General features: G+C 47.0%; 1 long non-coding RNA gene across 3 annotated transcripts; it reads left to right on the top strand.

The window, feature by feature from the left end:
- Positions 1 to 32,632: 32,632 nt before the first annotated feature.
- On the top strand, positions 32,633 to 56,394 carry LOC119159840 (uncharacterized). 3 transcript variants are annotated; one of them, XR_012894518.1, is made up of 8 exons: positions 32,633 to 32,926; positions 34,797 to 34,898; positions 36,570 to 36,710; positions 36,874 to 36,914; positions 48,662 to 48,779; positions 49,359 to 49,458; positions 51,548 to 52,432; positions 55,575 to 56,394. It is a non-coding gene; the product is annotated as an uncharacterized LOC119159840 (long non-coding RNA). The 3 variants fall into 3 exon arrangements; XR_012894519.1 differs by having other exon boundaries at positions 48,665 to 48,779; positions 51,548 to 56,394; XR_012894517.1 differs by having other exon boundaries at positions 51,548 to 56,394.
- Positions 56,395 to 72,089: the final 15,695 nt, after the last annotated feature.

Raw genomic sequence — 72,089 nt, 5'->3', positions numbered from 1 at the left:
CCTAGGAAGCGTCTGACAGCATTCTTATTGGAAGGTACTGGGAACTGTGCGACGGCGGCAATTTTTCCAGGATCGGGCCGGACGCCTGCGTTGCTGACGACGTGACCAAGAAACTGAAGTTCGTGAAAACAGAAATGGCACTTTTCTGGTTTCAATGTAAGGCCCGCGAACCGTATGGTACGTAAAACAACTTCCAGCCTTTTGGGATGCTCGTCAAAAGTGGTCGAAAACACTATAACGTCGTCCAGATAGGCTAGGCACGTCTTCCACTTCAATCCCGATAGTACCGCGTCCATAAGCCTTTGAAAAGTCGCGGACGTGGAGCGCAAACCAAAAGGCAAGACTTTAAATTCGTATAAACCATCTGGCGTCAAAAAAGCGGTTTTCTCTCGGTCTCTTGGGTCTATCTCGATCTGCCAGTATCCACTCCTCAAGTCCATGGAAGAAAAGTAGCGAGCGTGCCGAAGTCTGTCAAGGGAGTCATCAATACGTGGGAGCGGGTACACGTCTTTCTTGGTCACCGGATTCAGCTTCCTGTAGTCCACGCGAAAACGCAGGGTGCCGTCCTTTGTCTTTACTAGCACTACAGGTGATGCCCAGGGGCTCTGTGACGGTTGAATGACGTCATCTGCAAGCATTTTCGCGACCTGTTGTTGTATGGCTTCGCGTTCCTTTTAAGCTACACGATAAGGGTTCTGGTGGATAGGTCTCATCGTGTCCTCGGTGATTATTCGGTGCTTTGTCAAAGGTGTTCGACCAACTCGTGATGTCGTTGAAAAGCAGTCGTGGAATTCGGCTAGCAGCTGAAGAAGTCTTTTTCGCTCGTCCTTTGACAGAGTGGTGCCAACATCGAGAACAGGTTCTGGTTATTGATTTGGCGCTTCATCCAATACCGACAAACAAAAACTGCCTCGCATTTCTACAATATTGTCGTACGAAGCGATAGCTGTGCCCTCCGGAAGGTGCCGGCGCTCAGCACTAAAGTTCGTCAGAAGTAAATTTGTGCGTCCACCAGTGAGTCGGACGATACCTCGTGTGACCGAAATGCCATGACTAAATAGCAGCGAGCCAATTTGGTCAGCAATGCCTTCGCCATCAAACGCTTCGTGGCCTTCCACCGAAACAAGAGTGCATGACCGGGGCGGGACGACCACATCATCATCAATTATACGTAAAGTGTTGCGTATTGCGTCTGAACAGTCAACTAAACCAGGGCTGTTGCGGAATGTAATCGAACGGTCCGGGATGTTGATGACGGCATCATACTCTCTTAAGAAGTCCATCCCTATGATCAAGTCCTTGCAACACGAGGTGAGGATGACGAACGTCGCCACGAAAGAAGAGCCCCCGATGTCGAGTCTTGCTGTACACCTTCTGACAGGCATCAACAGCTGGCCGCCTGCTGTCCTCAGGTGAGGGCCCGTCCGCGTAGTCTTCACTTTTTTGAGGCGTACGGCAAGGTTTTCACTTATGATAAAAAAGTCGGCGCCGGTGTAAACTAAGGCTGTTACTTGCTGTCCGTCTACCGAAACGGTAAGATATGTGGTCACAGTTTCGTCGGTGTTACAACTTCTCGGCTTTACGGCGTCCTGTAGTACAAGTAACAGGGGCTTTTTTTCGTCGCCTTGACGGCCTGCAACCTCACCCCGGGAGGTCGCCGCCTTCAGTTTCCCCAGCGTGGACTTGGTGACCTCCTTCCACTGACGTCGGCTGTAGTTCGCTGGCGCGACGAAGGCGAATATGCCGGAGACAGAGAGCGTGGTCGACGTCCCAAACCTGGCTGGTAATCAGGCACACTGTCGTCATTATTGGCACGGCAGTTGTCAAAATGGGACTGAGACAAGGGGGGGTCCTTGAGAATGAGCGTCCCAGCATGGTGCGTAGCCGTCGTTGGCGCGTCGATCGTCAGGCCATTGCCGAAGAGGTCGAAACATATCTACGCGGTGCCAGCAATGACGGGAACTGTGGCCCACCCCTACACAGGTAAAACAAAGCGGACGCCTATCTACAGTGCGCCAGGCGTCTGTTTTACGAGGCTGTGGACGCCGCAACGGCTCGTAATGTGGCAATGATGATTAGTGGAGTTTATTGGCGGAAGGGCCAGATGTGGCCAAAGAGCGCCAGAACGATGATAATGAATTGTACGATGTGCAGTGTAGATAAAACAGATATAATGTGGCTGTAAATGGGCCTAAAAAACAGTCGCTGTAGGTGCGTAAAAATATATATAAAGTAAGATTATGGCAATGACAAATGATGTGTGCTATGAAGACATAAAATGGTTTAAAAGTGATATGTATGTGAAATAAAAACTTGGGATGGAGCACCAGTGCCTCCACAGAACCCTTAAAAAAAGAGCATGGAGGCCTGGGCTCAGTAATGTGGCAAATGCCGTGTCTCGTTGGGAGACGGCTCTTGGTACGGCGGCATTTCGTACGGCGGTACGACGGCAGGGCGCCGCGGTGTCTGTTCTTGTGGTGGTGACCAAGGAACGGCTGCCGATGGCTGGCGGTACGACGGCGCAACGGGCGGCGGGCGGCGAAGCGCGGCTGCGTAGCTTATAGGTCGCTGATCGTCAGTAGGATCAGCTGTTGAAACCGCTTGGCATATTTCTTCGCGGACGACTTCAGCGACAGACGCCATGGGGGGTTCCGTGACCAGATTCCGCAGCTTCAGCAGCTCTTCGCGAACAATCTCTCTTATTAAATCGCGCAACGAGCTTTGATTGTCCGATGTCGTAGCGGCGACTTGCATGTGGGCGCTGCTGGACAAGCGATCGTATTGTCGGCATCGTAGGTGAAGCGCCCGTTTGATAGCCGTAGCTTCTTTGATGAAGTCTGACACGGTACTTGGCGGGTTCCGCAAAAGTCCAGCGAACAGTTGCTCTTTAACGCCGCGCATGAGATAGCGCAACTTTTTTTCGTCGGCCATCTGCTGGTCAGCTTTACGGAAGAGACGGGCCATGTCCTCAGCGAACATTGCAACCGTTTCATTGGGTTTCTGAACCCGTAGCTCGAGCAAATGCTGCGCACGTTTGCGCCGGTCGACATCGGCAAATGTGTCAATCATTCCTCTTCAAAGTCACTCCACGTTGACAAACTGCCTTCTCTGTTCTCGTACCAGGTTCTAGCGCTGTCGTCGAGATAAAAATAGGCGCGGGAAAGCCTTTGTTCAAGGGACCACTGGTTGGTGTTAGCGACACGTTCATAGTGATCAAGCCATTCTTCGACGTCTTCATGTGCTCCACCACCAAAGCGATCAGGCACCAGCGGTGAAAAAAGGGTTACCTGAGATGGGGTTGGCAAACTACTGTCTCGTAGTAACTGTTGTGGACTGGCGGTGGCCATTGGTAGATGTGAGCGGTACCTTGTAGAGTGTTCCTGTGAGAGGGTGAACTCTGGAAGGAGGCCTCGCAAGCGACGACTGAAGCGATGCACGGGAGTATCGACAGGTGCTTCTGGGCTGGATGAACGGCTCCCCGTGGGAGTTTGGAGCATCAGGCGGGGTCGCGAGCCAGCAACTCCACCAGTGTCGCAGTACAACGCGAACAAAGCACAAGTACGCCTTGAGGCAGCGAAAGCAGCGTGTTCTCAACAGCTGAGCCGCAAGATCTTCTTCATTCTCGCGTCAAGCCAGAGGCCCACTACCTGGTGTCCGCTAAATCCCCCCATCATCGTTTTTGTCCACATGTAGACACGGGTCAATACTATTGATGACAATGCTATAGACTGCTGCGCTTAGTCTTGCCTATGCGGCACCATATATGTCTGTACAGTGTTCTTTCATTCTTCCGTTCTCTCGTGCTCACTGACACTTACCTCTCCCACGCACTTGTTACATCCTACTCTGCTCTTGCGATATATTACTTCACCGTGTATCGATGTGCTTGTGCGATGCCAAGCGACAGTATACGACACTCCAAGCCTCTTTAGTGCCCCGGGAGTCTATGAGACTGCGTTCACATGTCGCAGGAAATGCAGCGACATCGCAAGGCGAATCTCGGGAAGGTGACGGGATTCGACAGGAAAGAGAAACGCTAGGGACAATCGGTACAAATTTGCGTGTGCTGAATGCACACTATTAAAGACGGTAGTCTTTCTTAGGGACCTTCGACGCAAACATTTTGGTTTGTGTGTCTGTCTATTTGTCTGTTTGCCCACTCTTAACAGTACCGGGCACTTTAAACGGCACCAGCAAACGCCCAAATGGCCCGAACCCTAAACGCAAATGGCCCCAAATGGCCGACTCCATCCGCAGCGCCCACCAATGTTTCTCAAGATTCAGCGTTCGTAGTTGTGCGATTGTCTACTAAAAAGCAATTATCGTGCATATCTGAGGCAACATAACAACATGTACACATTCTGTGTGTACGTCTTTTACTAGAAAAGACATACCTAAGTTATTCTAACCACTGTAGCGTTTATCACGCGGCGCTGACCATGCAACGCTTGCACGAAAATGGAAGTGTTTCAACGCCGTGCCAAGACGACGAGGTGGTGGCACCTACCCGTCGCCTTGCGTTCCAGACCTTATCACCTCTGAGACGGGCGCGCGCGCCCGTCTCAAAGCCACGCGTTTCGTTTTCCAATATAACGGCCACATAGCGCTCATGTCTCACGCGTGACGTGACTTGGTCTGCTCGTTCGCCTCCGCTGCACGCTCGAGGCACTCTAACGCAGCGACTCCAGAATACTATTCACCAATTTTCTTGCGCAGAACTTGAAATTAACGTTTTGTTCATTCTCTTCAGACGCAAGGCTATCGTCTTTCAACGACATTTGTAGATTAACATGCAGACACGGGGCCAATTTTTATTCTCCGCATACCTCGACCCATGAGGAAAGAATGCGGTAAATTGACTAAACGAAACTCTTGGATACCTATTTACTTTTATATGCAGGTACTTCTAGAACGGTAACCTATATTGTCACAACGCAGAAACAGTAGCAGTTGAATGCTGGACAGTTCGCTTTCATTATACGAGAACACTGCAAAACTGATCAGGTGGGAACCTCGCCTTTCTCTCTCACTGCGCGTATTCTTGATTGTTTCTTTGGTGCTGCATAATCAATGCGGAATCAGCCTCCCTCCAGACAGCATCGTCCCGATGCTCTACTACAAAGGACATTGCAGTATATGTATGGTGAAAATCAGTCTGAACGATACGGCTTCATTTGGACGACATGCACGACTTCTGTGTTTTGCTGGCTAATTCTCAAGGGACTGTCCAGAACGACCACGTAAATAACGATACTCAGGCGTTGTACAACATTGTAGGGGCCACAATACGTCTCCAGAAATTTTTCAGATAATTTCCCGCGGAAGATAGGACTCCATAACCACACTTTCTCGCCGGGCTCATAGAATACGTGTCCGTGTCGCAGACTATAACGTTCGGCGTCGTAATTTTGATGCTGGGTGATTCGGACGCGCGCAAGCTGCCTCGCTTCCTCAGCTTGTTGAGTAAAACTGGCCGCGCCCAAATCGGTATAATTGCAGTCGTGCGGCAACATGGCGTCAAGCATTGCCGTTACTTCACGTCCATGAGGAAGACTAAACGGCGTTCTTCGTGTATTTTCTTGCTGCGCTGTAGTATATGCGAACGTGATGTGCGGTATAATGTCATCCCAGCCCTTGTAATCTACGTCGACGTACATACTCAACATGTCTGCAACAGTCTTGTTGGGGCGTTCTGCTAAGCCGTTCATTTGCGGGTGATAAAAAGTGGTTTTTCGATGAGCTTTTCAACTGAGGTCAAGCACTGTCTTCAAGAGCGCGGCCGTGAAAGCGGTAACTCAAATGTTAATATCAGTGTCGGAGCACCGTGCCTCAGAATGATATCGCCTACGAAGAATCGTGTCTTTCAACAGGGTTGCCAGTCGACAAAGCTTTTGTTTCCGCATAGCATGTAAGATAATTGGTGACGACTGTTACCCAGTTGTTGCCAACATGGGAAGTCGGAAAGGCTCCGAGGAGGTTCATTTTGATTTCAGCAAGAGGTACCATGGGAACTTGAATTGATTGTTATAGTCCAGCTAATTTTCACGATGGCGATTTTCGCCGTGGACAATTGAGGCACGAGCGCACGTATTTTTTACAATAGCTGGAAGCCTTGGCCAGTAGTGATTTTGTTGGATTCTGGCCAATGAGCGTGTGTATCCGAGGTGACCGGACGTTGGCTCATTGTAGCAAGCACTATGTATTCCCTCACGGATTGACGTCAGGACGACACTTAGATGGTTACTTCATCTGGGAGCAAAGTTCTTATAAAGAACACTATCGCGTAAGCAGAATGACAGCAGGCTTCTTGAAAATTTTCTAGGGATGCTTGTTGTTTGGCCTTTACGAAATTCTATAAGGGGAAGCAACTCGCTGTCTTCCTTCTGCTTGCACGAAATCGTAGTGGTGTCGACGACTCCAACAAACACCGTGTCGTCATCTTCTGTGTCATCATCGAGCTTTATCGGTAACCTTGATAATCAATCAGAGTCAGTGTGCTGTTGCCCGGACTTATGCACAACCATCATATCAAACTCTTGAAGGCGTAAGCTTCACCGTGCGCACTGACCAGACCAGTCTTTCAAGTTGGTTAGCCAGCAGAGGGAATGATTGTTGCGGACGACGTGGAAGGAACGATCCTAAATATATCGACGAAACTTCATAACTGCCCATACCACAGCAAGACATTCTTTCTCCGTTGTGGAGTAGCTGCACTCGGAGTGGGAGAGCGTCTTACGAGCATTAGCGATCACCCGCTCGGTTAAGTCTTGCCACTGGACGAGAATAGGTCCTAAACCCACGTTGCTGGCATCTGTGTAGACCATGGTATGAGTGTCCTCGTCAAATTGAGCAAGCACAGAAAATGACTGCAGGCATTATCGGAGATCGCCAAACACCGCTTGTTGATCATCGCCCCATGTGAACGGAACGTCTTCTCAGGTGAAGCGAGTTAACGACGAGGCTATGTGTGAGAAATTGGCAATAAACCTTCGATAGTTTGCAAAGAGGCCAAGGAAACGCCTAACTGCTTTCTTATCTGTTGGCACCTGAAGTTCGCTTACGGCCGCTATCGTATCGAGATCAGGTCGAACGCCTTCATGGCTCACAACATGGCCTAGGAATTGGAGCTCCTTCTAACCAAACTGACATTTGTCGGGTTCAGTGTCAGGCTGGCAGACCGTATTGCTCTCAATACCGATAGCAGCATTCTCATGTGTTCCTCACATGTTTCTGAAGAAACAAAGACGTCGTCGCGATAGACCAGACACGTCTGCCACTTAAGGCTTGATTCATTAGTCTTTAAAGTGTATCCATTAGCCTCTGACTGGAAAGTATGTATTAGCGCATGAATTGTTGCGGCTGCTGAGCACAACGCGAAGGGCAAGACTTTGAATGCATGGAGCCCGTCAGGCGTTACAAAAGCCGTTTTTCTCTATCTCGTTTGTCGACCTCAATTTCCCAATACCCTCTTTCGAGCTCCATAGACGAGAAGTAGCGTGCATACCTGAGCCTGTCGAGTGAATCGTCGAGGCTCAGCGATAACGGGTATACGGCTTTCTTTGTCACATGGTTCAGCTTGTCGTAGATGGCACGAAAGCGCAAGCTTCCGTCTTCCTTTTTAACTGACACTACCGGCGACGCCCAAGGGCTCCTTGACGGCTGGATTACAGCATCGTCGAGCATTTTCTTCACTTGTTCTTTGATTGCCTCACGCTCTTTCAGTGCTATACGGTATAGGTTCTGTTGTACTGGTCTTGCCGTCTCCTCCGTTATTATCCGGTGCTTTATCAGTGGCGTTTTATTTATCCTCGAGGTCGATGAGAAACAGCCTTCAAACTGGTGAAGATGTACAAGACGCTGTCTCTGCACCGGTGATTGATCCATGCACACGTCAATAGGTGGTGGGGCTGTCTTGACTCGGCTCGCCCTGTTGCACTGCACAGCCCTCGCGGATTGTGGTGATCTCGTCTAAGTAGGCAACTGTAGTGCCTTGTGTAATGTGTCGTCGCTCGTAGCTAAATTTTGTCAACGGAACCTCCGCTTTACCGCACATAATATTGACGATACTTCTGGCAATCGCCACACCGCCAGAGAGTAGAAGCGTCGATACTTGTTCAGTGATTCTTTCTCCAGCATGCTGTGCATTGCACGTGACAGAAATAAGGCGACGTGGCAACTGAGGTACGGTCGCGTCGTCAATGACGTGCAGGGACTTTCGCTGAAGCACTGCGCTTCGATCCGCTGAATAGGTCAGTACACCATCCGTTATACTGATGATGGCACCGCATTCACGCAAGAAATTCATCCCTAAGATCACCTGTTTGCAACACTCGGAAAGAATAACGAAAGTTGCGACGAAAGATGCATCCCCTATCTTAATTCTTGCGGCGTACTTTACAGTGGATGCGTGTAGCTGCCCTCCAGCTCCTTTAATATGCGGTCCCGTCCATCCCATTTTAATCTTCTCGAGCTTGTCTGCCAGACTCTTAGTCATCATTGAAAAGTCTGCGCCAGTATCTAGCAACGCCGTCACGTCGTGACCGTTAATCGCAATTGCAATGTCGGCAGTAATAACCTCATCTTTCGTCGAATCATTGGAAATTTTCGTCTCTTCGTTCGGCAGTATTGGCGGTTTTAAGCACTGCGACGATTCGCAACCTTCCCCCTGAGTTCGCTGCTTTTAGTTTCCCCGGCGTGGACTTGGACATCTCCCTCTCAGCATGTGAGTGGTACTACGTTTAGAGCACGGATAATAATGCCCGAAAGAGGGTGAACGCGACCAAAACCCAGGAGGAAGATCACGTAGGGTCATCAAACTCGTGTCGACGAAAGGCGTTTCATTGAAATGGCGCCGATGAATAATGGAAGAAAATCGTTGATACCCCGCGACGCGATAAAGGCAATACTGAGCGATGTGGCTTGCTTCCCCACAATGAAAGCTCAAGGGCCAATAGTCAAGGGTACGCCAGATGTCGCTTTTGCGAAGTGGTGGTCGACTCGGCGTCAAAGTTTCTCTGTAGTACCAAGGAGCTGTCGGCGTATGTTGCTGGTGGTACTGATGCGGTGTCGGTAAGTTGGCTGGCTTTCGGCGGACTACCCCTGCATAGCTTGCCCTGGGGTTTTGGTGTTCGGCTCAGGAAGTGAAAGCACTTGGTTAATCTGGCGCACTCCAGTGACTGAGGCACTTGCGCAGTCATTCAGCTCGGCGACGAGCTTCTTGACCTCTTGTACGATTTCTCGTATCAGTTGGTGCAAAGAACCTTCGTCGGGTGACGTTGCTGTGGTCATGGCTGCCGCGCTGATTGGTGCCCTTAGAGTCTGGTGGTGATAGTTCGGTGGTGCCCAGTGGGTTCGGTGGTAACGTAGCTGCCGTGCGCGGTCCGTGGCTGTCACCCACTTGGAAAATTCCTCGACACTTGTAGGCGGGTTTCCCATGAGACCAGCGAACAGCCGCTCCTCAAGGCCGCACATGAAGTGGCTAACCTTTTTGGATTCGGGCATATAGGGATCTGCTCGACGAAACAGCCGTGTCCTATCCTCAACAAACACCATGACATATTCGTTTGGTTTCTGAATACGTGACTTGAGGAGACTCTGTGCAAGCTCTCATCTTTCGGTGCTTGCGAACGTGTCGAGGAACTTCCGCCAGAGCTCGTCCCAAGACGACCACACGCGATTAGTGAACCATGTTCGGCTCCGCCTTGGATGGTAAAATACACGTAGCCCAGTTTCTGTGTGGCGTTCAACTCGTTAACGCTTACTGTGTACTCGAATTCCTCAAGCCAGTCATGCGCGTTTTTATATGTATTTCTGTGGAATCCAACCGGAATTCGAGAATTGAAAACAGACACCTGTTCAGTGCTTCCACAAAAAATCACCTGGCCAGTGCTTCCAGGCACCGTCATGTTTTCTGGCGTGGTCACGCTTCCCGGCAATGGACCGAATTCCGGGTCGAGGACTAACAGGCAGCGGCTGCTGCAGTGAACGGGGGTGTTGATATGCGAAAGTCTTTCTGGGCTAGATGCGGGGCTGTTGTCAGATGTCCCGAACACGTACCCAGCATATCCACCGGTGTTACAACGCAGAAACAGCAGCAGGACAACTCGCTTTAACTACACGACAGCACTGGGAAGACTCATCGGTTGAGAAGCTCGTTTTTCTCGCTGCGTATGCTCTTAATTGTTCTTTTGGTGCTCCCTAATCAATGCGGCAATATAATGTCTTTCTGTATGAAGTGAATTCTGTCTTACATTAGTTTCTGGACCACAATCACGTTGTAATGGCTATGTTTTCCACATAGTTTATTATTTCCGTTTTCAATTTGCACTTCATATATGTATAAAAGTCACAATTGATATGTGTTCACCTTGTGGTAACGCACTGCCCGTGAAGGGTCATTTACGTATGCATAAATTGGTGCTAATACTGCTCCAACTTTTATTTTATATATGTAATTTTTATGCAGCTGTAAATTAGTCAAGCTGTTTTAAAAGACGGTTCTTTTAGTTCTTTCTGTGCGACAAGACGAAAAATAAACTTCATCAGGTGGATTTTATTTCTTTTTATAATTCATACCCGGCATGTGGCTCTCACAACGAGCCTATTGCTCATTTACCTGGCTTCAGAGCCTCACGACAAGTATAGGTTCTGACTCTTGGGAATTTTGTATAGTTTCTGAATGTGAGCAAGTGTATAGTTGGATTCATCTATCGCATCATTTTCATTGATATGAAGCATTCTCACAACCCATTTAGCGCTATAGTATGAAAAACCTGCATACCACAACCAAACGATGTCCTAATGTTATTGTTAGCGAGAATGTGCCATACTCTTTCGTTTCAGTGGACTTCTTTCTCACAAGTCTTGTAATCCTAGATAGCAAGGAATCCTTCCGTGGCGAGGAATTTGGAAACACCGTGACTGGCTGCTGGGAACTTATCACAGGCTCCGCCGAACTTGTCCTGCAAGCAAAGAAAGGAGCCACATAACGCAGTATGGGTTAGTCTCTGAACCGTGAGTTACAACGCCGGAGATCAGCGAGCAGAACTGGATACGACACGCTAAATGTTTTTCACCATGACTTTCTTGCATTTTAAATTTTACTTGGAGCATTCCAACTGTGTGGCTGCTGTTTATTACCTTGTTGATAGTGTATTCTTGATATTAGTAGTCAGCCGTCTTTGTATCGTGATGGCCCATCATGTGGTTGTCCTTTTCCGAGGCAAGGCTATAAAAGGCCCATCTCATAGAAAGAAGCATTGAGTGTCACGGCAGTCTGCGAACTGTCGTCGATCTGCCACCCATGGTCAGCACCTGTAGCGTAGGTGTACTAGCGATAGGGATGAGCATTGAACGAGCCCCCATCTGCCGAATTATGGGTACAAACGCTGCAATTCGGCAAAGTAAACGATACGTTCACTCCATGTGCTACCTGCATGAAGTGGTACTTTGAGCCAAATGGCAACATGAATGATGTTAAGAAAAGAGCGTTTCTTGTCTCGAACCTCTGCACGACAACCTTGGATGTCTTAAGCGGCTGTTGGCCTCCTTGAAATGGTATTTATTTATTCCACTTAGAAACAGTGCCGTTTTGTGGAAGAAAATTTCACACCAAATTCGAACGAGATAGTGGAAAGCTTAAAGTTTTACAGTTGCATTGAAAAAATGACAAATCGTCTAAAACGTTTTCAGTGAAAAAGGCAATATTTCATAGAAATTGCCTTCCCGAGCCCATCGCAATCATTCGAAACGCAGCAAATTGCTGTGCTAAGGTAACGGCCATCTCTTCTAATTGATGTGTTATTTACTATTTCATAAGGATGATTTTTTTTCTGATGCATTTACATATACTGCAACACCATTAAAAGATTTTTGCAAGAAGGGATGAAATATACAATACGGCTAGTAGGACAAACAAAAATATTCGAAAATTAAAAGAAGAAAACACTACTCCTGGTACAAAGACGATGCAGATATAAGGTGAAGTACGGTTCAAGTATGATTGAAACAATACATGAAGTACCATGGCTAACCACATGAAAATGAAAATAGGCAAGTTACACAACATTTGACCTCAACTGATTCAGTGATAGCTGCAACACCACAATGCTGGAAGGTTCATTTCATTAGCATATAACCCTGAGAAAAAATGAGTACCAAAAGCAGTTGCTGCGAATAGTGAAGGGGATGATTGCTAGTGCATGCCATTTCTTGTAGCATAACCCTTTGAAAACAAGATTATCTCAACAATATGTACGCCGTAGTGTTCATTATTTGTTTAAACAAAATTTCAGTCTGAGAACACGATTTCGTTGTGTGAAGGTTGGTAGATTAGCTCTTTTATGAAGGCTGTAATCGAAGTGCGTCCAAAGCTGTTGTATATAGTACATCGAACCACCCGCCTTTGAATGCCTTGTACTTTAGCAATGTTTTTTTTTGTGAAAGAATATCAAATTATGCATGGGTAATCTAGTACAGGCTACATCATTGAGTTAACTGCAAGAAAACGGGTGCTGTCACTCTCAAAGCCTGCCTGAGGAAGAAAAGCTGTTGATTGTCGGAAGTAAACATATTGTAAAGAAGAAGAAGAGCGTTAGGCCGTAGTGAGCCCCAAACTTAGTCTGAAGAGCCGAGTGCGAGCTGTTGTGATTGACGCTGTCAATCGTGTGCCAATTGTCGCGAACCACTCTCAGCGTCCGTAAGCCTCCTGCTCAAGTGCTGTACCAATAAAGCCGATTACAGAGTCGTGGAAGCGCGCGGTATTCAACCTGTAACTCCGCAACATAAGACTGCCTGCTCCTCCAGAAATCACTGACACGAACACCCAGCCAGAAGGCACGGCTCAGACTCAGCCTCCGATGGCCATTGTGCCCACCGCGTTACGCGTGCATGACCCACCATTCTTTAACGACACAGATGGACAAGTGGAAGATAGGCTGTCGACCGTTGAAAAGGTTGGCGCGAGCGAAAAGTGGGATGATCCTTTGAAGCTTCGATATGCTACCTTCTACTTTAAAAAGTCGTGAGCCTCTGGTTCAGCAACCACCAGTCTAAATTCGTCGCTTGGAGTGCCTTTAAGCAAAGAATTGTGGATGTCTTCAGCCGGCCCGAGGTACGTAAGCTCCGTGCTGAACAGTGGCTATGGAGGCGTGCTCAGCTGCAGGGAGAAGGCTTCACGAGCTACTATTAGGACGCGCTCGACTTCAAAAGTAGCCTAACATTTCGATGGCTCAGTCATAAAAGAATAAATATTTGTTGAAGGGCATAAACGATGACGCCTTCCGAGAGCTGCTGACCAAGGACCCACAAACCGTGTCAGCTAGCCACTCTGTGTCATAGCTTCATGTACCTGCGCAAACAACGGGTCTCGACACGGCAGCCAGCAGCTAAGGTGAACCTCTCATGGCGTTGGCCCTCGTTGGTGAGCAAAAACCAACGATAATGTCAGAAATCAAGCCACTTGTTCGAGGTGAAGTCGTTCGACAGCTTTCACGCCTGTCGTATTTACCAACAGGATGTCTCGCACCCGCCACCAAACAGGTGATACAAGACCAAGTATTCGAGACACTGCCGTCCGCCTCTCAGGCAACCGCTGTCGCTGCGCCTCTATCTTACGCGGCTGATGCTCAAAGCCCGCCTTTGTAACACATCGCGCCATACTCGTGCGCCACGCATTATAAGCCTAAGGGGCGTCGCACTAGTGTTCTACGTGTTCTCGCTCGTTCATCTAAGGGGGCGTTGCCCGGAGAATGTTATAAATGTGACTGAGTGAATAAAGTGAGCAGCACTGGTGCCTGATGGACGAACCTGCTGTCACGCTGATTCCTGGTTCCATATACGGTGTCTGTAGCATCTAAGCGACGCTTCCAGCTACCCATCCGACGAACGCCACCATGGAACTCGTGAAACCTCCAGAGCCGCTGCGGTTCGACGGCAATATAGGCAAGCACTGGGACCTTTTCAAGGAACGTTTCTACCTTTTTTACGTGCGGAGCTTGTTATACTAGGGACTAGTCATGCGCCGTCACTGTCCGCAGCCTGCCCTCCTCTTCCGCCAGCCATCTGTGCATCCCTACCTCCTCTCAACACAGCGCGCGCTGCGCTCGCTTCTCCCCTCCGCGCGCCGCGCAACCTTTAGGCTCGCGCCTTCGACTTGACTTGAGAAAGTCGGCGTGAAGCAAGCAGCGGACCTCAAAACGCCCAAGTCAGCCTTCGTGTTTCATAGATGCTCTGTCTGTCTTGCTTGGCCAAGTCAAGAATGAGCTTCAAAGCAGAAACACACTGCTAGCCTGCTAACGATGTTAATAACGAAGTTGTTCGCGCAATGCACGTGTTACAGCAAAAAAAAGACCGTTCGTTTTAAAATAACTATAAAAAGGAAGGGCCACAAACATATTTTTGCCGTTTTGTGGCTAACGAGCGGCCCGTGGTGCCTGCCGCCACAGCGATGCGCAGTGTTGCTTCTGTAAAGCCTTTGTTTTCCGCCGGTTCTAGTGGCCACCCAAATGCAGTGCGTTTCTCAACGCTTCCTTGTTTGGGGGCGAAACAAGCAATGCGTTGGGTTTTTTTGTCGTTATCTTTTTTTTCGAACGCCAAGGCGTGTATTTGTGCCGAACTTGCTCACGAGGTAACGTGATTTTCACTGTATTTGCCTTTCTGTTCGCCTGTGGACATGCTTACAGCGGGCTAGGTTGCAGTTATATACGAAAAAAAGAAATTCTGGGAACAAATGTGATTCGTATCCTTTTGTTGAGCTGGTAAACAAGAAAAAAAGCAGGGGTCACAACATTGCCCTCAGCAGAATTTTGTCACGCGGGGTGCAGCAATGTCTCGCTGCATGATGGTGAAGGGGATCAAAAAAACCGTGATAGGGACACCTATTTTTTGTGTGTGGAATTTTACATAGCGTTGTGCTGCAAGCAATGGCTTTCTAAGCGATAAACAGCGCCCTAGACGAGACGAAAGGATAGATGAGGTACACAGGCACATAGCCGAGTCAGTTTTGTAGCGAAATAGACGGACAATGTTGTCGTGTTTTAGAAAAACAGAAATAGCTTTCGCTGTTACCTAACACTGTGGCGTCGTCACCACCGGGACTATTAATACGCACGTCTGTGTAGTCGACACCACTTGTAACGCCAAGGATTTCAGCCACTTCTTAAAAGTCTCGCATAAATATAGAAAGTGCTGCCGCCTGCGTAAAGCGCACCTGCATCGCGCACAGGTGCTTCGCGATGAGTACCGTAGCTTTTCCGACTGCACGGTACACTGTCGACTACGGAATGCGCACGAGATTCCTGGTGACTGTTTGGAATGTGCCAGCGCCGCAAAACTCGAGAGTCATCGGTAGCTGTAACAATGGAGGCACAGACTGCCTTCGGTTGTCCCCACTTTCACTGAGCGGCAACATAGCAAGCAGCTGCCGCACGGCGTTCTTCGTAAATCTGTACCGAGCGTGGCATTGTTGCTCGTCGTACAACTCTATCGGATTTCCTCGGTCACGTAAAGCGGGTCCAAGAATCTTCGGCAGGCAGTGCGCCTCAGAAAATGCTACGCTTATGGCGAGGCAAGCAAACTCAAAAGCGGCCACCCTCCGCGTGACGTCCATTCGAGAGGTGGCCATGTTGGAATAACGCATGAGGTCGCTTTCAAGCCAGCCCCGCAGCTGACTTCTCCTGACTTCTCCTGACTCGGACCGAGCCAAGTCGCCTTCAAGTTGCTCGCAAGTTGGAGAACGATTTATGACGACCGGCAAGACTGTCTGGAGTCAAGAACGAATCAAGTACGAGTCAAGTAACATCGCTGCATTTGGGGGTTAGTGTGCATTTGGGGGCACGCCCCAACACTTGGTTGGGGCGCGCCCCAACCGAGTGTTGGGGCGTGCCGCCCTTCGTCGGTTGGTTTGTGCGATCTTTTCACGTCCGATGTCGCTGGTAAAAATGTATGCTAACGAATCCGCAAACACACATACTGACGTCCCTTGCTATAGCGTCAGCCATTGTGTTGGCGGAACCACAAGCAATTCCGAAGACACTTCGTCCGTGGAAGAGGCCGCGCTGAGAAGAGCTCTCAATGCGGAACGGAAACGTCGGCGTCGAGCGGAAGATCCCCAGCTCCGAGAACGTGAAGCAGCTGCGAGACGTCAGCGTCAAGCGGAGAAGAGCGACGAAGACGCTCGCAGGCTCGTGGACGACACCTACAGCTTGCACGTTGCTCCGGGCGAGAACAAGGTTCCCATCTCGCTCTTCTTTGACGAGTACGCCGAAGAGTACGCCTTTCCCACCATATACCTCGGGATACGCTCCAGCCACGTGCACGCATGGGTTCCAACGACCTGCGGGCGGCGTGGGAATTTACGTCAAGCGTGACGACGTCGACTGCGTAGAAGGTAGAAGACCTCCAACTGCGACCCGGTGCTCAACGACGCGCTAACAGCGAGCACTCTGTGGCTAGCGTCTGCGGAGTGGATGTCATGACGATGTACCTCGCGCCCAACATATCGCGTGCCGCCGTGGAGAAGTACGTCGACGAAGCCGTGGAAGAATACCTGAAACAATGACCGCAACGACGACCCTTCGTGATAGTTGGCGACTTCAACGTCGACTTCATCAAGGACGATTGGGTGGTTGACTACATGGAGTCGCAGCACTCGCTCAAACGAGCAACGCACGACGGCAAACATCATCCGACCATGGTTCGCGGGACGTGCATAGACCACGTCTTTGAAAATTTCGACCTTTGACCACTGCAGCCAGACCCACTCACCCTTCACATTACGGACCATAAAGCCATCTTGCTCAAAATACCCAAAGCGTCTCACCAATAAACATCGTCTTTCACAGCATACGTGCGTGCGTGTTCACTCGTGCTCACTCGTGTTCACTCCTGTTCACTCATAACACACACGCATGTCGCAAATTACGAACCACATTTATCGCAGCTGAACATATATGCTCCGCATGCTAACCAGTGTTTCCACTCGGGAAACTGTGGTCATTTTTGACAGCCACAGAACCTGAGAAGAAACGAGAGGCACTGGCTAAGACTGCGTTGCTGTTGAGCATCACTGGAGAAGGAGCCAACGAGGTGTACAACACATTTAGCTTCACTGAAGACCAGGCCAAGGATGACTGTGACGTATAACCAAGAAGTTCGACGACAACTGCGCTTCACAAGTCAATTAGATACATCAGCGTTATCTGTTCTGCACACGAAAGCAAAAGCCAGGTGAGCGTTTTGAACATTTCTTACGATACCTGAAGACGAAGGCAGGAACATGCAACTTTCGACAGCAAGTATAGTCCATGATAAGAGACCAAATCGTTTTTGGTACAAGTGACGCTAAATACTTCAAAAAGTCAAGGAGAGAAGACATCGACTCAGAGCTCGCGGGAGCTACAGTGCTCGCACGACTATACACCAATTCTGGATTCTACCAAGTTAACATTGCAAAATGCAGAAGTATCTAAGGCAACTGAGATACCTGCAGCAAACCAAGAATTCTAGACACGAGAGGAAAAATAAGTAGACGCCGTGCAAAAGACGCGTGGCGGTTCGCGAGCTAAGCAACACAAAATTTGTATATGCCGAAAGTGTGGTCGGGCGCACGCACCACGCAAATGCCCAGCGTACGGTCAAACATGCCGCGCGTGCCATAGGAGACACCACTTTGCCTTGTGCAGCAAAACAATGCCGCAAGCAAATGAGCTTCAGGGCAACGAAGACGCTTTTGAAGTTCCCACGATTGGCAGTAGGAGCAATCAGACTGGATCGTCATGGCAAAAGTAGTTGGAAGAAGGCTTATTACTTTCGAAGTGGATACGGGCTCCTAGGCTAATTTGCTGCCGGCGGCGTTGTACGCAAAAATGAACCCCAAACCACAGTTAAAGCCCAGCAGTGCCGCCTTACGCTTTTACGATGGAAACGAGATCAAACATTCGAGTATCGTGAGGCAAGAAGTGACCATGCGTGATCGTACTTCCATTCAGGACTTCTTCATAGTCCGCAAAGGAGCTCAAGCAATTCTCGTTCTGCAGGCCTGCGAGACGCTTGGAGTAGTCGCGCGATTGGTAGGCAACGTTTCACAAAGCAGTTACGAACAAGTTATGAAGCAGTTTTGCCATCTTTTTTTTTTTTTTGTCACGGGTTGTCTCCAACGCCACTACCGCATGATCCTGCGCCAAGGAGCAGTCCCAGTCATCGAAACAGCAAATCGAGTACCGCTGGTCTTCAGAGAGCCGCTTCAGAAGGAGTTGGATCGCATGGAGAAGGAAGGCCTAATTGAAAGTCACGCAGCCAACAGAATCGCTGAGTCCACTTGTCATAGTGCGCAAGAAGGACAAAAAAATGCGCGTGGGCATGGACCCGCGTAAAATTCATGAAGCTGTAAAGCGTGAACACTTCGAAATGCCAAGGATGAAGACATCGAGTCAGATCTCCCGGGAGGTAAGTGTGTTCACACGACTAGACACCAACTCTGGATTCTACCAAATCCCACTACATGGCGAAACGTCTAGAATCTGCACGGTAGCGACGCCTTTCGGTAGATACCGTATTTCGCGATTAGCGTTTGGAATATCAGCAGCCTCTGAAGCCTCTAAAAAAATGGCACCATATCCACGGGGTGAATGATGAAGAATGGGGCGAAGCATCGGTCCGTCCATGCGTCCATCCGCCCGTCCGTGCGTGCGTCTGTTTGTGTGTCCGCACGTCCATCCGTGCGTCCATCCCTGCGTTCGTCCATGCATCCGCACCTGCGTCCGTCTATGCATTCATCCATCTGTGCAGCCATCTGTGCGTCCGTTCATGCATCTGTGTGTCCGTTCTAAGTAGCATCATCTCGAATTTTTTCATCATATATTCCGCGTATAGAAGCACCGCCATCCAGCGGACATTCCAAGGACTAAACTAGAGGTGGCACACGCACACTTCCTTACGTCTTGCGCTTCGTGCCTACTTCCCACCTTTAACCACGAAGAGTTCATGGTATATACTAGTTCACTGTATTCATCGCACTGCGAGCGAACGCTCGCTAAACCCTTCTCCGTCCATTCGTTCTTGCTTCCGTCATTCCATGCGTCCGTCTGTGTGACCGTACATGCGTCCATCCGCCCATTCGTGGGTGTGTCTGTTCGTGCGTCCGTGCGTCCATCCGTGCGTCCATTCCTGCGTTCGTCCATGCATCCGCCCCTGCATCCATTCATGCGTCCATCCGTCCTTGCAGCCATCTGTGCGTCCGTTCATGCATCTGTCTGCGTGTCCGTTCGTCCATCTAGTCAACACTGCAAGTTCCAACACCTCGCATCTTTTCATCATATATCCCGCATATAGAAGCACCGCCATCCAGCGGACACTCCAAAGACTAGACGAGAGGTGGCACACGCACACTTTCTTACGGCTTGCGCTTCCTCTCTACTTCCCACCTTTAACCCCCCTCGTGTTCATGGTATATACTAGTTCACTGTATTCATGGCACTGCTGCCCAATCCTCGCTAAATCTCTCTAAAACTAAGGAGGTTACGCCCAGCGAGTAAAACGTAGCAACCCTTCCTTGTCAGATAGTGCTCAATGTACTTGCCAATGGCTGCCGATGGGGAATGAGAAACAGAATTCGGCTTTTAGTTAACGCGCAGGCTGCGAATTTTTAAGTGTTCAAGAACGCACAGGAGAAGTCTCCCACCGGTACCACCTTGCAGGTCAAAGCTTAAGACATGTTACGCGCTACTGCGAGGCACGAACGGGAGCCGCTTTATGGAGCTTCGCCCCTAAAAGCCCTTAACGAGATATTCGAGGCTGTGGCTGGAACAAAGGTGTATGTCGACGACATACTTATCTGGGGATCATCCAGGCAAAAGCACGATGAACGACTGAGATAACCGTTGAAGGCTGCGGAAAAAGTGGCGCTAACGTTCCACTCAGCAAAATGCGTACTTGGCGTAACTCATATAAGCTTCCTAGGCAAAATAATTTCAGCAGAAGGCATCAGGCGCCCCGCCATGGTGATCTAGTGACCAAAGTACTCGGCTGCTGACCCGCAGGTCGTGGGATCAAATCCCGGCTGCGGCGGCTGCATTTCCAATGGAGGCGGAAATGTTGTAGGCCCGTGTGCTCAGATTTGGGCGCACGTTAAAGAACCCCAGGTGGTCGAAATTTCCGGAGCCATCCACTACGGCGTCTCTCATTATCATATGGTGGTTTTGGGACGTTAAACCCCACAAATCAATCAATCAATCAGAAGGCATCAGGCAGAATCCGTCGCTTATTCAGGCAATGCAGGATATTCCAGAGCCACGCGACAAGCAAGCAGCACAACGAATGCTAGGGGTGGTGAACTACTTCGGCAAGTTCATTCCCACGTTAGCTGAAAGGACGAAGCTACTGCGCAACATAATTAAGAAAGATGCGGTACTCGAAATGACTCTAAATCACGCAAAAGAATGGCGTCAGGTATGTCCCAGCTTGAGTAGCCAACCATTTTTGGCGGTGCTCGATCCGGCAAGTGAAGCAAAGCTTCTATTTGACGCTTCCCCTAGTGGCCTAGGTGCCACAGAGTTATAAAATCACAACTGCGCATGGAAGCCTATATCATACGGGTAAAGAACATTGTTTGAGGTGGAAATGCGCTATCTGCAGATAGAAGAAAAAGCCCTCGCCATTGTTTACGGATGCGAGATCTTTGACTGATTTGTGTTTGGCCGAACAGTCATCATTGAAACAGACCACCACCCTCTGATTGCGATATCAAACAAACCCATCGACGACATGCCACCCAAGCTGCAACGTTTTTTCATGTGATTGCTCAGATATAGCATTGACCTGCATTTCAATCCAGGGAAACAGCTCATGCTTGCAGATATGCTGTCGAGAGCACCCAGCAATGAAAGCAGCGGTGACGTCACAACGAATAGCGCAGAAGTAGATGCCGTAAGTACAGTATCTTCATTTATCAGCGACAAAACATGGGATTGCCTTGCCGAGGAAACTGCCAAAGACGACTGTTCGAAGGTAGTGCTGCAAAAGCGGACAACGCGCCAACCGTTACAGGGCCCGCTTAAGCCTTTTATACCCGAGCTCTCTTGCATTAAAGGCGCCTTGTTTGCGGGGCACAAGGTAGTAAATCCGGCCAACATGAAGCGCGAGACTTTGCAGAGAATCCGCGAAGTACACCTAGGAGTCACCAAATGTAGAGCTAGGACTCGTGGGCTTGTGTTCTGGTCGGGCATGAACTGGGAAATCAAGTCATTCTCCAAAAGATGCCCGACATGCGAAAAATATACATGCAGCCAGCCAAAGGAACCTTTTATGATGCGACCCGTGCCTGACCAGCCGTTTTGTCGCGTAGGCATAGACATTCTTTGCTTGGGCGGGAAGTCCTACTTGAGCGTCTGTGATGCGTTGTCAAACTTCCCGGAGGTTGAATGTCTCCGCGACACAACTGCGAGGACCATCGCTAATGCGATTAGTGCAATCTTTGCGTGCTATGGAATACCTCTGGAAGTGCTATCGAATAAAGGTCCTCAATTTTCGAGCCATGAATTTGCTTCATTTGCACGTACTTACGAATTTTGGCACATAACCTCGGGTCCAGGGTTTCCACGCTCAAATGAACTGTCCGAAAAGGGGGTGCAGGTGGCGAAGAGACTTCTGAAGAAAGCTACCGAAGATAAACAGGATTTCTGGTTGGCTCTATTGCCCTACAGGACCTTTCCTTGGAATGTGGATTAGCCCCTGCAGAGGTCCTCTAGGGTCGTCAGCTACAAACACGGCTACCAGTGTGGCCCTTCCCGTCGAGTCGTCAAACATCGTCAGGCTCGATCAGCCACGCACCAACTCGCTCCACTCTGTGAAGGTGCTGTGGGGTGTGTAGGCTTATGCCACAGGAGCGAAAGAAAGACACGCCTGAACGGTAACCGATGCCAGCCGGGAACGCGAGCCGTGGCTTCACGTGCCACGGCCTAGCGCCTTCTTTATTTTCTTCTCTCGCCATCGCGCGCTCTCCGGTTTGCGCGCCGCCCGAACGAGGGCGCTACAGGGCCCCCCGTGTAGACTGGAAGTCGGAATGTGACATGCCGTTTGTGGTGTTCCAACAGAAGATCAGTCATAGATGAGAGGCTTTCTAGGGCGGTCTCCAGGTACGCCGGCTTGAGTCGGTCCAAACTGACTGTCTCTTCACGGCCGTTCTGAAGTAGAGTGGCAGTTTTGGGGGTGCGGTGAAGGACGCGGAATGGTCCGTCGTAGGCTGGTGTCAAAGGTGGTCTGACCGCGTCGTGGCGCACGAAAACATGTGTTGCAGTGGCCAGATCAGGGTGGACGAATATGGTCTTGTGTTCGGAAGGTCTGGGTGGAGTGGGCCGGAGGTCTTGAACGCAGTCGAGGAGGCGTTGTAGGAATTGCTGTGGCTGGTCTGGTAGCTTCGTTGATGTGAAGAAGTCTCCCGGAAGCCGTAGAGAAGTGCCATACACCAGCTCTGCTGTTGAGCACTGCAGGTCTGCCCGGATGACAGCTCGTAAACCTAAGAGCACCAGTGGCAAGGCATCAACCCAGGTGGCTCTATTGAGGCGGGTAGTGAAGGCGGTCTTCAGTTGTCGGTGAAGGCGTTCCACCATGCCATTGGCGCAGGGATGATAAGCCGTGGTACGGCAATGTCTGGCTCCGAGGATGCGATTAAGGCAAGTGAACAGCGAGGACTCAAACTGACGTCCACGGTCTGTTGTCACGGTGCCAGGACAGCCAAAACGGGATACCCACGTAGAAATGAAAACGCGGGCAACTGTCTCGGCTGTGATATCTTGAATTGGAACAGCCTCCGGCCAGCGTGTGAAGCGATCGACCATGGTCAATATATAACGGTACCCCTGAGACACTGGTAGAGGGCCCACAATGTCTAGATGAACATGGTCGAAGCGACGGCCGGGTGAAAGGAAAGGTTGGGGCGGCGTCTTAGTATGACGGGAGACCTTTGTCATCTGGCAGGGCAGGCACATGCGCGTCTAAGCGCGCACATCAGCGTTGATTCCGGGCCAGACATAGCGCTGGGTGAGAAGACGCTGAGTAGCCCGAATGCCAGGGTGACAGATGTCGTGTAAGGAGTGGAAAACGGTGCGTCGTAATGAAGCGGGAACGAAAGGGTGGGGAAGGTCAGCTGAGACATCGCACCACAAGCGCTCAGATGATAATGGATGAGGCACCAGGCGCAGTCGGAGAGAACGGGGGTTCTCCCGAAAAGCGGCAAGCTCTCTATCATCCTGCTGTGCCGAGGAGAATGAGGCCCAGTCGATGGTTGGCGGTGGAGAGTCAACCGCGGCTATACGAGAAAGGGCATCTGCGGCGGTGTTGTCAGCTCCTTTCACGTGGCGGATGTCAGTCGTGAACTCCGATATATAAGCCAGATGGCGGAGTTCACGCGGCACGTACTTGGATGAGTTAGTGCGGAAAACATACGCCAGTGGCTTATGGTCAGTCAGCACGTAAAACGAGCATCCTTCCAGGAAATGCCGAAAGTGCTGTATTGCAGCGTAGATGGCTAGTAGTTCCCGGCCAAAGACGCTGTAGCGGGTCTCAGCAGGAAGTAGCTTCCGAGAGTAAAACGACAAGGGTCTCCACTCGGAGTTAATGCACTGCTGTAAGACGGCTCCGACGGCCACGCTGGATGCGTCCACCATCAACCGAGTAGGGGTGTTGCTGCGTGGATGAATGAGAAGCACGGCGTTAGCGACCGCTTGCTTAGCAGCAGCAAAGACGGCCTGGGCTTCTGACGACCAAGGAATGGCGGAGGACGGGCCGGCGGTCGACCGAAGGAGGTCGGTGAGTGGTCGTAGCAGTTCGGCACAGTGTGGTATGAAGCGCCTGGAAAAATTCACAAGCCCCAGGAATTGGCGTAATTGGCGCAGTGTTGTAGGCTGAGGATAATCCTGAATTGCTTTAACGTGGGACCGGAGAGGGCGTATTCCTTTGGATGATATGTGATGGCCCAAGAACTCGAGCTCAGATGCGCCGAAAGTACACTTAGAGGCGTTCACAACGAGGCCGTACTGCTGAAGACGTTGGAACAGAGCGCGTAGATGGTGCTCATGATCTTCAGGTGTGCGGCTGGCGATGAGGACATCGTCAAGGTACGCAAACACAGTAGGAAGACCCCGTGTGACCTCAGAAATGAACCGCTGGAAAGTTTGAGCCGAATTGCGGAGTCCAAAAGGCATCCGCACGTATTCAAACAACCCAAAGGGCGTCGTGATGGCGGTCTTAGGTATGTCGGCGGGCTCGACAGGAATCTGGTGGTACGCCTTAACAAGGTCCACTTTGCTGAAAATTGTGCAGCCGTCGAGGCGCGATGTAAAATCCTGGATGTGAGGTAGAGGATAGCTGTCGTGGACAGTCTTGGCGTTCAACGCTCGATAGTCCCCACAAGGACGCCAGTCACCAGGATCACGCTTTGGCACCAAATGCAGCGGGGAAGCCCAAGCGCTTGACGACGGGCGGATAATGCCGAGCTGCAGCATGTGGTCAAACTCCCGTTTAGCAATAGCTAGGCGGTCTCCGCACAAGCGGCGTGGTCGAGCGGCTGCCGGTGGACCCCGGGTGACGATGTGGTGTGTCACCGTATGTTTAGGCGGCTGAGTGAGGTTGCACGGTTTAGTTAACTCCGGGAAACTCGCCAAGATTTTTTCGAACGGTGAGGAAGGTATCAGCATGCGGATGGCCATTGGAGCGATGTCGGACAGGACTCCCGAGATGGAGAGACGAGTCTTACCATCTATGAGGCGGCGCCGCCGCACGCTGACGTCCAAATCAAAGTATGAGAGGAAGTCCGAGCCGATGATCGGTTGAACCACGTCTGCGATGACGAAAACCCACCGGAAAATGCAGCGAAGGCCGAAGTCGAGGGTGAGAGATCGGAGCCCATACGTTGCTATAGACGAGGCGTTGGCAGCACGAAGCACTTGCCCCTGTGACTTTGAACGATCAGCCTTAGTCGGGGGCACAACGCTAATTTCCGCGCCCGTATCTATAAGTAACCTGGCGCCTGATAGCTGGTCCGTGACCATGAAAAGGCGGCTGGGACGAGAAGGGAGATCACACGCCACTGTCAGTGATCCCGGCAGGCGTTTCACTGCCACGAACATGGGGGTGTACACTTCGTGGCTCGGTGTCGGAAACGCCGATGGTACCAGCAGAGGGGTGGAGGGCTGGGACTCCGAGCATCTCGTGTGCGTGGAAGAGCTCGACGACCGGAACGAGGCGAACGAGTCTCCTGCGGGGGGCTCCGGAGTGCGGCAATGGAGGCGGCGAGTTCGTCGATGCGGGCCTCAAGGCGCGAAATCGCTGTGTCTGCTGGTGGTAAGACAGCGTTGACAGATGGGGAGGTCGCTTCATGAACCTGATCGGCGAGCTCCGCCAGGCGGTCGAGATTGACGTCACCGGCCGCCGCGAGGACGAGGCGGATTGGCTGAGAAAGGCGTTGGAGGAAGAGCTCGCGAAGCAACGCTGAGTGGGCAGAGACGTCGTGTTTCCCAAGAAGCTGTCGCATTCGGCGCAGTAGTTGGGAGGGGCGCCTGTCGCCAAGGTCCCCCTCTGCAAGGAGCTGCTGTAGGCGGACGCGTTCCGAAGGCATGAATCGTTCCAGCACCTTGGTTTTAAGGTGCTGATATGGCGTAGTGTCCGAGGGGTTGGAGAGGACGTCGGAGAGCTCGCTGGCAACGTCAGGAGGAAGGACGGAGGCTACGTGGTAGTAGCGTGTCGTTTCCGAGGCGATGCGGTACAGGGAGAATTGCGCCTCGACCTGAAGAAACCAAACTTGCGGGTCCTGTGGCCAGAAAGATGGGAGACGCAGTTGCACGGCCGAGACGTCCTGCGGACGTGAGGCTTGTTCGGTTGAGGGTGCATTCGAGTCAGTCATTGTCTTCGTCCGAGGTCACCACTTGTAGGCTTATGCCACAGGAGCGAAAGAAAGACACGCCTGAACGGTAACCGATGCCAGCCAGGAACGCGAGCCGTGGCTTCACGTGCCACGGCCTAGCGCCTTTTTTATTTTCTTCTCTCGCCATCGCGCGCTCTCCGGTTTGCGCGCCGCCCGAACGAGGGCGCTACAGGTGCATCCAGATCGGCTCGTGGGCCACTAAAGCCCGGGTTCTGAATCAGTCAGCACATCCTCGATCATACCATGTAATCACCAAGGATAGTACTTACGGGAGAAGCCTTCTAGGCTGACTTCGTTCCCAACGGGAGCAACACAGAACTAAGCAGTTCGATGGTTGAGCAGCACGTAGAGCAAACAGCGCCGACTAATGACCTAACTACCAAGGGCATATCGAGTGGCCCAACGTCTGCACCCAGGAGGTCACTCAGACAGAAAAGACCGCAGAACGGTTACGATATGAACAGAACTTGCTTAAACTCTCCGTGGTCCTATGTGTATTTATTCTTCATTTGTTGTACATATCACTTCGAGCAATCATGTTTTCCGCATGAGTAAATAATTTCAGTGTCTTTGTTTTCCTCAGAAAAGAGGATGTAACGCATGGCGATATACTCATGCGCCACGCAACATAAGCTTAAGGAGTGTCGCACGAGTGTTCAAGGTGTTATTGCTCGTTCATCTAAGGGGGCGCTGCCCGGAGCGTGTTATAAATGAAATGTGACTGACTGAATAAAGTGAGCAGCATTGGCTGCCTGATGGACAAACCTGCTGTCACGCTGATTCCTGGTCCCTTGCAGCCGTGACCACTACTTGTGCCAATGTCGCCACCTTTGCGAATTTCAAAGACGCCCAGTACACAACAGTGCTGCGCAAACCTCTTGCGCACAGCTGACAACCGCCCCATTACCTACGTGAGCGGGTATCGCGCCATGTCACGCGCTTCTGTCGTCAGCGCTTTGCAGCGACCTCCACTACGCCGAAATACCCCGACTACTCTTACCTGGTCCCGTATAAGACGCGCAACAAGAACTTCCTCCACAACATGACCGACTGTCACTTGGCCGTGGACAGTTACCAGCAGACTGAAACCGCCGACGTACCTCCGAGTACCGACAGTTTTCTTCCTGTCGTTCAAACTCACCACGGCGCAGATCTTTGTCACTCCTTCGTCATCGACCAAACCCACTGTAGACGGCAATCATGCCCCCAATCAATGCTACAGAAGTGTTTGTCGAAGGTTTGCGTACTATTTCGCTAGATGATACCGGAGTTGCCCCAACTGTGATGAGTCAAAATCTTTGTCCCTTTAAAAAGAAAGGCATCACGTCACCTTCCGAGTTGCCGCTCAGTACATCAAGCGAGCAACTAATTCAACCAATTGAAGCATATATGGCCATAGTCGTCATTGAAGACGTTTTGTATCAAATAGAGTTTGCCCTTCTTGGCCACGTGTTCGCATGACGTGATACTCGGATGGGATGTGTATATGCGCAGCATTTTTAGGGGCGAAGCTCCTTAAAGTGGCACCCGTTCGTCCCTAGTCGTAGTCGTAGTGCGTAACCAGTCTTACGTTTTGACCTTCAAGGTGGTGCCGGTGGGAGACTTCTCCCGTACGTTGTTGAGCAATAAAAAATTCGCAGCGTGCGCGTTCGCTAAAAGCCGAATTCTCCCCTCTCACAATCACCATTAGCAACCATTGGCATGTACATTGAGCGCTACCTGACAAGAAAGGGTTGCTACGTTATACTCGCTGGGCGTAAGCTCCTTGGTTTTGAATAGGTTTAGCGAGCGTTGAGCCGCAGTGCCATGAATACAGTGAACTAGTATATGCCATGAACTCGAGGTGGTTAAAGGTGGGAAGTAGACATGAAGGAAAAGCTGAATTCTCCTGTCTCTCATTTTCCATTAGCGACCATTGGCATGTACATTGAGCACTATCTGACAAGAAAGGGTTGCTATGTTATACTCGCTGGGCGTAACGTCCTTGGTTTTAGAAAGGTTTAGCGAGCGTCGGGCCGCAGAGACTATAATACAGTGAACTAGTATAAACCATGAACTCGAAGTGGTTAAAGGTGGGAGGTAGACACGAAGCGCAAGCCGTAAGAAAAAGTGCGTGTGCCACCTCTCGTTTAGTCTTGGAGTGTCCACTGGATGGCGGTGCGGAATATATGCGGAATATATCATGAAAAGATTGGAGATGGTGGTGAGTGTTTACTAGATGGACGAACGGACACACATACAGATGCATGGACGCACGCACGGATGGCTGCACGGACGGATGGGCAGATGGACAGACGCAGGGGCGGATGCATGGACGAACACAGCGACGGACGCACGAATGGACGCGCGGACGCACGAACAGACGCACGGACAGTCACATAGACGGACACACACGGACGGTAGGAAAAACGAAAGGACAGACTGATGCTTCACCCCACTCTTCATCATTCACCCCGTGCCATGCTGCCATTTTTTTAGTCGCTCGATGTCGCACGTTCTGCGTCGGCGGTGATACCCACAACCCCATTACGCATGCTTGTGCCTCGCCTATCTTGCCAACTGCTTTCTCCCTCCTGCCCTCTTTCGCCTCGCAAGGCTGACGTAGGCCACGTTTGCTATTCTCGGCGACAACTTTTTGTGGCAGCCCAGCCAAAGCTACGTGAGCGGAGCTTCTGCACATGTGTTTCTGCGCCAAGTAGTCCATTTTCGTGCGAATTCAGTTTCGGTTTCACAAGTGCATCCAACACGTACTTTTTCGCATGACCATGCAATATATCTAACATTTTTTGGGAGGAAATAATTCAAATGTTAATTTTTTAAGGGAAAGAACATGAAGATGTTGTGAAGCGTTGAGATGTATTGCAGAAATGAAAAACATATGGCCAAGCAGGTACTGGGCGATTGAAACAACGCAAAGCCAAGAAACCACCTTCTCAATTTCAGTGCATACTTGGGCGGCATCATTGTTTTCCTTCTTTTAGAGGCGCAAGAACTTTCTCGAGATGCTCATGTTATTTTTCAGTAGACGCGATTGCAACGATGAGAAACAGAAATCTTGGCACGAATTAGTCATGACCGGCGCCTGACCTTCGTAAATTCAATGGAGTAAAACGCAATCTTTGCTCGGCCGAGAGCGCTGTTTTTGCCCAGTCAACAGAGTAATACACATGAGCGCGTCCGTTACCCAGACAAGGCTTAAGAAATGACTCCCTCTGCAGACGCCAACAGAAGTGGTGTTATGCTGCGCGATTTTCAGCGTTATCGTATGAACAATATTCAGCGGCTGAAACATCAAACCACGTATGCAACGCAATTTGGGGAAAAGGTCATTGGTTTTACATACAGTTTCCAATCGAAATTTTTCTTTCAAGCACCTGGTGTTGCTGAAAACTGGCAGGTCACCAGTTCCACGCTTCGATAGGAACTTGCCGCAACCGAGTGACGCCATCGTTGTTTTCCTGAATAAGGAAAACGTGAAATGGCCCAAGAAAACCAGAAAACTAGAAACTGAAAATAACGAAAAACCTACATGGGTGATGCTGCCTAATACTAATGCGAATAATTTTGAACATAATAATTACATCCTTTCTTTTTTATATTTTTATCAGGCTACGCAGTATACAAAAGTTAGCGTTCGTGGTCTACATGCAGGAAGCCTAGTAAAAATGGGCGTGCTTGGATTTCGTAGGCTTGGCTGCGCTGCCACAGAAAGCTGTCACCGAGTATAGTGAAAACTGACTGCTCGAGTTGCATAACCGTTCACTGGTCAACCATATACGTAGGCATGGATCACGCATCGGCGTCCCACCGCTCCTGAACGACAACTTTTCTCCCTAATCCAATAAATATAAATATTGACAACGACATTACAACAAAACATTTCCAAACCATACCTGATTATGCAACATTCATGCAATGCCCCGACCACTGTGCGACGCATTTAGTCGAGTTCCCCCTTGGTAAGATGTGGGCGGCCTTTTTTGTCGCGCCACAATGCCGTCATTGACTACACTCGTGCTGTGGTGGAGCTTTCCGTATTGTCACGATGTCATGACGCGGACGAAGGGAGAACTTTGGACGTTCAGATTAAACTTTTTATTTGGCCGAAATTGTGGCCTTGTAAAAAGGAAGTCGCATTACAGCAAGGCACTGATAGTGCTGAGCAGAGCGCTGGCCGTCCATCAAAAACTCACAAGCGGTGATGCGCGCTGGCCCATATACACGTGCAGTCGAATACACTTCATCGTATAAACAATCCGTCAGAGGCACGGCAAAGACCTTCGTAAAACTCACGGGTGCCTCTCAGTTAGTGGGAAGAAGGAGAAAATGGCTGTGGACGCCAACGGACGTAGTGCTGTTATTGTAGGTATGTAGACTATGTCCTTGATCAGTGGTTCTCGTGGAAAAGTCTAGAAGTTGGCTGCTCTGGTTAATTATTTTCTACGCAAACACTACCAGGCCACATTTTGGGGGGACACGATGTGTTGACAGAGAGCCTGGGTGCATGTAACTAGCATTCGTTTTTTCATAGCTCCTCTTTAACCTTTTCAGTGTGATATGAATTTTCTTGACGTGTTTGCGATATCAGCATCGCCATCACGCACCATATAAAGTCCAAATCGATAGCAGCCACTCGGAAATCGTGTGTTCTAGCCGCGGGTAAATGAACGCGAGCGAGCACTTCGAACGCGGCTGAAGCAAAGGGGAAGCAAGCCGACCCATCTCAGTCGCACGAAGGGCGCATGCGATAACATCATCCGTGTGCGAGGCATGTCGTCGATTTATACTCAGGCAGAGGGAAGACGCCCTATCTGTCTTGAGGAATGCCGGGGCCACGGGTAACAAGAGGAAAGCTGTCATATAACTGAATGGGAAGATAGCCGCCAATTGAAAACTTCAGAACCTACTTTCTTCCATGAAACGAAAATTGCAATGATAAAACTAGGAATATCAGAACAACTGCTTACTTGCTTTTCAGTTGGATATAAATGTTATCTTTAATTAGATCATCACGTGGTCCTAATTTGCCTCAATGTGGACGAAGTTGATGATTTTGGGAAATTTGTCATTTTTTCTTCTAAAGTATTGTGACTTGAGGGGTGCAATTGTAATTTTTTTGCAAAAAGACCTTCTATGGAGTAATTAATAATTTCTCAAATATCTAATGAAAGAGCAACATTGCAATAAAAAACTGCGAACATAATTCCTTTCGGCTAAATTCTTGTAGGTGTATGTGGCCAAAACATTGCACTAATAATGATTACCTTAAAACACCTTGCACAGTCACCATCACCTATTATATAAAATAAATTTGGTATAGAACGAGGGAGTGACACTTTGAAAAAGATAATTTTTTCCCGAACAGCCATACGACATTTGGATAAATTCAGAAAGCACTCACGTGACCACAATTTTTTTCTTCCCGAAATATTTTGGTGATTCCCTCCTTTCAATGCAGTAAATCAGCAGGATATTTTGTCGAATCCATTTGAGATGGTCGCCAAAATAGCTGGTATGTTTGGCGTGGAATGACCCCGCTACGAATGGCACTGGCAGCGAGTAATGCTCCAGGCTTGGAGCTAAAACATCAGTGCTTTTATGTAAGGAAAGAGTGGGATGAAAGGAGAAGTGCAAAAAGGGAAGAGAAGGGTCTGAACTCCTGCATCCTGCGTGCGCCTCGGAGAATGTGATGGCAAGGGTCGCGTGCTGCCGCCGCGTGGTGACAATCTACCAAAAATACAACCAAATTACTCAGAAATAAGTGAACTTTCTTCAGCGGAACATTCGTGCCTTCTTAACAGAATTTCCGTGTTTTCGTTAATTTTACATAATTTTTATTTTTTATCTCTTCAAGTGGCAGATAGTGAAATTTTTAAGGACCACTACCACACGGAGTCCCTCATAATAATAGAGGGGTGTTGGGCCGCAAACATTTCTCGTTCTCTTCTTTCTTTTCGAGGATTACACGCTACGCGCATTACCCCCCCCCCTTTTTTTTTGGCATGAACACACAGCAGTCACACGTGTTTGATATAATTGATAATGCGGCACAGCGGCATTGCTGTAAGCGGGTTGTTTTGCCAAATAGAGCAAATAAACATAGGATGTTCTATTTTAGTATCATCACTTATATGTCGTTGAAACCAGTATCGATGTAGTGATGGGTTCCACACGTTGTTATGAGCTTGCAGAAATTTTTGAACTGTTGTGATCCCTCTGATGTGAAAATTCATATGTCTTGTCATCAAGCATTTCAGGGTTGTCAGATTGCGCGTACAAGAACAAAGAAAAAACCAAGTGCGTTGAAATTGAATTTTGTTTTATTCGCTTCACAATAAAAAAGTGGTCGGAATTGCAGGTGAAAAAAATAGCTTATACGTGCTTTGAGCAACTGAATGCGCGAGTTCATCTCGTCAGTCAGACAGCGCGTACATATAATTTCATTGTGTACTTTAATGTTTTTGCATGCGAAAAATAACTATGACAGCCTCACCATTTCTACGAACTGCCTTATTCTCAAGTACACAGGTTATTGTACAGCAACGGATTGTGTAGTGAATACAACGTGCTTATACCGCAACCGCAAAGCTCTCCAGAACGAGGGCCCCTTCGCGACACGAGATCACCGCCGCGTGCGCCGATCCAGGCGACCGTGCGTCGGCGGGCCGGCTCGCGATCACATCTCTCCGACGTCGTCACGTGATGTATGGACTCGGCGCATGCAAGCTCGCGTATGTGCGGCGCTCGCCAGCCAACATGGACGTTTGTCACGGCGAAACGTCGCGGTCAAGGACTCGTTTGAAACGACTATGTTCAACGCCGATTTGTGACACCAAGACGTGTATTCGTTGTGCTATTCTGATCAGCTAACCTGTGGTTACGTGAAGTAGGACAATATGCCACCAGAAGTTTGCGCAAGGAGTCGTTAACTTCACTGCCTCGAGTCATCATTGTGTCAAAGCTTTGCCGCCAAGCTGACCAGCGAACACGTTTTGTGGATTTCGCTGTCAGGTAATACCTATTTTACGGCTCTCGTGAATTCTCCCCGCCTTCGGCCTGTTCGACTGCCGACAAAATGCTCATGCCTTGAATGTTTACGCTGCTTCGAAGTCGCACAGAGCCTTACTTGGAAGCGATTTTTGTGTGCGCGTAGCTTTGGCGTATTTGCAAATTCTGTGCAACGGTGTCGCTTGCCCCTGACCATGTATTTACATACCAGGGGTTTAGTGGTGTGAGCTCGATAGCTTCTGTAACGTGTCGTGTAACAGTGCGCATTGCAGTATACTTGACAAAAATTCCTCTACGTCCCGTGTGAGTGACTGACGAAACTTCGCATCCCATCTTTTTCGTTGCAGTTGCGTTATCAGGCGACCCGAACGAAGTTCAGTGGGCGTGTTCCGTGTAGAGAAATAAACAAGCCACTTTAAGTAGCAGTGCTGTGACAGCTGGGCTGTATCTGATTGCAATAATGCACTTATTGATATTAGCACGGCATATTCTGCCGGCAACGTTTATTTTACCGTTTGCAGGTGTTGTGCCGGTAGTAGTTGCTTAAGTTAGGTCCAGCTTGTTTTTCTTTTGGCTTTCGCTATTTTCACAGTGAACGATAGTGATTTTCTCGTCTCAGCTGGGCAGCAGTGACCTATGCTGTGGCGCATCACAGCTCTCGCTATTTGGCTATGGAAAAAATGTAAGAAAAAAGAACAAAACGGAAACACCATACGGAAAAGATCGCTTGATTCGAGAAACCCCGAGGCATGCACAGCGCGTTAGCACGGGCGCTTTTCAAGCTCATAGGTTCAAAAGGGTTGAAGAAGCTGCCTTCGCTGTAACGGTTTGGCAAGAGTGCCTCGACTCCGAGCGGTATAGTCCCCATAGCCGGGGCTACATCTACTTCCGTCAATTTCTGCATCTTGCGCCCGCAAGTTTTTTGAAGAAAAGCTGCTCACTCGGTTTCTGAAAAAAAGGGGTTTCAAGTTCATTTAGCGAATTGACTAAAGTATAAAGTTGGGCATGTTGTACGCTCCTCGAAACAAAGTTTTGTTGGAAGTAACCGCTCCCTTCTCTCCCTTCCCTTGTCCTATGTTTCTAAACGCGCTACGTCGAGTAATTAATTCATTTAGCGGCTGCCGCCTTTAACTGCAGATCAATGATAGACTGGGAAGGTTTCTGAGATATGTCGTTGTCATTGCTCTCAATGTTGGCAGTGATATCGCTAGCACTACTGAGTTGACTGTTGCTGGTGAACACATTGTAATACTGTATTTTAAAAATATTTCGCCTTTATCTTGATACCCAGCATGAGAGAAAAGGGGCCACGCGGAAACATTCAGAATAGAAATCAAACAAGAAACTGAAATACACATGCATAATTTTATTCAAACGCTTAGGTACTTAGCATTAGTCGCACGCTTCTATTAAATGACTTCATTTGATGCTGTCACTTGGAGTTGGAGCCAGCGGTGCTTATTGGAATGGGTAAACTAACTTGGCCAGACCACTTTGCTGTCTGTGCAACTTCAGGAAATTTCGGAAGCACCAGCTGGACAGTGAAGCGAGGGCAATACGTTGTCGTTTCACATTGCTTAATAGTGTGCAAGAGCTATTGAAATTCAGCATTTTGCATACTTCTTATAGATGGCACAGAATATATACTGTAAAATCCCAAGTGAGTGTTTCTGCCTTCTTTGGGGGATTTCAAATATGTGGACGCTTGTCTCCTCTAACCATTTCCACTCTTTTATACTGTTTATGCGCCAGAACCGTTAATGCATGTGTGTGTAGCTTATGAAAAACAATGCTGCACTACCCCTACCCCTCTCTATCTCCAAAGAACGAAATGCTGCTGCCATACTTGTTTTGTTTTTGCTGCGTACTGCAGGTAGCAAACAGAAATGCCCTGAAGAACTGGGCAGTGCTGACCACACGGTGAGCTAAGCGTCCCATAAGGGGTGCTTATCCAGCATCTGTGGCTAACTCAAGGGTAATGTACAAAGTTTCATTTATTGAAGAAGAGTGTTGTTTTGAGCTAGTCATGTCGAAATGAAAATATTGCAAAAGAAGTGAGGGCATACAGAGTAACAACAGGATGTATGCTACCTACCAACTTGACATTATCCATGCTAAAATGTTAATTATGTGCAACCTTTATTTGAGGGAGAAGTGCAGTGGTTTCCATGAATTAGCATAGTTGGAAATTGCTGCACAACTAGCCACTGTGCTTTTGCGCTCATTATTATGTGGCCCTTCCTTTTGGGACGTCCCCCTCAGATAAAATTGCTTCACATAAACAACAGTAGAAAGGCTCTTGCTCGCTACGGTAAGAAAATATTGTTATCATTGCTTTTAGTTCTAACAAATTATGCTGTAGAATAGTACTCTACCTATTTGTCACCATGGCAAGTGCATTTCATCTGGAAAGGTGACTTGGTTTCGCAAAGTGTTGCTTTTCTGTAAAATGGGGTACTGGCCAGTGGAATTTCACAAAAACTGTATAACTTTATTATTTCTTGCAGTAAGCATTGTTATCTTTCTTGCAAATGCATGCATAGTATGAAAAATAGTGGCCCACTTTGAAATATACAACCCGTATCATAGCAGTGTCTCTGACTGTCTGTACTGTATGCGATTTGTTTCTGGCAAACATAAACCTAGTTAATGCCAGTTTTCAAGGTCAATTGCTAATTTTTCTGTGTGTGTTTGGAAGCACACTTTCACCTCTCATGCTAAAAAACGGGCTAGAGTGATGTGCCTGATTCTTATCTATAAATTTTATAGAATACCTAAAATGGTCTCTTCTACTTGCACAATTATTGGCTACTGTGTGCACGTTCTATGCATCTAGATATAACAATAGAGAATGCAGCTGGTAGCACTGAATACTATATTTAGAAGCTTGTATACAGTGCGAAACCTTGCTGGTGCCAAAATTTGTTGTGGGTGTACGGCGAAGCGACTGGTAGCTAGCTATACTGCATTGTTGCAGCAAATTGCACAATGGAGCATTTTTCAGCTCCTCATGTCATTCGAGCAGATGTCGACCACATTCACTGTGGTACGACATAGCCACAAAGTTCATGCATCTGCATCCTACATTCCAGGAATCCTTATGTGAAGCAACATGGTGCTGTGATAGGGGCAGCTAAGTGAGAACTGGGTTTTTCTCTATCTATAAATAATATTACACAGGTTTAATAAGTGTACTCGAGTAGCTTCAGCAAGCACTTGCAGCTGCAGAGTCAGTAGTGAGAGTACATTTCAATAGCAGAATTACCTGTATATTGCATTTTCAAGAAACTCCACTATTTTGTGACACCTTAACGTCACAGCTTGCTCACGCATTTTTTGGAGGTGGGAAATTACAAGAATTATTATTTCTTATATCATTCAAAATTATTCCATTAATTTTATTGTATATAAATTTATGCTTTTTAACTGCTTCCTCCCCAACTAAAGCTCAACTTCTGCTGGATTTTCTCATGGGTGAAAGCAAGAAAACCAGTCCAGGGAAGGCAATAAGAAGCACCATTATAACAGAAGAGAGTATTGCTGTGGTTCAGTCTATAGCTGAAACCTTTTTAAAAAAATCACCATTGTAGATTTCATGTGAGTGTTTACAGAATATAATTGTGTTGTACTACTTTTGTTATCGCAGGAATCACCTCCCAAAAGCAACGCTACATGGATGTGAGCCCCAATTTCTTTTCAACGAACAGATCAGATGCCTGAGAGCCACAGGCCGGCTGCTTCTGGCCTACACAGACAGTGCAGCCGCCACAGTAAAGTTCTTGGAAAGGTGTGAGACATTTCTATGTTGCATAGAGTGAACATGTTAATCGTCCGTTTTATAGCTCATAGGGACATGTCTGCAAAAGTAATTCCTTACACAGTGTGTTGTACACTCTCTAAAAGTGTCATTAGGCAGCTTTGGCTCTGTCTTTCTTTTTTATCACTTCCAGACCACGTGCTAATTTATACAGAGTGCTGCAGCAATCGCATTGTGAGTATCACAGAAACTTCATATTAAAGAACAATTATTGTGACCCTTTCATTGCCCGACCAGTGTATACTTTTCGCTAGCGAAGTGATGTGATTTTGCACTGACTGTTGATTGGTTCTCTGTGCAATATGAAATATTGTTTTGGCCCTAAAATTACGCCGTATAGATTGTGTCGTTGTGAGCCATACTGCATATTTGTTTATATTACCTAGGCCTTGCACAGTACTTCCTCACCATGCCGATCTAGCACAGTGGCACATCAACGAGGCATTCATTAGTTGATGGTGGCATGTTGATTGCACAATCACTGGCTTCATGCTTTGTTGCAATGTGACTGCAGTCATGATGGTAATACATGCATACCCCTCTTCATGGTGAGAATGATGGAGAAGCCGAGTGAGAAACTGAAACCAGCTACAATGTGTGTTTTATTGGCTTTGACTTCATCATTTCATTATGTCAACACAAAATTTGTGGCAATGTGCTTACATTTTGAAATTTTGCAGGTATCAGAAATTTCAGACAGTGGGGTTGTTTAGTAGCTTTTTACAATTAGATTATTAATGGTCAATTTATGCACTGCATGGCTTTGTTGATTTATATATTGCAATGCTCATCTGTGAAATAGTCTGCAGCTTCTGTCAATATTTGTGTGTTCATTGTACAAATCATTGTGTATGTTCAATATGTACCATACACAGCAAAATCTTGCAGCACACGAAATGTTCTATGAATCTAAACTCTCAGTTTGTCTGAGAATGTAATTTTGAAAGAAATATTCCATACTGCACATCGCATTCCGACCTATGCTGTCACCAGTCTAATTAGAAGCGTTAAGTACCGACGCAGCGGAAATACGCAATTGTTGTGGATTCAACATCTACCAAGCTTTTCCAGTTGATATTACTTTCATGGATATTTCATGGCACTAGAGCCACCTGCTTTCTCCCCTTTTGCCGCTACATAGCTGGCAGTTAATTGCTTTGCTGCTTTGCTTACCTAATGCCTATTAAACCAGCGCATCTAAAACGGTGTTTTGGGTGTACTTGCATCATCAATTGTTCAATAGTTTATTAGTCGTGCAGCTTTTTTAGGTCTTTTGGCTTTTACGTTTAGACAACTTAACTGCTGTTTTCAGAGCAATCTGTAGATATCAATATTGACCCTACTAAGCTTTTATTAAGAAAAAAAAGCTGAACAGTTGACGAGGTGCATGGCCTGCGCCACAACTTTCTAGGTTACCAGAAATAGATTCTAGGTCGGATAATATGTGGCTTCTTGCTAGTTGTGTGCCTTGCTTTTACTTAGAGTTTTTTTTTATAGCCCTAAAACTTATCTTGCGTTTCCTACAGCTATGCTACCATGTGAACAAACCCCGCACTGGGTGGATTTGATCTTTAGGGTAGCAGTAGCACTGTTGAAGGAGGCGAAAATGCTAGAGGCCTAAGTGCTTTTGAATTGACATTCACATTCAAAACCTCATTATTATTGTTACATCAAGTGAACAAAGTGCTAATTCTGGAGTGTATACATATTTCAAATAGGAGAGGTGGGATGCTTAGTAGGTTGGTATTTATGTTAAAAAGGCAGGGCATGCAAACATGGACTTGAGAGAGTAGTCAAGACACCACAAACACCAACTGGAAAACTTGACATTAAGCTAGAAACAAAACAAGGCAAGTGGAGATACCGATTACGACGGCCTGCCTGTTGGTCTATGTGAGAGATAACTGTTCAGCATTTGATTTCTTCGTTGAGTTATTCGATGGTTGGCTCACACACGCACTACCACATGTCGCTATGCCAAGCCTCAACCATTAGATGAATTTATTCATTTCTGTGCTTGAACGAATTTGCATCATTCGAATTTCGGCATGCATTTACGTTGGGATATAGAGATAGGTTTAATGATGGGCCTCTGGTTATATGTTTTATATGTTGTGTTAGTGTGCCTTCTCATTGTTAGTTTGCATTTGAAGTGTCCTGACTCACCTGCGGCCTTGTTTGCATGCCCAGTCTTTTCAACATGTATGCATATAATGCGTAAGGAAAATAGGTTATTGAGTGAGTATTAGGAAGCTAAATTTATGTTTACGGTAAAATGTTGTTTCTGTTTTCTTCTGTTACACTTCTTGCTCAAGCCCTTCTAATTGCAAGGATCCTAATTCACCGGTAAAAGTTGTTCCTACTATGCTGCTTTGAGGGTTGCTCGTTCTACGCAGTACCATTTTCAGTCGCTTGGGGGCCAAATTTGTCGTATCTGAATAGGTAGGCTTGCCTTAGGAGCTCACGGGAATACACCAAAACAGAGAGTACAAGGTGATAAGGGATGGACATCATTTGAGAGCAGGGAAGCTAGCAGCAAAATAAAGATTGAGAAGCGCTTGAGAGAAATGGGGGAAGAGCGTTGGGCTAGGAAGGTATTGAGCTACTTGTACATGAATGTCGATACAAACTGGAGAAAGCGAACCAGAAAATTGACTGGTAAATACTTGGAAAACAGCAGGGGGCAAACCAAAAACAAATTATCGTTTAAGAAGAAGGTGAAGGAAGGTCAGACCAATATGTGGAGAATTGGCATGATTAAAAAGTCCGCACTAGAGATCTATCAAACTTTTAAGCAGAAAATTGCCAAGGAAAAGATCTATGATAATACTCGGGTTAGTTGTCTATTGTTTGAGGCCAGGACGAGAGTATGACGAACCAAGACATAACGGGCCAAATACGACGGCGTAGACATGGTATGCAGTGCATGTGGAGAGGAAGAAGAAACTGCCGAAGACTTGATAATGTTCTGTAAAATGCTTCACCCTATAGTTTAGGATGATGGCGCAGAGTTCTTCAAAGCACTGGGGTGTAGGGACAGGGAGGTCAAAATAGACTTTAAGCGGGTAGAATTAACTAGAAGGAGGTTCTCTGATTGGTTGCTAAAGTCAAGGCACGAGTGTGTGATGTTATTGGGGCAGGACCGCTCCAGAAAGAATCAGACAGCACGCCAGTGCACAAACACACGTCCAACTTCTATTGTACCCTTCACACATGGACAACCCACACATTACGAAATTCCTAACACAAAAACACGCGGCTAAACTAAATGAATAAGTAGAACGTTCGGCCTACAGTTCAGGTCGTCGGGGTAGTAGCCTGGGCCGTCGTTGATGCCCCGTCGGCCAGGATTCAGTGGCGAAGTCGACGTTGGGCGGCGTCGTCACCTGCAGTGACGAAGTCGGGAGACGCAGGGTCGCCGCGTCGAACTCCAGTGGCTCAGCGCCACTGTCGACGAACTGGAGCCGACGACTCACGTGTTCCGGCGGCAGGGAGTTGTGCCCTTGAGCACCTGTAGTCCGCCTCGGAAACCCACGCCAGCCCTCCTGGAACAGCGGCGCAAGGGCAGGTTCAGGCACCCGGCGCCAGCTCTCCACGACCAGCGGGACAAGGACAGGTTCAGGAACCTGGCGCCAGCTCTCCTAGACCGGTCGTCTAGCGGAGGCTGAGCTGTCCACTCGGCTAGTACGAGTGTCGCGACGTGGCCTGGGTCGTACCTATGGGCCAGACGCCCAACGAGGTAGTCCTGCCTCGAATGACGTACCTCTCGCACTGCCGAAGGCACGGGTCACCCACGCTCGAGGCCGCGCCTCACGAGCTGTCGTCTTCCTCGTAGGCACCGCCCGGCACATACACGCACACATCACATCCTCTTCGCCACCGCACGGCACACTATTGTCGTTTTTTTTTAGTTTCTGTTTCGCGCCCGCGCAGCACATATTATGACAGAGTGAAAATAAACCCTTATCTGTAATGTACGAATCCTCAACCTCCCTATTTAAAGGAAAAAATAAATCTAGTTTTTCGTTCATTAAGTATTATGGCTTGGTGACGCTAGCCACCGCCTGATTTAAAGAGTACAGCCATATCCATCCATCCATAAATGCAGTTTACAAAACGGCAGCATCCAGGCCATCGTCGAGCTCCGCAAACAAGGTACTGTAAATATTTTTATGAGCCCTCAAGTTAACCTACGCCGCTTTTTTCACTGAATATGTGTTGAAAACACTCTTGACAGTAATCTAGAATTCAAAAGTTAGTTTTGCGCTTTCTCTGTTCGAGAAAATATTTTTGCACGTGGTGTGTTGCACATATGCAACAGTGGGAACTAAATGACACAATTTGCATTGTTGCAGATATGCAACATTGCTTTTCTGCTTGAACCGCGTCTTGTATATCGTGACGTGCATTCATGTGGAGTGTTTGAGCCGATATTTGTTTGCTAATTTTGCTGATTTAACAATTTTTCAGGGACATACTGATATTCCAACCTCAACATTGTATTCTGTTCCAAAAGAGAGGCCGAAACGCTTTGTTCATGCAGACCTGCTGGATGTTATCGACACTAACGAGAGCGATTTTTCCGCTGATGAAAAAAGTGATGAGGTATTGTCTGGAGACCGCAGTGATGAAGAATATGCCATCCAAACTGAAGTAGAAGAAGCTGAGGAAGAGGTTGCTACCTCGACAGATGTGCCCCTGGTAGATCGGAAACCGCTAATGTGAAAAGGGGGTGCACATGAGTAAGAAAGATTTTAATATCGAAGCAGGTAGTTTCGAGAACAAATTTCCGTTGCCACCTGCAGAGCCGCTGAGTGCCCTGGAATACTTCGACATGTTTGTTTCACGATCTATGCTAAAGGCTGTCATCGATGAAAGCAATAAGTACTACTTCCAAAAACATAGAACCACTCTAAACCTCACTGTAGAAGAACTTACATCTGTGCAGGGCATGTTATTCAGGATGACACTCGTAAAAATGCACAGGCTTCGTGCTTACTGGAAAAATGGAAGTAGATATGAATTATTAGCCCAGGTAAAGTCCCGTAAAAGATTTGAAAAGATAACAAGTGACGTACCTGCATTTTTTCGATAATGAAGCGGCCAATAACAAAGTAAAAGAAGACAAATGCTGGAAAAGTCGCCTATGGCTCAGTTTTTTGCGCAGCAACAAGGTTGTCTTTTCCCAAGAAAAAAAATGGTGTGGACGAAATCTTGATCCCCTTCCTTGGGTGGTGTTACATTCGTCTCTACATGCCTAATAAACCGAAAAGTAAATGGATCTAAAACTTTGGGCACGTTCTGGGGAATCAAGTCTGTGTTATGATTTTGATGTCTACCAGCGCTGAAACAAAGGTTTTTATGGCAGCCAGGGTGGCTACCAGCTTGGGTTGGGAGCTGGGGTCGTGCTCTAGCTACGTTCCAGCCCCCCGAAGCGAGACGACAATCTAGTCGTCGCTGATAACTTCTTCACAGGCCCTCAGCTTGTAGAGGAGCTTTTAAGAATGGGAATTTCCTATATTGGCACGGTTCTTGAAAACAGACTCAGCTGCAGCAAATTGATGGATGAAAAATTGATGAAAAAGCGAGATCTGGGAACCTGTGATACTTCAATCACTTCGTGTGGCCAGAAGACAATAGTGGCAGTGAAGTGGCATGACAACCACACTGTTACTCTTCTTTCGAAATGCATTGGTGCTTACCCGCTTACATCAGTCAAAAGATGGGACAGCAGGGAGAAAAAGCACATTTTTGTCGATTGTCCAGCGATCATTCCTGCCTACAACAGATAAAGGGGTAGCGTGTATCTTCTTGACAAAATGTGCTTCTCATATCGCTTTTCTATCAGATCTAAACGCTGGTATATGTATTTGTTTTGGCACACGCTCAAAATAGCTGCTGTTAGTACATGGTTTATACACAAGAGAATTCTTCATCAGCTCCAATTGCCACCCGCACTCTTGACAGAATTCCTCTCTGAGCTCGCAACGAGTCTGATCTTGCTCAACAAACGACCACCAGGGCGCCCTTTAGTTCAGAAGGTCACCCCACTCAAGAAAGTGGCCTAAATGTCCCCTGTGATGTCAAAAGAGACCACAAAGAGCACTGGCTCACATGGAATGTAAAACGGAAGCACTGCAAAACATGCCCAGGGAGGTGCAACTATGTTTCGTGTGCCAAGTGTAAGGTGATGTTGTGTTTCAACAAAGACAGTAACTGTTTTGTAAGTTTCCACCAGTAGGCGGCAAACAGCTATGCTTGAGCTTTGTGCTTTCTTCAATTTGAAAATTCGCCAAAATAATAGCGGCAAAAAAAGTTTCTTTCACGTGGCCTTGCCTCCATTTTACACTACCGCACATTGTTGCATAATAGCAGCATCCAATTATTATTTTGCGGACTATATCTTCAAGCTTTTTATTGAACACTTGTGCTCCTAGTGACTCTAAGAACACGGCCAAAAATATTTTGAAGTTTTGAAAAGTGTTTCTCCTACTGGGAATTTATGGGTAACAATGACTGAGCATTATTTTAGATCCTGCTAATGGGGCATGAGATATACATACTGATGATGATGTTTGATGTTTTGTGGCGCAAGGGCCATTTCACGGCCAAAGAGCGCCAGTTCATCTTACTAAATGTATGGACAATGATTGTGGTAAGCGGCTGTAAAAGGGCCATAAAATTCCTCGCGGTAAGGCGCGTAAGAACATACAAGTAATAAAATCATGACCATGCCATGAAAGGTCTGTGTGGTGTGAATAGATGACAAAAGTTGGTGATGATAAAAAACGATGGTGGATATGTATGGCATTAGCACAAGTGCCTCACTCGTTCATACCCTTGCGTCCAAGGGCCGTGAGGCAAGTGCTTTCTTGTATAGCCACCGCAGCAAAAACCTCTCTGGAGAGGTCGTGCTACGGAATTCCCGGGTATATGACATAAAAACTATGAATTTCTTTTTAAAACGCTAACGATGATTTATGTCTAAAGAGCGGTTCTCTACCGACGAACATTGCAGGGTGTAAAGGTATATGTTGTCGGTAGGGTAATGGTAAATGTCGTTTTCTTAGAGTTTCTAAGTGTTTGCACTGTGTCATGTGAAGGACTGTTAATGCTTCACCACATCTGTCACACAATGGTGGATCGCCACCGGACAAAAGATATGTGTGTGTCGTGTATATGTGTCTTATCCTGAGTCTCGTTAGTATTACCTCTGTATGACGCGATTTCGATACGGGCAGCGAATGACCAAGGTGGGGCTTAATAAGGTGTAGTTTGGTTTGTGTGTGTGTATCCCACTTGCTCGGCCAGTAGTCCCTGAGGTTTCGTTTGAGAGACGGCTTAAGATCAAGGGCCGGGATTGATATGGGTGTAGGGGCAGTGCTTTTGTGGACGGATGTAGCGAGCTGATTCACCCTCACGTTGTCTTCAATCTCACGGTGCCGTGGCACCCAGCACACTACAACATGTTGTTTGAGTTCGTAGAGTGTGCACAAAATGAAGTAAAGTGGGACAAGGACTCGGTTTTTGTGTTTTTTAAGAGTGTGCAGGGCCGTTACCACACTGAGGGAGTCTGTATAAATTCCTGCTTTTTGTATTTGTATTTGCTTGATGTGTTTAGCCGCCACAAGTATCGCATAAGCTTCCGCTGTGAAGATACTTGTGCCTGAATGTAGAGGGCCAGCATCCGAAAAGGATGGGCCGACAGCAGCGTGGGACACAGAGGAGTTATACTTGGGGGCATCTGTAAAGAACTCAGGGCGTGCGTATTTGTGTTGAAGTTCCGGGAAGTATGTTCGCATATCGGCAATAGGCGCATGTTTTGTAACTTCTAGAAAAGACACATCGTAGTCTATAGTCTGCCATTGCCACGGTGGCGGGTATGCTACAGGGGCCATTAAACTTTGTTCAAGTGAGACTCCAGTTTCCTCAGCTAGACTCTTCAGGCGAACTGAGAAGGGCTGCCTCATCGAAGGCCTGTTTTGAAACAGAATTGAGCTCGACAAATCATTAATAGTAGAGTATGAGGTGTGCTTCTTGTCTACTTTCACCTTAAGGAAATAAACAAAGGACATGTAAGTTCTCTGCAGATGAAGCGACCACTCATTTGACTCAACATAAAGGCTTTCTACGGGGCTGGTGCGAAAAGCACCCGTAGAAAGGCGGATGGCCAAATGGTGCACGGGGTCCAGCATCTTCAAAGCACTTTGAGTGGCAGACTGATAAACAACGGCCCCGTAATCTGAGTGGGTGCGAATGAGGCTTCTATACAGGTTCTTGAGACATTGCCTGTCACTACCCCACGTAGTACGTGACAACACTTTTAAAACATTCATGGCTTTTAAACATTTTGTTTTTAGATACTTGATGTGCGGTACGAAGGTCAACTTCTTGTCCAAGATTAATCCTAAGAATTTATGCTCCGCATTAACAGGCAGACGTTGACTGTTCAGTTCAATGTCGGGTTCTGAGTGCGTGCCTCTCTTTCGGGAGAACAAGACACAAGTACTTTTTTGTGGGTTCAGTCAGAATCCGTTTTCCTCTGCCCATTTGGAGACCTTGTTTAAACCTAACTGAACCTACCGCTCACACATTGCCAGATTGCAAGATCTAAAGCCATGCTGGACGTCATCGACATATGTACAATAAAACATATTGCGAGGAAGGGACAAGCGCAAGAAATTCATTTTGATGAGAAAAGTGTGCAGCTAAGTAAACCACCTTGTGGCACGTCTGTTTCTTGGCCAAATTTTTGGGAGAAAACCGTGCCCACTCGGACACGGAATGTCCGGTTTGACAGGTAACGTTCGATTATCTGAAACATTCTTCCGCGCACGCCAAGGTAGGACAGGTCTCTTAGAATTCCAAAACGCCATGTTGTATCATAAACCTTTTCAATATCGAGGAATACAGAGAGAAAATATTGTTTATGGACGAAGGCGTCCCTGATCTTTGTCTCGATACAAACAAGGTGGTCTGTGGTGGATCTACTTTCTCGAAACCCGCACTGAATTGGGTCGAGCAAATTGTTTTTTTCAAGGAAATATACAAATCGGCAGTTTATCATTTTTTTTCGAAGACTTTGCACAAACAGCTTGTAAGTTCAATAGGCCTGTAACTCGAAGGTAAAGAAGGGTCCTTGCCCTCTTTCAAAATGGGAATAATAATAGCCTCTTTCTAGGAGGGAGGGATAGTGCCAGAAAACCAGATAGCATTGCACAAACAAAGTAAGGTGCCAGAAAACCAGATAGCATTGCACAAACAAAGTAAGGTTTTTTGTGTTTCGATCGGTTGGTTTTTTAACATTTCATACACCACATGGTCAGAACCTGGGGCAGAAGTACTGCAAGAGTTTAGAGACGTTCGTAGCTCAACTAGACGGAAAGCTTGGTTATATGCCTCGTATCTAGTGCATTTGTGTTCGAGTTTCTGCTTTTCTATTCTCGTTCTGTATTTTTGGAAAGTGTCAGTATAGTGGGATGAGCTGGACACTTGTTCGAAGTCTGCACAGAGGAAGTTTGCCTGATCTTCCAATTTATCACCCTGAGTGTTTACGAGTGGAAGTGTGTGTACTTGTTTTCCTGCTTTCCTACCGACCATGTTCCAGGCTTTAGCCTCCTGTGTGTATGAATTGATCCCTGACAAAAACTTCTGCCAGCTTTCTCTTCTGGCCTGCCGACGCGTTCTCCTGCCTTGAGACTTTATTTTCTTGAAGGTGTCAAGATTTTCGGCTGTCGGTGAGTTCCGAAGCAGCCTCCAAGCTCTGTTTTGCTGTTTGCGCGCGTTTCGGCATTCAGGGTTCCACCATGGCACACGCCGTTTTCCAGGGTGTCCATTTGTTTGTGGGATGCATTTTGTTGCAGCATCGATCAAAAACGCTGTGAAGTAGTTGACAGCAACATCAATGTTCAAAGTACATATGTCATTCTAACCTAGACGAGCGATGGTATAAAACTGTTCCCAGTTGGCTCTGTTTATGAGCCACTTGGGAACACGTGGTGCACACTCACTTACTGTAGTTGTGCTGAAAACTACGGGGAAGTGGTCACTTCCGTACAGATTACTGACGACTTTCCACTGGAGTAGAGGCACAAGAGATGGAGATACTATGCTTAGGTCTATGGAGGAGTAGGTGTTATTAGCGAGATCATAATAGGTTGGTTATTTTCGATTGTGGAGAGACGCGCTAGACGAGAGAAGGAACTGTTCAATCAGTCAACCTCGCGCGTCATACCGAGAGTCACCCCATAGCCTGCTATGCGCACTAAAGTCTCCAAGCAAGTTCATCAATTAAAGAGTGTAAATCACGTTTTTGCAGCTTATAGCTAGGAGGAATGTAAATAGTGCAGATTGTGATCAGTTTATCAAAAAGAATTGCTCGAACAGCCACTGCCTCAAGGTATGTTTGGAGTTGTAAGTTTGTGCATGCAATCCCTTGATTCACTATAAAGGCAACACCTCCGGATGATGTCTTGGCATCATCACGGTCCTTTCGGAAAATAACGTATTTACGAAGAAATTTTGTGTGTTTTGATTTAAGGTGTGTTTCTTGTGCACACAGCACTTTTGGTGAGTGTTCGTGTAAAAGTTCCTGGATGTCGTCAAGGTTTCTGAGAAGGCCCCTGACGTTCCATTGTGTAATTTCAGTGTTCATGGTGAATGTAAAATAGTGCCGTGTGTACGAAAAGCGAGTGGCTGTTTAGACAGGGAGTTTGAGTTCACTTAACAGAACCGTCACCAGGCCCTGTTGTCTGCTTTTTTGTTTTCTTGGCGCGCTCCAAGGAGCCACGCCGCTCTTTCGGCACCAAGGGTACCGACGTATTCATTGCCTCCTCGGGGGCACTGGATGCCCACACATGCGGGCTGTTAGTTCGGATTTCGGGCCTCGCCTGGTGAGGGGAGGCCTTGAGACCCGAAGACTCGGGAGTCTCCGGTCTCTGTTTGGAAGTAGGCGGTGTAGCCTGGACTACAGCCGCCTTGGGGGCAGGTGCCACAGCCGCCGGCTCGATATGCGCGGGCCGAAGGAGTGGCCAGGGCTGGTGCGGCGGTGCCCCCTGACTCGCCGCATCAGCGTATGTAGGTCCATAGAATGGTGCGACTCTTCGCCGTGCTTCCTTAAATGAAATGTTCTCCTTCACCTTCAATGTATTTATTTCTTTTCCTTTTTTCCAGTATGTGCAGGAGCGTGAATATGCGGCATGGTTTCCTTCGCAGTTTACACAGTGTGGCGGTTGTTTGCAGTTCTCAAACACGTGGCCTAGGACGCCACATTGTGCACAAGTCTAACGACCACGACAGGTTTTAGAGCCATGGTCATACCTTTGGTATTGGAAGCAACGACGAGGGTTTGGAATGTACGGCCTGATAGATGTCTTCGTGTACCCTGTTTGAATAGATTCTGGTAGTTTACTGGATGCAAACGTGAGTATTAGGTGTTTTGTTGGTGTTTCATTACTGTCTCTTCTGATAATTCTGTCTATATTAGTGACATTTTGGCTCTTTCACCCCTGCAAAAGTTCCGTCTCAGTCAGGTCAAATAAGTCCATGTCAGATACCACTCCGCGAGTTGTGTTCATTGATCTATGTGGTGTTATGGTTATTGGTATGCCACCGAAATCTGAAAGACGGTCTAGCTTTTCAAATTGTTCTTTGTCACGGATTTCGAGGAGAAGGTCTTCGCTAGCCGTTTTGGTTACCTTGTATCCTGTGCCAAGAGTTTCGGCAAGACATCTAGCAACTAGGAAAGGAGAGACGGTCCTGGCTTGCTTTTCCGTTTTTTCAGAGTGGATAACATGAAAGTGAGGATATGTCTCTTTTGGCTGGTTGAAAAAATCTATATCATCGGTGCGTACCCGCTTTAAGCCGGTATGATCAGACAGTTGGGGGAGTGCTCTATGCATGCCTGTCTTATTTTTGTTCAGCAGCGTTGGCGGCCACCCACCATGGAGCCCAACGAGGGGACGCTACAAGTTTGCGGATGCTGAAACCTGCAGACTCCAGCCATACAACGCCACTATAACCCAATGCGCCTAGACCAAGGTAGGCTATTTGCACAGAATTAACTCTAGCCGCCAGGAAGCTTGGAAGTAAACGGAAGAGTAGAAGACAGGACAGATAAATAGTAAGAGATAAAGACGAAGATGTAGGGAGAGAGAGATAGGAAAAGGCGACTGCCGATTTCCCCTGGGTGGGTCAGGCCAGGGGTGCCGTCTACGTGAAGCAGGGGCCAAAGGGGTGTGTTGCCTCTGCCGGGGGACCTCAACGGTCCAATCACCCAGCGTCGGCTTAACCCCCACGATCCCCTTTTCCCCGGACACGGAAAAGCCACTCACGGCTAAGCCTGGGAGGGAGTAGAAACTCCCCCGTTAGCTCAGGTCCATGGTGTCGCTACACACCAAACGCCGACTTGCGCAGGCGCCCCTGCGGGGTGAGATATACATACCTAAAGCAGCACCTCTTAGTCTGGCTAACCTCCCTGTCCTTCCTCATTTATTCCTCCTCCTCTTAGTATGCTTTCGAGACTGCTACCTCATGAGGCCGAGAAATTTAAGTTGTGTTACATAGGGCATGCTAGAAAAAGTGAATTGTTTTAATGTTTTTTTTTTGTTTTCCTGGCAGACATGCTACAAAAACCGGACCAAAGGCAGACAGAAGGCAGTACAGACGGACACACATAAGCCCTCGGGCTGCCTCAGAAAGTGTGACTGTACATTGACCTGTAAGTATTTGCGAGTTCACGCTCCTCTCATGTTAGTCTGTGAAGTGGTTTCTTGACCAATTGCATTATTTCCAAAACTGGTGCTTTGATGCCTCAATGTGGGAAGAAGTCGTTCCAACACTGTTTTTGGGTGAAAACTTTTTAATACAGCAGAGGCCTTTCAAACCAAGTGCTCAGAAATTGAGATATGGGAAAAAAAATAACTGACACATGATTGTTGCTTCAAGCTTTTACCACAGTCTGTTTTTTTGTGAGCGAAATTTCATGGCTATGGTATCGAAATAATTTGTGTTTCTATTTCTCCGAATGATGGTCGTGAGGAAACATGGCAAATGGTACTCGGCTGCTGACCCACAGGTCACGGGATTGAGTCCCAGATGTGGCAGCTGCATTTCTGATGGAGGCGGAAAGGTTGTAGGCCCGTGTCCTCAGATTTTAGTGCACCTTAAAGAACCACAGGTGGTTAAAACTCTCGGAGCCCTCCATTACAACGTCTCTCCTAATTCTATTGTAATTTTGGACATATCTGTCAAATCGAAAATGGCAAAATGCAGTGTTTTGTAGACATTTTACAAGAGTGATCTTTTCTTGTAGAATAAAATTACATTGTTTGTTTTAAGCGCATTTATCAGGAGCTAAAAATACTTCTGACTCTAAAACTTGAAGACACCTTCACACATTCTTACCATGGGTTCTTTGGCTGACAAGACAGTCATTAAAGCATAAACGTAAAGGCTGAGCATTAAATTGAGAAGAAAGGCTTACTATCCATATTTTAAAGCTCTACCAAACACTACATTACAGTTGTGTTATTGTGACAGAAGTTAAGATGATGATAGGGGGGGGGGGGCTTGAATGCGGGTCAAATAAAAAAGTTTGTTTTTGGAGCCAATCAAGTTTTTTGAGATTAGATTGTTTGGAATGTTTGAACGAAATTTGTTTGTCTAAGTCGTGGCAGTAAACTTGATACGGCTTGCTGCTCTGGTTAATGGATGTCTTCTTGTCGAACCAATCATTTTAGCATCAAGGACATAGGGTTATAAAACTGTTGAGCAGCCATTCCCGTGCTAATTGCCTTGTCCTCTGCAGCTTAGTTTTGCACCCAGTATCACTACAATAGAAGCAATTGTTAAAGTTGCAGATTTTTTATGAATGTGCTGAGATGTATACTTGATGAAAACAAATCATTGAACGAATGTTAGAGCTTGTTATTCGACAAAAGAACTTTTCTTTACCGAGGCCCCAAACTGCATCAAGGTTGCTGCCATAACTGAGACAAATTGTTTTATTCAAACATTGGCTCGAACAACACACTTAATTTAGCGACAAGACACTCGTTCAAGCGCCCATCTTCATGTTAGATCCTGCCGTAATAATATGTACAACTGTCATGTAGTGTTTATTGAATTTCAAGATACTATATACGCAAGCCTACCTTCCTAATTTATAGTTCACCGTTTGTGTTGATTCATTATTCATTGTCTTCATCAGGCTAATACCTGCACCATGATGTTATGAATAAGGCGGCGTGTACCCATTCAGCCCTGTCACGCACAGTGACAGAGTGCTGGATGGGTGATGGGTTGAGGTCACGGAAATCACAACTAAGTCCTCATTCTCTTATCTCACAGCTCCTGTTTCCCGCTCCAAAGGTGCCGTTACAATATGTTCCCTACCTCACATAGGCCTTTTCAGTGGTCTACAATATGCTTTGTCTTGTGTAAGATTTCATAATTTAATGCGAAATTCTTTTGTTCACCCCACATAACTCTGAAAGGTGTTAGTAGTTACATAAATGGCAACTGCCACACCAGGCCATAATTAAACAGAAGTTCTTACGCTAGTCTATGAATTCTTTTGCAGTTAGAATATATTGTGTTTAACGTTGAGTTCTTGTCTACTATAGCAATAGGTCTTCGTAGCATCCTGCTGCTCGTTCTGCAGGTGATCAGTTCTTGTCCAGAAGTATCGTCTGCTTTTGTGATTCATAAAATAGTGGTGTGAACAGAGGTGATGTACGTAGTAGACACCACTGTGGTTTAAACTGAACATTGCTGTGGCTGCAATCTTTTTTCTACTTCTTTTTCAGACATACCAGAAGGAGCCAAGTGGAGCTGTTCATGTGCCATGCACGAAGTTTCATAAGCGGGCTTTCAGCGCTTTTGACAATTATGTTTCTGAATACATCTGTCAAAGTTGTGTTCAAAACAGTGTGTAGTAGTGCATTTCATTGTTCATTTGGCATGCTGCGGCACGTATGACTCACACTTCTGCAAGATAACGCAGCACAGTGCATACACACAAACTACCCCCACATACACTCTCGATTTGTGGCTTAACTCCATATTGTTTACTCTGACCTTGCACAACAAATAATAACAAAATGACATGAAAGCTTTGCCATCTATGTAGGTAACGTTCTCAGTATACGCTGCCTATAAATGTGCAAAGTTCAACCAGTCCACTGGTCACATATTTTCTTGTAAAACATTTATAGATAGAAGGCCGAGGTTGTTAGAAGCTGGTACATGGTAACGAATGGATCGCGACTCCAAAAAATGGCACCATATCCACGGAGTGAATGATGGATAGTGAGTGGGGCGAAGCATCCATCCGTCCATTCGTTCTTGCTTCCGTCCATCCATGCGTGCGTCTATGTGGCCGCCCGTGCGTCCATCCGCCCGTCCGTGCGTGCGTCTGTTCGTGCGTCCGCACGTTCATCTGTGCGTCCGTCCCTGCTTTCGTCCATGCATCCGCTCCTGCGTCCGTCAATGCATCTGTCTGTGTGTACGTTCGTCCACCTATTCAACACTCCAAGTACCCCCATCTCGCATTAATTCATCATATATTCCTCATATAGAAGCACCGCCATCCAGCGGACATTCCAAGGACTGCACGAGAGGAGGCACACGCACACTCTCTTACGGCTTGCGCTTCGTGTCTACTTCCCACCTTTAACCATCTCCACTTCATGGTATATACTAGTTCACTGTATTCATTGCACTGTGGCCCAACGCTCGCTAAACCTTTCTAAAATCTAGGAAGTTACGCCCAGCGAGTATAACGTAGCAACCCTTTCTTGTCTTCTGTGCGCTGTTGAACAACGAAAATTCGCAGCGTGCGCACTAACTAAAAGCCGAATTCTCCTGTCTCTCACTCCCCTTTAGCAGCAGTACGATCATGGACTTACGGGAGCTGCAGAAGTCAGACTTGTTGCTGTTGTGTGAGGAATTTGGTATCGATACAAAGGGTTTGGCACGGAAACCCATAATCATTCAAGCGATTAATGATTTGGGGGCTTATGATGAGGAACTAAGTGAAGAATGGGACCTCATTATTGAAAGAAAACTAAGAGCAGCTCAGATGGAAGGAAAGAGTGAAGACGAAAGAGAAGACCTCAAGATAAAGTTTTTCGAACAAGACTATGAGTTGAGTATGAGGTTGGGACCCCAGCGAGGGGTACTTTTCTAAAATGAGGCAGAGTTCGAGATGTCTAGGTACATGCAGCCATATGAGGTATCATGGGATATGGGCCTGTATCTTAGACTCTTTGAACGAAAGTGTAGTCAACTGAAGTGTGAGCGAGACACCTGGTCTCAGAAGCTACGCACGGTTCTGCCCTGCGAGGCAGCGGATGTTGTTGCGCGACTCAGTGAGCAGCACGCGAACAACTATGAAGTTATCAAAGCAGAGCTGATCAGAAGATTCGGAACTTCTGTTAGCAAAAAGAAAGAAAGACTCGCACCGGAGTCTGAAAGTGAGGCGCGTCACAAAGCGCTGGAAGTTGAGGCGCGTCATGAAGCGCTAGAAACAGAGATCGTGCCAGAGAAGGGCCCGCGTATTCTGGAATCCATCAAGGTAGAATATGCTGAGAACGAGGCCGTGGCCGGTCTGGAGGTGGGGACGATGTCGAAAGACGCTCCTTGCGTAAATTAGGAAGGTGCCAGCAGCCCTAATTGGCCCAGTAATGAGCTGAAAACCTTCTTCGTGCCTCAGGGGGACCTTTCGCCATTGTCAAATTTAGGCATGGTTTGCGCAGTGGCTGATAAGAGCAAGAACGCCACGCTTCAGCAGTGCAGCGATAATACCGAGATGGTTTGCAAACATCCCAGAAAAAGGAAGAAGCGGAGGCATTCGTCACTGCGCAAGCCTAGGTCAAGCCCCACTCAGTCGCAAGAAAGACGAGAGGGTAGGCCATTAATCCGTTCCAGGAAACGTCAATGGTGGCGTTCAGAGAGGTACAAGCGGTGAGCCAGGTGTAGAGCGGGGAAACGAGGTGCGTTACCCCAACGAAAAACGGGGTTGCATTCGACGACTTCGGGAAAACGGCCTTGCCCGATGGGTCAAAATCGAAAGCGCAGAGTGGCTAAATACCGCGTAGAGGAGAACACAAAAGAAAAATGGCACAGGTTTCACCCTTGCTCCTCGCGTCCCTTTCAAATTCCTGAGGAGAACAGGCCAAAGTGGAAAATGAGGGGTGACGGCAGTGCACTGCTTAGAGTTTGTGCATTTTGTAGCCTCTGGCGTGCTCGAAAGCCGCCGGGAACGCGACCCCATCGTGTGCAATTCAAGCGAATCTAATTGAGAAAAGGGGGCGGTCAGTTTGAGTATTTTTGGTGCGTGCGTGTTAATGGTGTCTACTCAGTATTGCATTGGAGATGCAGATTTGATCCACTTAAAATTTGGTAAGTTTGATGCGGTGGAAAATTTTCAGAAGGAAAACCGCCGAGCCTAAAGGCTGAAAGTCAACATCGAATTAGTTTAATCACGAGTGCGAAAATTTGCGTACGGTAAAAACACAGAAGATGTGTCATTTTTCGAGTGTTTTTAAAGTATAGTGTTATATCGTATGCCTTCACTGTCAAGTGGGTTTGGATTGAACGAGCATTTGAAGGAAGATGTTAACATAGACCAAGTTATTTCGTAAAATGATTAAGTTTGGCGTGACATGGCAGAGTTGTCGTTACGCGCTAGTAGTATTGAGAACATTCTAGTGTACTGTTTTAGCATAAAACCTATGCAATTGTTGGGAGGTGCTTTAATGAGTATTGCACCTAGGATTACTTTTGTGTTGTACACGGTGTGTTACAACGTAACGTTCGAATGAACATTAAGACAAACTGTGAGGGATTATGCGTCTGGTTAACAGTACCATGTAATTTGCAGTGCTGTAGAACTGAGAGTCATTGAAAACGCTCAAGAGCGCTCAGTGTTTTTTTTTCTCAGAAGCGTTAGCATAGGCAGATAACTTTAACCAAATGAACCTTCCAGAAAGCAGTGTTTGTCTCCTATGTTTTGTTGGTTTTCTTTGGAGACGATTGATCGATTGATCATATGAGCATATCATCAGGCTTTCCCAAACCATTGAGGTAGACCGTTAGGTCACAGTTTCGGTTAAGCTTTCGGGAGGCTGGTGAGCTTCATGTCTCAGTTGTAGACGGTTATTGGCGGCCGTAAACAAAAACGGACGTTAGGACAATCTTAGCGCTCGCTGAATCCGGAACCGAACCGATGCTCTCAGCGGGACAAAACAGATGAAAGTCGTCAGCGACGAAAAGAAGGAGACAGCCATTCTATGTCAGGACTACAGTGGTAATGAGCCAAGATGCTCTTTACTTGAGCTAGAAATTGGGCTCTCGTGAGATAACGTACTGCGCTTCAGGAAAGGAGTGCGCTTACCTTGTGTAGGCCATTTCTAAGTTGCAGCGTTATCTCGGAGGTGCTAAATTCAAAGTAGATACAGACCATTGTCCCCTTGGCTGCAAACCATGACATCGTAGAACAGTCGCCTTGTGAGGCGGAGCTTGATCCTTCAAAAATATAGTTTTGGCATTGTAAAGAGCAAATTGAATGGAAACGTTGACGCGCTCAGCCGCTCTTTCTAAGCCATTCTGGGGTGCTCTTGGTGTATCAAAATTGATATTTTAGTTTTTTTCGTGCAACTTATCATGTAAAATATGTAAGGTAGCACGTTTGGTTTCTCAGCGCAAGTGAGTCCTGAGAGTTTTGAGTGCGAGCTTTTTAATAAAGCTAGCAATGAAAAATTGGTTTCCCATCCCTCTTTTGGCTTGGGTTTGTTCGAAGGGTCCGAGTGATTGCTTGTGCATGTGGTGCAGTTTCAGAAACGGTGTCGAAGATTCGGCATTTACCCAGACCATGCCACAAGCGAAGGCCAGTTCCTGGGATTCGACTACGGACCCTTTCGTCGTCTCTGCGAGCAGCAGCGGTGACTGCTGCCCTCCGTGACTCATCTGGCGAGGGGGAAGCTGTTGTGACCGCCGTCAGTAGGCGCCATGCTGTCGCTGAGAAGCGGAGTCGGGCAGCGTTCCCACGCCTGGAACCCAGTTTTCTCGGAACCAGCGTCCAGAGATGACGGGGGAGCGGCACTCTTTTAATCCTCAAACAAGTAGCCGACTGGCCGGCTGCCTAAGCCCACCAGGTATTGTCCCTGCTAGCCGGAGGATGAGACGTCGTGTCGCCATGACGCCGTGAGCCGTTCCAGAGATGACAACAAAGACAGCGTCTTCCTTGGATGAAACGGCGGCCGCCGCCACAAAGTGCCCTGCTAATTGAGCGGACAGATTGGCGGGCCGTTTGATGTCTGCTGTCCGGAGCTTGGGACCCCTCGACCAGCGGCACACACACGACGAGGAAGAGCCCCTCTGGGGCCACTTTGGAGTGCAGTGATCACGACTCAATATTGAATGCTCAAGTGGGCCATGCATGCTCGTACCCCTCGCCTGTTGTTTGTGTGTGATTGGTGTTCCGCTCAAGAAGGAGGAGCCCGACAGGGCTTATAAGGACGCCGCAGAGTGCGGGACGTCGCTCTGAACCATGAAACGGTTCAACCACCACGCTCGTGGTTTGTGTGAACTTTCAACCTCTCCATGCTGTAAATAAGTGTAATTAGTGCCATAAACCTGTTTGTTTTTCGTATCCCCATCTTGTGAGCGTTCGTTTCCTCAACCCGAAGCTACACCACGCTACCACAAAAGACCGGGCAGACCCCGGTCCGCAACAACGGGTCCTCAGTGCTGGGAGCCGCAACAGCATGTACATTGAGCACTATCTTTTATTGTTCGACAACGCACAGAAGAAATCTATCACCGGCACCACCTAGGAGGTTGAAATGATATACTTGTTACACACTACTACGACGGCTACGAGGGACGAACGGGTGACGCTATAAGGAGCTTCGCCCTTAAAAAGTTTTCTGTTTTCTCATCTTTGTACAAGAGGTGGCAGAGTCAAATTGTTCAGGCAGCGGCTATGTCTTGTTACTCAGCAGCGTTCAACAAGCTGTGTGTCAGAACATGTTGCATGAAAAACTTAAGCCACATTCTTTTTACGTTCTTTACGTTTCTGTGACCATTTTTTATTTCTTTCGCCCATGAAGTGGCGTCGCAATCTTTGCATTATACTTTACCGATTACCTCACCCAAATCTTCAGGGCCTTTTGGTGTACCTTGGGATATACGTTCGCGGACCGCACATCTGCACATGATCGGAGGAAGGTCTTTTACAAAGTACGCTGGTGTACTGCAACGCCACTCCTATTGGGAAAATGGGCAGAAAGAGTTCAGACGTGTGAAGACTGGAAAGGGGGGTGCTGCTATTGCCACCAGTGCAGCTTCTTCCAAGACTGAGTTTAACTGCTGTACAACAAGGCATAGCTTCTATATAAACAGTGCTTGAAAGTGGCTCGGAGACAGATTGGGGGGGGGGGGGGGGGCTTGGAACATTGGTTTATTTGTTGTAAACTATTACCTTCCAAGAACAACATGTTCACAAGGATTCATATTGCTAAAGAACTGGTCAACCTTCACTGACTTGTTGCCAACATATTCTGCAACTGCCATCTGCTTAGGTGGGAACACTTTCATGCAACTTTATTAATTGCAAGTCCAAGTAAACTTTTTACACTCATTATTTCACACGTATTTCGGAACATCTTTGCATGCACAGATTGGCTCAACAAAAATAAATGTCCATAATGGGGAAAGGGAGGATGTCATTTGAACTTAGCACGGGTAAATTTTTGGCCTTGTTTGTGTACATTTTCATAAAGTTCAGCGTAGCACTTCAAATCACAAGGATGGGACAGACTTGTGTATGCTCGGCCTGTCCCATCTTCGTCAATTCGGTGCCGCGATTAGCTCTATAAACATGTCATGTGCTCCTTGTGCCTTTGTTTGCTGCACACTCCATTTTTATGTTCTTTGTGTAGACTTTTGTTAAACTGGACTCCTGTTCAATTTGGTGTTGTGTACATAACACACAGGTACTTTAAGGAGCTAGTCATAAAGTACTGCATTCGTTCCACAAAATCATGCTACCTGTGCAAGACATATAAAGCATTGTAATCATCCTATGAACCCTGTGTTCACTTGCAGATGATGGTGTGCCTAGAAACCAAATCAACAGCGTGTCCAGGCAACAAAACTCTCCTTCAAACAACACAAATAACTCACATTCACAGGCACGCAGAGCATAAATGAAATCCTCTATTGCTATTTTTTGCAAGCAGGCTGCATGGCACAGCCTAGGTGCGGCATACTGTTGTGCGGAACAATACACCATACTGCTTTGCAGAACAATACAGCAGACTGTTGTGTGGAACAATACAAACTTTTTGTATTAGTTCCAATAGCGTATACAATACGTAGGAACGCCTGGTTCAAATGAAATTGCTGTATTTCAATCACGGAATAAGATCTGTCGCCTTAATAGAGTGACGGCTTGTTCTGTGGTAACTGTGCTGAAGCATAACTTTCGTGAAGAGGCTACGTCTTAAGGAGATAGTTGTATTCTTGCTCATGGAATCGCTCTGCACTGCTATACCTTCAGCATTCTCTGTAAAGGAGGTTCCTCACGGCGTTACAGATAGAGGCCACATAGGTTCAAGAATAATCTGTGAAGTTCACGAATTGGGCGTAATCTAAACGAAAAGGTCTACTACGCTCCCGAAACTTCTACAACACTGCAGGTGCGGTTCACGCTAAGAAATACGTACAGTGTAACGGGGTCATCAGAAAACTTTGTGAGAGAATGTGTCAGTATGCTGTGATGCCCCGTCTACCGACAAAGAAAGGCCTCATGTCGGCAACTTGCTTCTTATTATTACGTAGGTTTTATAGGCGCAAGCGCCATTTTTATCCAAAGAGTGCCATAAAAAATGAAAAATTGTAATAATCGTCGGTTTATAACGATGGTATGTAGGGATGTCGGCTATGCTAATGTGGCGTGGTTGTATAGCGGCCTAAAGTTCTTCGCCCTAAGACGGGTAAAACACATAGATGCTACAATTATGAAAATGATGTGACGCTTAGAGTGAGAATGAATGACAAGTGATCTTAGTAATAAAAGCATAGGAGGATAACAGCGGGACTGCCTCATCAACAACCCTTGTGTCCAAGGGCAGCAAGACAGGTGCTTTTTAATGTAGCTACCGCAGCAGCAACCTCCCCTCAGAGGTCGTGCTACGCATTGCCCGGAAAGAGACGTGAAAACTATTTATATCTTTTAAAATGCGAGCAATGATTTCCGCTTAAAAAGTGGATCTCTACCTATGAACATTGACGGATGCAGTGGTATTTGATGCCGGTGGAGAAGTAGAAAGTGTTTTTGTCTAAGGGCATCAAATTCCTTGCATTCAATTAAATATGAAGCACGCTGAGTGGCTCACCAGATCTGTCACACATGGAAGGATCACCACCGGATAAATTATATAAATGAGTGCTGTGGGTGTGCCCTACTTGTAGCCTTGTGAGTGTTACTTCAGTGTGGCGTGACCTTGATATTGGCGGCCAAGTTCCATGGCTCGGTTTGGTAACATGTAATTTATTTCGTCTTTGCTTATCCCACGAAAGCCCCCAATATGTTCTGAGCTTCTGTTTTACGAGGTGATTTAGTTTGTACGCAGCGACAGCCATAGCTGTATTAGTGTCAACGTTGCCGTGAGCTCCGGCGGCCAGTTGGTCCGCCAACACATTTTTCCGGATTTCGCGGTGGCCTCGCGTCCCGCACAATAGAACTTTTTTTTAGTGTGTAGATGGTGCATAAAAGGAAGTAAAGCTTCAAACTACCGGATTTTTATGTTTTTGAGGGTTTTCAAAGCTTTTATGACGCTCAAAGAGTCAGTGAATATTGCTGCACGTTGTAATTTTAATTCATTTATGTGTTTAGTGGCCACAAGTAATGCATAAGCTTCTGCTGTGAATGTGCTTGAATTAGGGTGGAAAACGCCAGAGTCTGAAAAGAATGGACCAACGGCATTGTAGGACACGCCACTATTAGACTTGGAAGCTTCCGTAGAGAATTCAGGACAGTTGTATTTGTTTGGCAGTTCGAGTTAGTGCGTGTGTATATGTGCTATAGGCACATGCTTCGCAACTTCTACAAAGGATGCATTACAGTCTATAGGCTACCGCTGCCACGGCGGCAGACGTAGAGTGGTAGCTATCAGATGGTGTTCAACATGTGGCACACCCGTTTCTGCAATGAGGCTCCTCACACGAAGAGAGTCGGAGTGTTGAAACAAAGGACAATTTTCGAAAAGCGTACAAGTTGACAAGTCATTGATAGTCGTGTATGAAGAGTGTTCTTTCTCTGCATCATTTTAAGTAATATATAAAATACATGTACGTTCTTCGCAAGTGCAATGAACACTCATTGGATTTGACATACAAACTCTCCACGGGACTAGTGTGAAAAGCACTCGTAGACCGACAGATGCCCGAATGCTGGACCAGGTTAAGCATTTTCAAAGCACTTGGGGTGACAGACTTGTATATAATTGACCCATATTCCACGCGCGTGCGTATGAGGCTTTTATAAAGATTGATCAGACAATTTCGGTCACTCCTCCACGATGCGCGTGAGGGTACTTTCAGAATGTTCATTGTTTTTTTACGCACTTCTTTTTAAAAAACTGAATCTGTGATGTACTTGTGACTTTGGAATCTAAAATTAGGCCTAGAAGTTTATGCTCGGCCTTTACAGGCAACTTCTGCCCATGCAAGTCGATTTCGGGATTTGGGTGGAGGCCTCTCTTTCTAGAAAAGAGTATACAGGTGCTCTTCTCTATACCTGACCTAAACTAGTTTTCGTCAGCCCACTTAGACACTTTGTTCAGGCAGAAGTGAACATGCCACTCCCACACTGCAAGATTTCATGACCTGAAGGCTACCTGGATATCATTGACATATGCAGCATAGAACATGTTATGTGGAATGCAGAGTTGTAATGAGTTATTTTTATAATAAAAAGGGTGCAACTCAGGACACCACCCTGTGGTACTCCCGTTTCTTGAACAAGTAGCCTGGACAAGACAATCCCAACACGAACATGGAATGTTCTCTCGGATAAGTAGCTCTCTATGATATTCAGCATATTCTATGAATATCAATGTGTGACAGATCTCTAAGGATGCCGCAGTGCCATGTGGCATCATATGCCTTTTCCACGTGGAGAAACACACAGAGGCGGTACTGTTCGTGAATAAACGCATCGCGAATGTATGTTTCAATGCGTACGAGATGGTCCGTAGTAGACAGGCCCTCTCTAAAACCACAGTGAAAAAGGTCAAGCAGTTTGTGGGTTTTAGAAAATGCAGGTCTTTTGTTTATAAATTTCTCAAGCACCTTGCACAAGCAGCTTCTAAGTGCTATTGGACGGTAACTTGTAACTGAAGAGGGCTCCTTGCCTTCCTTGAAAATGAGAACAACAATGACCTCCCTCCACAAAGACGGCAGGTACCCGGCGGCCCAAAGTGTTATACAGGGCAGCTAAAGTGATTTCGGTGTCATCGTGAAGATGTTTGAGCATGTCATACATTACACTGTCTTGTCCTGAAGCTATACTGTGGCCAGCAATCAAGTCCGCCCTAAGGTCGCCAGTATTTTATGGTGTATTATTCGCTTGTTTTAGACTTCAACTCAAGTGTTATGCGTCCTGTCACTTTTTATATGGTAAGAAAGATTTCGAGTAGTACGCGAAACTATAAATGCACTGGAAGTGCTCGCCAAGACTGTTGTCCTGTTGCCCCAGACTGTACGCGAAACTATAAATGCACTGGAAGTGCTCGCCAAGACTGTTGTCCTGTTGCCCCAGACTGTTTCCTTGAATCACCAATGGTACGGGATGTGCCTTCTGTCCCTTCATACTTCTATAGATACCCCAGACTTTTTATCATAAGTGTAGGAAATAATTTCAGAAATAAAGTTCACTCAACTCTCTCTTCTTGCCTAACATCATGTTCGCCTAACCATTGATTTCCCTTTTTTAACTCATATATGCCCGAACTTGATAAAATTAACAAAACTAATTTGTTTTCCCAGAATGAGTGCTTCTACAGCCTCGTAAAACATAAGAGCGCTTTTATTAAAAAAAACTCTTTCCAACAAAGATTTTGGAGCCGCACTACATGTAGGACACCAATGTTTGATACACTGTGAATAAATAAACAATAGCGCCTATCACTGTCATACAAAAGCTACTGCACACCCAATAACTTACAAACAATCGACAAAAATATTAGCAGCATCGAGAACAATAGATAATTTTTCTCGGTATGGCGCTCAGCTAAACGCACGCAAAATAGCCATTTTGTGACTGCAACCACGTTGGTATTTGTAGCCCAGCGATCACATATACTTGCACATGACAAGGACAGGGCATCGCAAACACACCTTAAGTGGCACTACCTTTTTTACAACAAAAACATTCGAATTACACTAAAACTTTCAGCGTCGTACATGTAGGACACTCGGCATATATGGGTTAAGTTTGATAAAGTTTTCTGCATTAGGATATCATCGCAGGACGCCCCAGGCTGTATTTTGTTTCTTACGCTCATTCCTACAGTCCTCGTTCTACCAGCGAACATGTCGTTGACACGATTGACCATTTGTTTGTGGGATACACTTTTCAGTAGAATCAATAACAAACGCACTGAAGAATGCTACTGCGCAATCGATATCACGATTTGTGATAAAGTCACGAAGTAATAGTGTTGATTCTTCAAACTTCTCCCAGTCAGCGGATGATATTTTCTATTAGGGAGTATGAGGAAGAGAGCCATTTGATCTTGACCAGTTTAACGTAGCAGGAAAGTGGTCACTGCTGTGCGGATTCTTGACCACGTTTTATTCTAACTCAGTGAAGAGAGAGGGAAAACCAAGCGCGAAGTCTATCGATGAATATGATTTGTGATGAATTTTGTACTAGGTAGGCTGTATTTTTTTATTTGAAGAGGCATGCTCCGCAACACAGGAAGAATTGCTCTATCAGTTGGCCTCTCGCATCGCAGCGGGCGCCCCCCACCCCCCCCCCCCAGAGTGTTTTGAGCACTCAAATCACCGACAACACTGGAGGGTGTCGGCAGTTGATCAAGGAGGTGATGGAAATCTGTGCGGTTAAGCTTGTAGTCTGGTGGTATGTATAGTGAGGACACAGTGACTAGTTTGTCAACTAGAATGACGTGGACTGACACTGCTTCGAGCGTCGTCTCGAGATGAAGAGGTTGGCAAGAGACAGATTTTTCTACTTTATTGCTACACCACCGGACGAAGCAGTTCCCTCATCCCGGTCCTTGCGGAACATAGCATAATGTCGAAGAAACTTTGTTTGTGATGCCTTCAAATGTGTCCCTTGAATGCAAAGCACCTTGGGATTGTGTTTATGTAAAAGTTCTGTAACGTCATCGAGATTGTGGGAAAAGCCCCTAGCATTCGAGTCCATTATTTGTTTAGCCATTTCGAGTGAGTTATTCTGCTGTGCGTTGAAGTAGACAACCTTAGCTTGGAAAGCCTTTTCAGGCCCCTAATACATGGTTTTTCCTTTTAATCAGGCTTCTCACAGCCACGCAAATCTTTCGGCGTCTGAGGCACCGATAGACATTTTGTTGTGTCCATCCCCTTGGTAGAGACGCTGGCCGCCCACTCGTGGTGTCCGCATTTGGGTGGGAGAGGTTTAGGGCTCTTTGCCTCGGCAGAAGGCCCGGGAATCGCAGACACAGAGGCCTGCATGTTCGTTGGTGGCAGAGCAGCACCGACTGCTTCCGCTGTAGGAGTGGATGATGTTGCGGGGGTAGAGATCGCTCGCGAACCACTGTGCGGAAAGCGCGCAGATGCAAAAGGTCATTGTGACACCATCCCCTTGCACGCTGCATAGGCATAAGAAAGTGAGATGAATGAAAGTTGGTTTCGTGCTTCTTCGTGTGAGACGTTTACGTTGACTTATAGAGTCATAATTTCCTTCTCTCTCTTCCGGGCAGGCTGACCCGCAGGTCGCGGGTTCAAATCCCGGCTGTGGTGGCTGCATTTCCGATGGAGGCGGAAATGTTGTAGGCCCGTGTACTCAGATTTGGGTGCACGTTAAAGAACCCCAGGTGGTCAAAATTTCCGGAGCCCTCCACTACGGCGTCTCTCATAATCAAATAGTGGTTTTGAGACGTTAAACCCCACAAATCAATCATCAAATCATCTCTTCCACGCAGGGCAAGGTCGAGAGTAAGCAGGGTGATCTCTGTCACAGTTTAAACAGTGTGGATCAGAGGTGCACTTTCCTACTTCATGTTCTTGAGACTCACAATTTGCACATGACATGCAGCCACAGCAGCTCTGCGAGCTGTGGCCAAACTTCTGGCACTTGAAGCACCTGCGATGGCATGAAATATATGGTCGGACGCGCATCCTTATATAGCCTGCTTGAATATGTTCCGGGAGTTTGGCAGTGTAAAGGCGAGAATTAGGTGCTTTTTTGGTGCTTCCTGATCGTTGCGCCCTCTTTTGTTTCTGTGCATTTGAATGGCATTCCGATCGTTCAATTCATCAAGGAGTTAAGCCTCCGAGAGGTTTAGGAGGTCACTGTCGGATATTACACCACGGAGTGTTCAAGGCACTGTGGGCTGGTATAGGTATACGAGTAGTGCTAAAAGATGGTACTGTACACCAGGTTAACCCTTGCCAACAAGGAGATCGGAAGTACTTGAGGGGAAGTACTTCAATGGCAAGACAGATTGAAAGAGAGAGAAAGACGAAGATGTGGGGAGAGAAATAGGGAAAGGTGACTGCGGGTTTCCCCTGGATGAGTCAGCCCAGGGGTGCCATCTACGTGAAGCCAGGACCAAAGGAGTGTCAACTTGTCATACTGGGCCTTGTGCTTAAATTCTAGAAGAATGTCTCTACTGGCTATTCTTGCGAATTTGGTCCAAAGGCACCTGTAAGGCCCTTGAGGCTAAGAAAGGTGACAGTGACCTTGCCGTTATGTCAGGACATTCGGTGCGGATGATGTTGAAATGTGGGAAATTTTCAGTGTTCTTTGCAAGAAACTGGAAGCTTACTTCGGTGTGCCCGCTTTTAGAACAAAAGGCGATTGGGAAGGTGTGGAAAAGAGGTAGCGAGGCCAGCCACCCACCATCGAGCCGAACACAGGAATGCTGCATAGACCCGCAGGCATCGCAAACGTCAGCTGCACGAAACTACTATAACCCGATATAGCATACCCAAGGTTGGGTACTGTACACCAGGTTAAACTTTGCCGCCAGGGAAATCAGAAGTACTTGAAGAAAAGAGATGACAGCAAAGATTAAAAGAGAGAGAAAGGCGAAGATGTGGGGAGAGAGAGAAATAGGAAAAGCTGACTGCCGGTTTCATCTGAATCAGTCAGCCCACGAGTGCTATCTACGTGAAGCCAGGACCAAATGGGTGTGTTGCCTCTACCGAGGGGCCTTAAAGGCCCAATCAACCGGCGTCAGCTCAACTCCCAGGATCTTTTCTCTTTTTCCCGGACACGGCTCAGCTACGCACGGCTAGGCGTGGGAGGGGTCGAAACACCCGTTAGCATGGGTCCGTCGTGTCACTATACACCAAACACCTGCTCGCAGAGACGCCCCTGTAGGGTCGGCAAGCTTCTTGCCACCGACACTAGCTTCCTGCCTCTCAAAGCCGCCATAGCTGCCTCTCAAAGCCGCTGCCTGGACCATCGAGTCGCATTGGTTCCTAAACCCCGACGAAAAAATACAAATTGACTGAACAACGCCCCCGTCCTTCACATGGCAGCAGAGGCGGCAGCGAAGCTCGAGGACTAAAACGCTACACATCTTTCACGCAGGGCTGTGGAATATTTCGTTCCGGCATCGTGCGGCGGTTTGGATGCGCTGACATCAGCCCAGCTATCTTCATCTACTTCAAGAAAGGCCCTTCCACGTCAGCCCTCATGTGATTGTGACGCTGCCTGGACCATCGACTCGCATTGGTTCCTCGACCCCGACGAAAAACTACAAATTGTCTGAACAACGCCGCCATCCTTCACATGGCAGCAGAGGTGGCAGTGAAGCTCGAGGACTAAAACGCTATACATCTTTCACGCAGGTTTGTGCCCAAATTCCCGCTTGTTTCTTGAATTTTCGCCTGTTTCGTTTTGCTGCTGCTGGTGCTGCCACAAGTGTTCGGTTGTCTGTATTGACTCATTGAGACATGGCGAAAGAGATAAGAGCACTTTTCGAGGAACTTAAGCGTGAATTATGGGCTGAATTTAAAGGCTTCAAGGAAACACTCGAGCGAGACTTTCGTAATGAGCTGAGGGAAATTAAGTCCTCTGTGGCTTCCTTAAATACTGATTGTGAAGAAGTAAAGGCTGAAAATGTAAAGCTCAAGGCAACCAACGCTATGCTAGAGGCCACGTGCGCTGATCTTGCTCAAAAGGTGAAAGATCATGAGAGTAGGCTGCTACACCTTGAGCAGTATTCTCGTAATGCAAATGTGGAGCTCAAAGGTATCCCGTACAACGCCACTGAAAACCTTATAGATACAGTGATCAAAATTGGCGAGAAAGTAGGTGTACCACTTGAGGAAGCCGATTTTGAGTCGGTGCACAGAGTACCAACCTCCAATCTAACAAAAAAGAACGTAGTAGTTCAGTTCACACGGAGGCAGAAGAGGAACTGTTTCCTCGAGAATGCGCGTGCTGCCCGACTCAAGTGCTCTGACGTAGGCTTTGACTCGGAGGAGCCGTTCTTTGTTAACGAGCACCTATGCCCAGAGCTGAAACGTCTACTAGGTCAGGCTACTGCACGCAAACGCGAAACTGGTTGGAAATACGTTTGGGTGCAAAATGGCAAAATTTTCGCACGGCGCAGGGACAACGCTCCAAAAATAAAGATTTCATGCAGTGGGGACGTTGCTAAAATGGTCAACCCATTATGAAAGCTGGAAAATAAGACCAATGTTTCAAGCTTTGAAGGAGCCCTTTGTGGTGCTATGGCGCATCTTATCCTGCCGTTCATATGTGTTAAGGAGACACATAGTTGTTGATTGATTTGTGGGGTTTAACGTCCCAAAACCACCATATGATTATGAGAGACGCCGTAGTGGAGGGCTCCAGAAATTTCGACCACCTGGGGTTCTTTACCGTGCACCCAAATCTGACACATAGTTGTATATGTTGCGATAGTCTACCCGGAGCAAAGGCCATGTGCGCATGCGCTGTTCGCCACACATTTGTTCTCTTTCCGAAATTTGTTGCCTGCTTTTTTATTTTTTTTTGTCTTGTGTGCTTGAATTTTGGAAGTACTGGTTTGTAGTTGCCGCTTTTGCTATTTTCTGGATTGTTTGCGTTTATGCTTGTATCGCGACATGAGCTGGGAAACAACTTGGCTGCGTTTTTCTGCCCTTGTTGATGAAATCGGTAGGCACAGTGATATTTTTCGTTGTCTGTTTCTCATTTGGAAGTATGTCACTACTTGTCTGCAAACTGACAGCAATTCTATGTTGACCCATAATAATCAGCAATGACTTTATCTTGTATTAGTCCAACCAAACTCAAGTCGGATAATGTTGAAAAGTGTAAATCACCATTAACATTGTTACATATGAACATGCAGTCATTACGCCCAAAATATGATGATTTTTGCATTTTAATAAACGAGTTCGGGTTTTCCTTCTCGGTTATTATGCTGACTGAGACGTTGTACTCTGATCTTGATACCATACATTCAGACGGCTACAGTGCCGTTTCTTCGAATAGGAAATTGAAAAGGAGAGGCGGCGTATGCATGTTCACAAAACTGGAATTTACCTATGACCTCCTCGATGACTTTTCTTGGTCCACAACGGACATTGAGGTAATTTGTACAAAATGCGACGATTTTGTATATGCTGTCGTGTATAGGCCACCTGATGGTAACTTGAGCGAATTTTTCACGTTTCTAGAGGCTATTTTTTCGTTTGTAAACGTAAACCAATACTCTTTAGTTTTAGGAGGTGACCTAAACATTGATATGCTGACAAAAACTCCTAAACAGGACGAATCATCCGCGATTGTCGATTCCCATTTTTTGTTTAATGTAATAACCACCCCCACACGTATTACTGCAACTAGTGAAACTCTTATCGACCTTTTTATTACTAACCTAGCAATTATTGACCTATTTTCTGGTACCATTAATGTGACACTTAGCGACCACTTGCCTATCTATTTAGTAACTGATACGTACAATACGGCAAAAGAATTCTCTGTAAATATAATATATCAAGACATCAATGCGGTTACACTGTCGCAGTTTCGAGATGAACTCGCCAGAACAAGCTGGACCGCAGTTTTTGCGTGCTCTACGGCTGATACCGCATATGAACATTTCATAGAAATTTTTTCTTTGGTATATAAAAAACACTTTCCGTACAAAGAAATAACTAAGCCAAACCGCGCACGTAAGCCTTGGGTAACGTTAAGTATATTGAAAATGATACGTACGAAAAACAGGCTGTACCAGGTGTTCTTGAAAAATCGCGATTTGAATGCACTGAAAGCGTTTAGGGCCTACAGAAACAGTCTTTCAAAAACTTTAAGACAAGCCAAACGCGACTATTACCATACTATTTTAACGGTATCGTAGATGTCAAGCAAATGTGGAAAAAACTAAACACAATTATATCTTCAAGTAATAGGACGCCCGGTGTCGACGAAATTACAATTGATAATCATGTATTTAAAGGAACAGCATTAGCCAATAAATTCATTGGGTACTTTACTTCTTTGTCAGAAAGTACTTACGACGGAAATGCATTAAGTTACATGCCAACACCTATAGCCCCCCTCAATATTTATTGACCCTACGGAGCAAACTGAGGTAAACAACGTTTTCATGAAACTTAAAAAAAGCAAAAGTGAGGACATTGACGGCATAAAAATGGAACCGGCGGTTATCCTTGTTGTTGATTTATTATCACCCTGCCTGACGCACATTTATAATATTGTTTTAAGCACAGGTATGTTCCCTAAACGGATGAAAAATGCCAAAGTTGCAGTGCTTTATAAAGGTGGTGACAAAAATGAAATGAGTGGTTACCGGCCAATATCGGTATTACCTATATTTTCAAAGGCTCTAGAAAAAATCATTTTCACTAGATTGTATAAATTTTTGGACTCGCATTCTGTGATTACAACAGCACAATATGGGTTCAGGTCTGGCGTATCGACGGAGACAGCGCTGTTTCATCAAAAAGAGTTGATACTGGGCAACATTGAAGCAAGAAAGCTAACATTGGGCGTATTCATGGACTTTACGAAGGCGTTCGACAGAGTTGATCACCAAACCTTGTTAGAAAAATTGTTTTATTACGGGATTAGAGGCATCGTGCTCGATTTAATAGAAAGCTACCTTAGTGATCGGTACCAGTGTGTGTCTATAAATAGGCAAACATCTATGCCCAAAAAAATCAAACGCGGTGTACTACAGAGAAGCATATTAGGACCTCTTCTATTTAATCTTTATATCAATAATATTGTAAATGTGGATCACTCAATAACGTACATTATTTATGCAGATGATACAAGCTTATTCTTTACGGGAACAAATATAGACAATTTGATAAAAGCAGCTAATAAAAAGTTAGTCGAGTTTTCGAAATGGTCCTGCCAAAATTCGTTACAGATCAACAGCTCTAAAACCAAAGCCGTTCTTTTCCGTGCGAAAGGAATGACATGTAAGTGCACACAAAAACTGATGCTAAATAATTTCAATATCGAACTTTCAGACACCATCAAAACTTTCAACATATGTTCTGGAATTCTCACACTGAACAATTGTGTATTAAGCTAAGAAAAGCCCTTGGCGTGCTGAGAAGGCGTCAGTCGTTTCTACCGCTCCCCCAGAAACTTCTTATCTTTAATACGCTTTTTTGTTCTCATCTACGCTATTGTCAGTTGGTATGGGCTTCTGGAACTGAAACATCAAAACAAAAGTTGTATACACTTCAAAAAAGCGCTTTACGGGCTGTTGCAAATATAGGTTACAGAGAACACACATCCCATTTATTTGTCAAGTTTAAAGTTTTAAAATTTTGTGTCATGTGAACATAACTTGTTGTTGTCTTTGAGGTCTGAAATTCGAAAGAATTGCGCAAACCTGAGAGGCTTAGCACATTTACAGTCAATAATTTTGTTGTGTCCGATGCGGAGTTCTGAACACTGGCACATCCCCCGACCGCGAACAAATTACGGACTCCAAATGCTAAAGCACTCTGTTCCCCATATACTAAATAGGTTCAAGCTCACAGAACAGCAATTGCGTCTCCTTTCAAGTAGTGATATATTAAACCTGTTTGTATAAGGAGCTATAAACCCAGAAAAATTTCACCCAGTACTTGTAAATGTATGAAATTTTGGGTGTACCCCTTTCTGTTATAGCGTCTTATTTTGGTTGCCTTTTTTCCCAATAATTGTTTGTTTGTAAACACCCAAGTGTGCATCTATTCTGTACTTCATAAACAACCACTAGAATGTTATTTTCTTTTTTTTCTTTCAATCATACGAGAGCACCGTATGGAGTTTTGTGTGCCATTGTTTCTGTTGCCTTGTACAAATGGGAGGTGGGGCTAGTCAAGCTGATATAGCGCAGCTTTTTTCCTACTTTCCATGCCACAATTGTTTCTTGTTTGTGTAAATCACGGTGTATCATTGTGGTGAAATAAAATTTCAACTTCAACTTCAACTTCAGCTCCTGTCTATTGAATTTTAAGGCACGAGCATTGTCTTCATGCCATCCGATGTTCTAGAGGCAAAGTGCCTAAAGTCATGAGTCTGTCTATGTATGTCTCTGTATGACCAGTTTGTAACCACCCAGTTGTGTGACTCCCCATCCTACGCAACCATCTCACTACCGTGACGTAGCAGCCTGAGAGAGGAGGGCGCGCGGGGGCCTTCTCTCGTCAAAGTGGCTTTGGCTCAGCCGAGCGAGCGTTGATGATGTCGATGATGATAATTTGAGGCTGATCCCTTTGTATCGGGCGGGCACGCTTAATCTGCCCAAGCCGGAGAAAAAAAACACTTAAAAAGTAAATAAACAAAAACACTTCACAGGCGTGCACACCCCGTATCGGCACGCCTTCAATTTTGTTGACATAAATCACTACTGTTGCGTCGCGCGCCACCACTGCACCAGCCTTGTTTTGGCGGTGCGTACTGCTGCATAGTTCACTGTACCAGCCGCTTCATTGCCTGCGGGTGGCCCCGGGTCATCTTTGTAAACGAACCCCAGAGCCTCGGGCAGTGGGGGGCCCTCTCGTTGGTGTGGGCCCAAACACGTACAGGGTAGCACTAGATGGGGATGGCTTCTTCTTCCTGCCCGCACACTCAGCATATCACATTCGTGTCATCAGTATTCTCGTCGAATCGGCGTCGTACAGAAGCGTTCGTAGTGCCCTAGCCCACGCTTTGAACAGATGGCCACTTCCACCATTGTTGTCGTACATGCGCTCCTTCTTTATTTCATTCTTGCAACTTCGATATATTATCAAGGTTGCCTTGGAACGCGTCGCCCTTCGCCACTGCTCGTTCTCTTCCTCCAGTACCTGTTCTTGAACGGCACGGGCCCATCCGCACTCTGTGCTTGCCTTCACGAGTTTCGCGAAGAAACCAAACTATCGGCGCAGGGTGTACACCCGCGCAGTCCACTGTGTCGTTATTCAAGTCAGGCTGGTCTATTGTAACAAGTGCCTTGCCCACCTGTTGTCATTTATGAGACGCCGGCGGCCTTCGTAGGCTATCTTGCTCCTGGCTTCTTGAGCCTCATACGAAGACCATCCAACGTTTCCTTGAATGGCCACTATAGCAGCTCGTCCATTGCATCCCAAGGCCCGTCGGCCAACCTCTCGCTGCCCTCATTCCAGCCACTGTCTGGTTCCTCGTTAGAAGGTTAGTACAGCAATGACAGACATCGTGGGACATTCACACACTTCCACATTTCCAGAACCAGCAGGAAGTGGTTACAGCTCCAAAGACTTCGTTTGCGCATAACGTTCGCCGCTTTGCGTGATACTTGGCGGATGTTTTACTCGTGAATTTCTAGAACATGCCCTGATGTGCTGAGTTAGACACCGAGGTATCTGTACTCTTCCTTGCACAGAATCTGCCTACCCTCTGGCAGCGACACTGCCGCAGTTAGGTCTGTGCCTGTGAACACCAGCACCGCTGATTTCTTGGCATTGAGCAGAGTCCAAGGTTGCTCAGGCGATTCGCTCATAATGAAACGAGGTGCTGCAGGTCACACATACTGTCAGCCATCAGGACAATATCATCCGCGTATACCAAGTCCCGAAGCGTCAAGGGCACTGGTCCTCCGTCATAAGAGT

Source organism: Rhipicephalus microplus, chromosome 3 (genome assembly GCF_043290135.1).
Source record: "Rhipicephalus microplus isolate Deutch F79 chromosome 3, USDA_Rmic, whole genome shotgun sequence".
Lineage (NCBI taxonomy): Eukaryota > Metazoa > Arthropoda > Arachnida > Ixodida > Ixodidae > Rhipicephalus > Rhipicephalus microplus.
The sequence above is the reverse complement of the archived record's forward strand: the minus strand, read 5'-3'. Positions and strand labels throughout refer to the sequence as shown.